The sequence below is a fragment of the Leptodactylus fuscus genome, chromosome 1 (genome assembly GCF_031893055.1).
Source record: "Leptodactylus fuscus isolate aLepFus1 chromosome 1, aLepFus1.hap2, whole genome shotgun sequence".
NCBI classification, from domain to species: Eukaryota; Metazoa; Chordata; class Amphibia; order Anura; family Leptodactylidae; genus Leptodactylus; species Leptodactylus fuscus.
Window position 1 is genome coordinate 16333361 of NC_134265.1, and position 72089 is coordinate 16405449.

Genomic DNA, 72089 nt, shown 5'->3' on the forward strand with positions numbered 1-72089 from the left:
AGACAGTATAAAAGTACATCAGGTTATCAAACAGCATTAGATGCATTTAGGCCTGTCTAGTCAAGGTTTGCACTGTCTGAAAATTAGACAATTTTAGTTTATCTGCCCCAATATCTGAATAGTCACATGTTTATACACAGAAGGGCATAAGAATAGTGCAGGAAATAAAACCAGTGATTCAAAGCAGAGCTATCACTACAAGGAAAAGAGTAAACAGCTACAGCAGTAAATACCAGACCAGGTCATAGATAAGAAGTGTGAAACTTTTATTGTCCTCTGATTAAGATCTGATCCCTTGTTGTGATGCCACTACCAGGTCACATAAATCCATGTGACACACTCACCCCAGATGCTCTTTCTACTAGAGTTAAAGGGATTCTATCATTCAGACGACATTTTTTAAGTACCCCGTTGGAATAGCCTTAAGAAAGGCTATTCGTCTCCTACCTTTCGTTGTCTTCTCCACGCCACCGTTCGCCTACAATCCCGGTTCTTGTTGATATGTAAATTAGCTCTCTCACAGCGCTGGGGGCGGGCCCCAGGGCTCCGACATGGTGCTTAGAAAAAATGTCGTCTGAATGATAGGATCCCTTTAAATAGGCTTTCACCTTCAGAAATTTCGGACTCCGATGAGCTGAATGAAACTCTATGTGGTGTAGATGTTGTAGCTTTGTGAGACTGAAAACCTTTGTTCTTTTTCAGAATCAATCTTGGGGTTAAATTTTGGGAAGAGTCCTTCCACCTGTAGACCTGAGCAGACTTGTGATTGTTTTTAGCCCCACACAGAGCTCACAATGTACATGTTTCCCTATCAGTATGTCTTTGAAATATGGGATGGAAATCCATGCAGACTCGGGGAGAACATACAAACTCCTTGCAGATGGTTTTTTGCCCTTGGTAGGATTTGAACACCAGGACTCCAGCGCTGCAAGGCTGCAGTGCTAACCACTGAGCCACCGTGTGGCCCCAGACTTGTGATTGTTTTTATCCCTTGTAAATTTCTTTTTCTTCATATTAACCCCTTCCCGCCGATGGCATTTTTTGATTTTCGTTTTTCGTTTTTGACTCCCCTCCTTCTAAACCCCATAACTTTTTTATTTCTCCGCTCCCAGAGCCATATGAGGTCTTAATTTTTGCGGGACAATTTTTTCTTCATGATGCCACCATTAATTATTCTATATAATGTACTGGGAAGCAGGAAAAAAATTCAGAATGGGGTGGATTTGAAGAAAAAATGCATTTCTGCGACTTTCTTACGGGCTTTGGTTTTACGGCGTTCACTGTGCAGCCGAAATGACATGTCCCTTGTATTCTGTGTTTCGGTACGGTTCCAGGGATACCAAATTTATATGGTTTTATTTACATTTTGACCCCTAAAAAAAATTCCAAAACGGTGTTAAAAATTTTTTTTCTAAAAGTCGCCATATTCCGACGGCCGTAACTTTTTTATACATAGGTGTACGGGGATGCATAGGGCATCTTTTTTTGCGGGGCCGGGTGTACTTTTTAGTTCTACCATTTTCGGGAAATGTTATTGCTTTGATCACTTTTTATTCAAATTTTTATCAGAATTAAAACAGTGAAAAAACGGCGGTTTGGCACTTTTGACTATTTTTCCTGCTACGGCGTTTACCGAACAGGAAAAATATTTGTATAGCTTTGTAGAGCGGGCGATTTCGGACACGGGGATACCTAACATGTATATGTTTCACAGTTTTTAACTACTTTTATATGTGTTCTAGGGAAAGGGGGGTGATTTGAACTTTTAATACTTTTTATATTTTTTTATATTTTTTTTTACTTTTTTTTTTTATTTTTTTTTGCATTTATTAGACCCCCTAGGGGTGTTGAACCCCAGGGGGTCTGATCACTAATGCAATGCATTACAATGCTAATGCATTGCAATGCATTGCAAAAAATCATCATCTCTTTTGCAGGCTGTATACACCAGCCTGCAAAAGAGAGAATTTGCAGACTGGCTGGGAGCCCTTAACAAGGCTCCCGGCTGTCATGGCAACGGGGGGTCGGCCCTGGAGCATGCTCCAGGAGCCGGCGATCCTTGCCAAAATGGCGGCGCCCATGCGCCACCGGGAAGATGGCGCCTCCGGCACCTTTGACAGCAGCGCCGGAGGGGTTAATGCCTCCGATCGGTCCGGGGACCGATCGGAGGCATCAGAGCCGGTTGTCTACTGCTTAAAGCAGTAGACACCCGGCGGCTATGACGGCCGCCCGGCTCCCGGGCGGTCGCCATAGTTACAGACCCGACACGCGCCGTACTATTACGGCGCATGTCGGGAAGGGGTTAAAAATACTTTCCTCTAGTTCCTTAATTTTCGTTTGAATTTTAGAAAAAATATCATCATAAATACGTAAGTTTTCAAATGTAAGTTAAGTCCGATTTGATCTTAGGAAGTTCCTCTTTATAACTAGCAAGTCTTATTTCTTCTTCTTGTATAACAAGGTTCATCAAATCAAGTGAACATTTTGATAGGGTCTGCTCGCTTTTTACACAAATTCCTCATTGTATACTGTTGTGGGGAATTTCTTTATACGGAGACCTCTCGGTATCATAGCTTTACCGATATATGTTTTCAAAGTATTATAATCCCACCACGTTTTGACCTCTGCGGTCCATATCTTGGAGTATATTAACTCTTCGCAGTCTTTGTTCTTTGTCATCAGAAACAGGTGTATAATCTGATATCTTCCAAAGCATTGGAATCCATGATCTATTAAAAGCTGGGTCTTGTAAAAAAAAAACCATATACGTGTGCTGATCCACAACAGTATTATCTGTATATTGTAATATCCAAAAACAGTATATACATATATATATAAGGGCTCGTAAAACACAACCAGGTAATATGTCAATAGTGCTATTGACTTGAAGGATAGATCGGAGTCCAGGGTTATCCCAAAGCAGCGGACCCGTGGGACAGGGGTAAGAGTGGTTCCATTAACTTTAATAGATGGGTCAGGTAAAGGGGCCATATGAGGTTGGGTGAAGGTGATGAACTCTGTTTTCTCCATGTTTGAGAAAGCGGGAGGAGAGAAAGGAGACTACGGCCGTTCAATCTGGAACTCTGGACAACAGAGAGGTAATGTCTTATATATGACTGTCATTGACATAGCAATGGTATTGAAAACCATGAGATTCTATGAGCTGGCCAAGTCCGAGGGTATAGATGGAGAACAGGAGGGGTCCTAAGACGGAGCCTTGGGGAACACCAACAGAAAGAGGGCGAGGTGAGGAGGTGGTGTGCGAGTGGGAGACGCTGAATGTGCGGTTGGTGAGGTATGAGGAGATACAGGAAAGAGCCAGGTCTGATATACCAAGAGATGAGAGAGTTTCCAACAGGAGGGAGTGGTCAACTGTGTCAAAGGCAGAGGAGAGGTCAAGGAGGAGGAAGACAAAGTAGTGATGTTTGGTTTGGCATTTAAAAGGCCATTAATGACTTTGGTTAGGGCAGTTTCAGTGTAGTGATGGGATCTGAAGCCTGACTGAAGTCTGTCAAAGAGTAAGTTGAACAAGAGATAGGAGGAGAGTTCGGAGCGGACGTGCTGCTCAAGCAGTTTTGAGGCGTACGGGAGCAGTGAGATGGATCAATAGTTGAGTGGAGAGGACGGGTCGAGGGACGGTTTCTTAAGTATAGGTGTGACAGTAGCATGCTTGAAGGCAGAGGGAAAGGATCCATTGGCTAAGGATAGATTTAAGAGATGGGTTAGAGCTGGAGTAATGACTTCAGTGAGTTTGCGGATGAGATGTGACTGGATCGGGTCAAGTACGCAGGAGGTGAGGTGGGATTTAGAGAGCGGTGCATTAAAGAATGGAGAAACGAAATAAATAACTCCAAGAAACTCACCGTGTACCAATCCCTACAAAGGGACTACATCATGGCCACCTACCTGGAGAGAATACGCCACCCCAAGCACAGACAGACCCTGAGCCGGTACAGACTGAGCGCCCACAACCTAGAGATAGAGACCGGGCGATACAGGCAGACGTACAAGCCACGGGAGAAGAGACTGTGCCAGCACTGTGACCAGGGGGCCCTAGAAGACGAGACCCACTTCCTGCTACACTGCACCAAATACTCAGCTGTGAGGGCCGTCTACTACCAAAGACTCTCTGCCCACATCCCAGACTTCATATCTGCAGACGAGAAGAGGAAACTCTACATCCTACTGGGAGAAGAAGAGGCCACTGTGGAGATCGCTGCCCAATACGTGTCCAGCTGTCACCAAACAGGAGCTAGATGAGACGCATGGACTATCAAACCACCTATCCCCCATGGACTATTAAACCCACCACCCAAAAGACTACTAAGCCCCTCCCATCACTTGCCTACCCCATACCCACCGATACCCACACGCCCCAAACAAGAACGACGAGACCCTAAGGACACTCAAACCTCCAACCCACGAACCCCATATCCACCCCCCTCCACCACCCCAACCCCCTTTTTGCTTTGGCAACACCAAATGTCTTATTCTTTGGTAATGCTAATAAAGCTCATTTGTATCTTTGATTAGGGAGGAGAACTTTTCATCAGTGATGTTGGAGAAACAGGTTAAGGATGAGGAGCAGCAAGTAGTTGGGTAGAGGGGTTGTCGGGGGTGTAGGGTGAGGCTGTCTCTGATGGTGTCAATTTTACTTTTAAAATAAGAGGTGAAGTCGTCAGCTGAGATAAGTGATGTCAGAGGGGGCACAGGAGGACGGAGGAAGGAGTTGAAGGTAATGAATAGTTGTTTGGGGTTGCGGGATAGGGCAAATAGTGTGGTGAAGTATTCCTGCTTAGCAGAAGTGAGTGCGTTCTTGAATAGGAGAACTGCCTCTTTATACCTGATGAAGTCCTCCTGGGAGTGGCTTTTCTTCCAGAGGCCTTGAGGAACGTCTCAATTTCTTAGTTAGGTCAGTGTGCCAGGGTTGCCTATTGATCAGTTGGACTCTGGTGTTGGTGAAGGGGGCCACAGAGTCAAGGGCTGAAGTAATGGTGGTATTATAAAAAGCATCTGCGACCTGGAGTGAGGATATGTCAGCGAGTGGTAGGAGAGAGTATGAGGGCGTGTGGATCAGTGGCGTAACAAAAATCTTGTGTGCAATCTTTTGTCCAGGGCCCCCTACCTCATCCCTACAATGGTGCTATATAAATAAAATGTACTATAATTATTATATTCTTAATAGTGATAGTTACGGGGCTGAGGAGTATAATCCACCTTAGTGTGGTTAGGGGTAATCTGTGGGTCTCTTTGGTTTATGGGCCAGGTGGAAGCTGCAATTTCAATACTGATTCCAGTTCTTATGGGCCCCCTAAGGCTCCTGGGCCCCAGTGTGCCTGCACCCTCAAGTTATGCCCCTGAGGCAGTGAGGGACAGGAGACTGGAAGCACCCATGATGGTATTATATACCACTATATTATCTCATGTCATATTATCTACCACTATATTATATACCACTATATTACTTGATGTAATAATATATTCAACTATTATCAATTCAAATATTAAAGATGAGTCTCAAAAAAGATGGGGCGACATCACTGAAGGAGAGATACTTCATATCACCTCATATAATACTATATACCTTTATATCACCTTGTGTAAAATTATATACCACTATCACCTTATGTAATATTATATACCCATATATCACCTCATGTAATATTGTAATATTGTAATGTAATATTTTATACCCCTATATCACCTTATGTAATATTATATACTGCTAACACCTCATACAATATTATATACCTCCACATCACCTCCTGTAATATTAGTATATACTCGAGCATAAGCCGGATTTTTAAGTACAGTTTTTGTGCTGAAAAAGCCCCCCTCGGCTTATACTCGAGTCAAGCAAAAAAAAAAAATTATTATTATTATTATTTTTTATTTTATTTATTTATTTTTTTTTTGGGGGGGGAGTCTATGACCAGCCACAGTAGTAATGTATAGAATCTCCCATAAAATAGTGAAAAAAAAAAAAAGAAGCTTTAACAAATATAATAAAAAAATAAAATAAATAAAAGTTCTAAATCGCTCCTTTCCCTAGAATACAAATAAAAGTAGAAAATGACTGTGACACACATACACATTAGGTCTCCCTGTGTCTGACAGTGCCCGGTCTACTGAATATAGGGGATCTGCAGTGCTCCTGTTCCGTCAGGAAGGGGTTAATAGGAGCACTGCAGATACCCTATATTCAGCCAGGCTGAATTCCAAGTGGGGAAAAAAAAAACAGTCAGGGAAGGGGCAGACAGACAACCAAAACACCCCCTCCCCTTCCCCAGCACCTACTGCACCCAAAAACCATTTTAATTTTTGAAATTTTCCAGTAGCTGCTGCATTTCCCCCCTCGGCTTATACTTGAGTCAATACGTTTTCCCAGTTTTTTGTGATAAAATTAGGGGGGTCGGCTTATATTCGGGTCGGCTTATACTCGAGTATATACGGTACCTTCATATCACTTCACATAATGTTATATGCCACTGTATCACCTTATGTAATGTTATATGCCACTACATCACCTTATTCAGGGCTGGCTCTAGACAAAATGTGGCCCTGGGCAAAATTAAAAGTGGGGCCCCAAATCCTAACTTACTAACAACACCGTCATATTTAGTCATTTCAGAAGTCAGGGCTGCACTTCCAGCAGCACTGAGATAGTATTAAAAGATTATGAAAAAAAAAAAAAACTAAAAATTTGTAAACATATATACAGTCCTATGAAAAAGTTTGGGCACCCCTATTAATCTTAATCATTTTTAGTTCTAAATATTTTGGTGTTTATAACAGCCATTTCAGTTTGATATATCTAATAACTGATGGACACAGTAATATTTCAGGATTGAAATGAGGTTTATTGTACTAACAGAAAATGTGCAATATGCATTAAACCAAAATTTGACCGGTGCAAAAGTATGGGCACCTCAACAGAAAAGTGACATTAATATTTAGTAGATCCTCCTTTTGCAAAGATAACAGCCTCTAGTCGCTTCCTGTAGCTTTTAATCAGTTCCTGGATCCTGGATGAAGGGATTTTGGACCATTTCTTTCTACAAAACAATTCAAGTTCAGTTAAGTTAGATGGTCGCCGAACATAGGACTGTATAGTTGTGAAACCGTCATGGGTATACCGCTATACTGGGGAGAATTATTAGCACTATACAGACAATTACCAAACAAAACACATTATATACAGACCAGTAATACCTCTATACTAGGCCCAGGTAGCACCCCACCTCCACACGGTGTTGTCCTCCATGTGGTATTTGGACAGGATGCTGCACTGCTCCTTTTCAAGTAATTACCCAGAACCACCACTATACAGTGAATGGCGCTGTTGTGCCAGTCCTATTAGTTGAATGGTAGCGGTGCGGCATCCTGTCCACTAGCAGCTTTCAGCATATGGAGGCCCCCGACAGATCACAGATTGATGTCCTAACCTATGAACCAGTCATCAGGATCAAAAATCAGTTTGCGGCTGGAAAACTCCTTTAAAATAGCGAAATAATAATACTCTGCCCCAATAATAACAAACCCCCTTTTCCTCATATGCAATAGATATGAGCACCTTTGTATCCCCAATTAATATACTGCCCCCTTATAAATCAATCCCTCTTACTAATAATAGTTCCTTCTTATAAATAATACCCCCCTTTATAAGTAATAGTGCCCCCTTATAAATATATATATATATATATATATATATAGGAGCCCCCGTTTTTTTTCGTAATGGAGCCATTTTATCTCTCATACAATAATAAAGCGTTTGCTCACCTTACCACGATATCCGTACAGCGCTGAGTGCAGAGACGTCCGATGCTGATCCCATATACACGGCACACATACAACGTGCACAATGCTTCATAAGACACACTAGTGGCGGTATAAATGTTATATGTAAGTGTGGAGCAGACGCTCCAGTCCCTTCCAGCCAAGACAAACATTACCATTTCATAAATGTGATCATGACTTCATGTCCTCCATAATGGGATGATGCCAGCAGTAGCTCCAGCTTTGGCACCGCTTTTGTCCAGGGGCCATTTCTGTTAGAAGACAAATATTAACAAATCTGTCTCAGAGGAATGTAAAGTTCCAAGAAGGAGACACCGGAGGCAGGCAGATGTCTCAGGAGAGTGTTCAGGGCCTATATGTATTTATGTGCTGAAAGTAGACCGCGGTACTGTGTCACAATATATCAGGCATGTCAAACATGGGGCCCTTTACAGGTATATCTGCGGCCCGCACAAAAGTCTCAAACTTTGTCTCTAAAGTTTAGAGACAAAGTTTGAGACTTTTGTACGGGCCGCACATGTACAAAACTCACGCTGCTACTCCCTGTGTAGACATGATGTGACGTGATGACGTCACATCGCGTCTACAACTGTTAGCGCGCGAGAGAGAGAGTGCGGCGGGGGAGCAAGGACTCGGAGTCGTCAGAGAAGGTAAGTTTAATGTGTGTACACATAGAGGTGGAACGTGAAACTGGGGGCAGATGAAGGAGGGGACGGCATGACACTGGGGGCAGAGATGGAGAGGACATGAATCCGGGGGCAGAGATGGAGGGGACATGAATCTGGGGGCAGAGATGGAGAGGACATGAATCTGGGGGCAGAGATGGAGGGGACATGAAACTGGGGGCAGAGATGGAGGGACATGAATCTGGGGCAGAGATGGAGGGGGGACATGAATCTGGGGGCAGAGATGGGGGGACATGAATCTGGGGGCAGAGATGGAGAGGACAGCATGACACTGGGGGCAGAGATGGAGGGACATGAATCTGGGGGCAGAGATGGAGGGACGTGAATCTGGGGGCAGAGATGTGGAGACATGAATCTGGGGGCAGAGATGTGGAGACATGAATTTGGGGGCAGAGATGTGGAGACATGAATCTGGGGGCAGAGATGGAGGGGACATGAATATGGGGGCAAAGATGGAGGGGACATGAATCTGGGGGCAGAGATGTGGAGACATGAATCTGGGGGCAGAGATGGAGGGGACATGAATATGGGGGCAGAGATGGGGGGATATGAATCTGGGGGGCAGAGATGGAGGGGACATGAATCTGGGGGCAGAGATGGAGGGGACATGAATCTGGGGGCAGAGATGTGGAGACATGAATCTGGGGGCAGAGATGGAGGGGACATGAATCTGGGGGCAGAGATGGGGGGGATATGAATCTGGGGGCAGAGATGGAGGGGACATGAATCTGGGGGCAGAGATGGAGGGACATGAATCTGGGGGCAGAGATGGAGGGGACATGAATCTGGGGGCAGAGATGGAGGGACATGAATCTGGGGGCAGAGATGGAGGGACATGAATCTGGGGGCAGAGATGGAGGGACATGAATCTGGGGGCAGAGATGGAGGGACATGAATCTGGGGGCAGAGATGGAGGGGACATGAATCTGGGGGCAGAGATGGAGGGGACATGAATCTGGGGGCAGAGATGGAGGGGGGACATGAAACTGGGGGCAGATGAAGGGTGTATATGTAAACAGATAATTTTCTTTTATGAAACTAACAAAATCTTCTCAGAGAACAAGGCTGACTGATCACCACTTATCATCTTTGATCAGAGTAGGCACTGCGTTGTCATTTCAGCCTGATATACCAGCAATTGTTAGCACAAAGAGGTGTCAAGCCTCAGGACAAAACACTAAAAAAGATTGAAAAAAATGATAGCAAATAAATGTTTAGTATTTAATTGCTGTATTTTTGTTAAATATATTAGTTGCTGTTACATATTACTACTTCATATCTTGTTTTCATGACTGCTGTTAAAATACGTGTGTGACATTAGCTGCTGTGTGCGGCCCTCGCAACAACCTCTTGTTACTCATGTGGCCCTCGAGGTACCCTGAGTTTGACATCCCTGCAATATATGATCCAACCCCAAGGACCAGTTACCCCAGTCACTGCTAGTAATGACACGAGGACACTAACAATGATATTATGTACAGGACATACAGACACTTCCACATGTGTGGTCTTTCATGGCAGGACAACTGGTACCAGCAGGATAATGCTCAACCACATACACACAAGGGTTCTCCAGTAATGTCTCCAGGATACCATACAGAGCCTGTATATACCTCCATGTCCTGCCGTATCTCATCTTGTATCCAGACTACAAGTGTAACATCTGTGGTAAATGTACTGCTATATACCATACAGAGCCTGTATATACCTCCATGTCCTGCCGTATCTCATCTTGTATCCAGACTACAAGTGTAACATCTGTGGTAAATGTACTGCTATATACCATACAGAGCCTGTATATACCTCCATGTCCTGCCGTATCTCATCTTGTATCCAGACTACAGGTGTAACATCTGTGGTAAATGTACTGCTATATACCATACAGAGCCTGTATATACCTCCATGTCCTGCCGTATCTCATCTTGTATCCAGACTACAGGTGTAACATCTGTGGTAAATGTACTGCTATATACCATACAGAGCCTGTATATACCTCCATGTCCTGCCGTATCTCAACTTGTATCCAGACTACAGGTGTAACATCTGTGGTAAATGTACTGCTATATACCATACAGAGCCTGTATATACCTCCATGTCCTGCTGTATCTCATCTTGTATCCAGACTACAGGTGTAACATCTGTGGTAAATGTACTGCTATATACCATACAGAGCCTGTATATACCTCCATGTCCTGCCGTATCTCATCTTGTATCCAGACTACAGGTGTAACATCTGTGGTAAATGTACTGCTATATACCATACAGAGCCTGTATATACCTCCATGTCCTGCCGTATCTCATCTTGTATCCAGACTACAAGTGTAACATCTGTGGTAAATGTACTGCTATATACCATACAGAGCCTGTATATACCTCCATGTCCTGCCGTATCTCATCTTGTATCCAGACTACAAGTGTAACATCTGTGGTAAATGTACTGCTATATACCATACAGAGCCTGTATATACCTCCATGTCCTGCCGTATCTCATCTTGTATCCAGACTACAGGTGTAACATCTGTGGTAAATGTACTGCTATATACCATACAGATCCTGTATATACCTCCATGTCCTGCTGTATCTCATCTTGTATCCAGACTACAGGTGTAACATCTGTGGTAAATGTACTGCTATATACCATACAGAGCCTGTATATACCTCCATGTCCTGTCGTATCTCATCTTGTATCCAGACTACAGGTGTAACATCTGTGGTAAATGTACTGCTATATACCATACAGAGCCTGTATATACCTCCATGTCCTGCCGTATCTCATCTTGTATCCAGACTACAGGTGTAACATCTGTGGTAAATGTACTGCTATATACCATACAGAGCCTGTATATACCTCCATGTCCTGCCGTATCTCATCTTGTATCCAGACTACAGGTGTAACATCTGTGGTAAATGTACTGCTATATACCATACAGAGCCTGTATATACCTCCATGTCCTGCCGTATCTCATCTTGTATCCAGACTACAGGTGTAACATCTGTGGTAAATGTACTGTTATATACCATACAGAGCCTGTATATACCTCCATGTCCTGCCGTATCTCATCTTGTATCCAGACTACAGGTGTAACATCTGTGGTAAATGTACTGTTATATACCATACAGAGCCTGTATATACCTCCATGTCCTGCCGTATCTCATCTTGTATCCAGACTACAGGTGTAACATCTGTGGTAAATGTACTGCTATATACCATACAGAGCCTGTATATACCTCCATGTCCTGTCGTATCTCATCTTGTATCCAGACTACAGGTGTAACATCTGTGGTAAATGTACTGCTATATACCATACAGAGCCTGTATATACCTCCATGTCCTGCCGTATCTCATCTTGTATCCAGACTACAAGTGTAACATCTGTGGTAAATGTACTGCTATATACCATACAGAGCCTGTATATACCTCCATGTCCTGCCGTATCTCATCTTGTATCCAGACTACAAGTGTAACATCTGTGGTAAATGTACTGCTATATACCATACAGAGCCTGTATATACCTCCATGTCCTGCTGTATCTCATCTTGTATCCAGACTACAGGTGTAACATCTGTGGTAAATGTACTGCTATATACCATACAGAGCCTGTATATACCTCCATGTCCTGCCGTATCTCATCTTGTATCCAGACTACAGGTGTAACATCTGTGGTAAATGTACTGCTATATACCATACAGATCCTGTATATACCTCCATGTCCTGCTGTATCTCATCTTGTATCCAGACTACAGGTGTAACATCTGTGGTAAATGTACTGCTATATACCATACAGAGCCTGTATATACCTCCATGTCCTGTCGTATCTCATCTTGTATCCAGACTACAGGTGTAACATCTGTGGTAAATGTACTGCTATATACCATACAGAGCCTGTATATACCTCCATGTCCTGCCGTATCTCATCTTGTATCCAGACTACAAGTGTAACATCTGTGGTAAATGTACTGCTATATACCATACAGAGCCTGTATATACCTCCATGTCCTGCCGTATCTCATCTTGTATCCAGACTACAAGTGTAACATCTGTGGTAAATGTACTGCTATATACCATACAGAGCCTGTATATACCTCCATGTCCTGCCGTATCTCATCTTGTATCCAGACTACAGGTGTAACATCTGTGGTAAATGTACTGCTATATACCATACAGATCCTGTATATACCTCCATGTCCTGCTGTATCTCATCTTGTATCCAGACTACAGGTGTAACATCTGTGGTAAATGTACTGCTATATACCATACAGAGCCTGTATATACCTCCATGTCCTGTCGTATCTCATCTTGTATCCAGACTACAGGCCCGGCTGTGGTAAATGTACTGCTATATACCATACAGATCCTGTATTTTTGTTATATATATGTGACAGACTGGTCAGCATATTTCATATACTATATTATATACTTATTGCTGGCAAATAATCACTTCCGTTGTAGTCCAGTATACTCAGAGGGTGCTAGTTGTAGTGACGTTGCTGATTCTGGGAGATGGTTATAATCTCAGGACAGACATATAGCAGAATGTACAGAGAAGCTGAGGCCTACACATGTCAGGTTTATCAGGCCCGGCAGCTCCCCCTCTTATCTCTGCCGATGTTCCTGGAAGCCTCTCTGTAGAATTAAACATGTCTGGATTAATTTGATAAGGTCACATTTCAATTGTAATAGCATGTTAAGGTAATGTTCAGACAGATTTGCTATATGATACAGTCATGACCGTAAGTGTTGGCACCCCTGCACTGAAACAGCACAGACAATAAACTGAGAAGAAGGGCAAATTGGATATAATTTCACACAAAACTCCAAAAATGGGCTGGAACAAAATTGTTGTCACCTTTTCAAAATGATGGGTAAATAACTTTAGTTTCCAGCATGTGATGCTTATTCAAACTCACTTGTGGCAAGTAACAGGTGTGGGCAATATAAAAATCACACTTGAAAGCAGATACAAAGCAGAGAAGTTGACTCCATCTATGCATTATGTGTTTTGTCTGTGCCACACTAAGCATGGAGAACAAAACGAGGAGAAGAGGAGAACTGTCCGGGGACTGGAGAACCAAAATTGTGGAAAAATATCAATATTCTCAAGGTTGCAAGTCCATCTCCAGAGATCTTGATGTACAACATAACCCATCACCATGCACTTACAGTCACGACTGTATATAGGACAGGACTGTATATAGGACATGCTTCCACGCCAGTCCATGTGCACTTGACAAAGGGGTCTTTACCCCGAAACGCATATTGTGTGTGTGACTTCAATAAAAATGAATTGTACTGTACTACCACCTGGTGAAGCGCGATCCTTCTGGTGATTTTTGGCAAATCTTCCACAGTCCTTCTGGCATCCAATAATGGAAAATGGCGTGGGCAGGAAGGAATTAAAGAAGTTTCCCGGCATGTTTCGTAGTGCTAGGTCATCAGTATTGTGTAGTGGTGTCTGCTGGGTCTACCAGAACAGATGACCTATGTGGGGTCTGGTTGATGGGCCTCTATCATCCACAGGACAGTCAGTATGAAACATGCGTTAGGGGCAGAAAACTTCATTAAAGGAACATGAAACACACTGAAGTAAAAAAAAAAAAATTCAAAAAGTTTTCGACCTCTGGCTGGAGAATTTATTCATGCTGTAATTTTTCGACATCATCTCCTGCTTTTCCATACACATTGTATGTCTGTTATCAGCTTTTGGATTCCCTCGGCCTCGAATACGCCGCAGTCTCCACCTCTTCCTCCGATGGATTTTCGTCCTTGTAGGGTTTCTTTCACATAATCCATAATCAGTTGACGTGCACGCTCAATGTTGGCGCGGTTAGGTGTCTGGGATCTTTTTTGCGATTTTCCTCGTCTTCATTCACGCACTTCCTGGTGGCACTTTCTCTTTACTGCGCACAAAGTCTTCGATAAACATTGGCGCCGGTCACAACCTCAGACCACACAACAATGAATCACTGCACGCTGCTCTTCCTCCATGCAGGTCACAAATGGGGAAGCCATTTTATTTCGTACTGCGGTGGCAAATGACTTGACGTAACAGAGCGGGGAGGCGGCGACCTCATACGGAAGGTGCTGATAAGACAGTATGGCCAATAGAAGTTTAAGGCTGAGGCCCCTCGTAGTGAGCCGTAGCCAAAAAGCACTGCAGAAAAGACCGTGGTGGAAACACATTGCATTTTATTCCGCAGTGTTTTTCACATGAAGTCTTCCTGTGCGGACTTTCTGCATTTTTTATAACTATTGGGAAACCGCCAGTATTTCCGAACGTAGAACTGACATGCTGCGATTTACAGTGCATGATATCACAGACTTTTTTCTGCAATGTGTGGATGGGATTAGCCAGAATTACAGATTCTGTAATACGCAGGGTTTCTCGCAGGTGGCGTTTCAGCCACGGCCAAAACGCCACATATTTACAACGTGGGCCCCGGCTATATAGGGGTTGTCCAGTCCACTGGGAGACCCCTTTAATATAAACAGAGTGCAGATAATTTTCGACTTGTATATTGAAGCCTAAGCCCCTGACATTCAATACCCAGTTTTGTCTTCTGAGTACAGTGGTGGTTGCCGACTGCATGACCTATGATCTATGAGAAGCCATGACTAGCACTGATCCGCCTCAAAATCCTGACCAAAAAGATGGTTCCCGTTAAAATCAATGGGAGCCGGTCAGTTCTTTTTTCCGGGAGCCGTTTGTTCCGGCTCCCTGAAAAAAGAAGCGACATGCAGCGCAGCACCTCCCATGAGGCGACCGCTTCAGGCGGCGCTATGCCAGGGCCCCAGGGAGGACGGCATTTTTGCTGACCTAAGCCAGTCCAGGACGCTCACTCCGCTCGGCCCTGCCCCCTCTGCTTGGCCTCGCCCCCTCAGTGCGGCCCGCCCCCTTCCGCTCGGCCCCGCCCCCTCCTGGGGGGGGGCGGCTTTCTGACTTCCGCCTCATGCGGCAGAAACCCATGGTTCACCCCTGGTGACATGCACTGCACCGGCATCCAGTCGCAGCTACCTATATTTTGGACTGGAACCTGAGGCGGCCTCCTCCTCAGGTTCCGATCCAAAAAAACCTTACCCTTAGTGTCAGACACAAGACTTTATTTCTATATATGTTATTGACTGGATATAATTTCTAGGTACTGTCCTGAGACTTGGCGCTGGGAGAGAGGCAGAGAGAGCTGAATTATTCAGTCAGGACTCTCCTCCTATGGTGTGTGGTACACAGACAGAATATACACTAAGACATCTGTATACCAGAATATTTACGATGTGGCTCCTCTTATAGTCACAGGAACATTATTACAAAGGCTCACATAAAGCACTTGGGCTTCGTTAAGACAAAACTTGCCCTCTGTCTCCTTCTTCTACGTTTTGCGGGCGGCATTGAGCGGGGACCTCAGGCGGTTGCTCAACCTTCGTGTCTGGAGTAGGAGGAAATGGCTCGGAGTAAACACTATATGAAAATATTAACCTAAGCAAATTCTACATCATATTTATGAAGAAAGGGAACCAAATACAGAAGGAACACGCAGTGCTGCCCTCAGGGTACGAGCGTCCCGGGGATAATGGGCCTTTTCTTAACCATTTCATGACTGAGCCATTTTACTTGGGTCATGACTGGGAACAGTTTGTAGATTTTTAGCACAGGCTATAGCTAGTTTTGAAGGCTATAACTTTTTTTTCATTCTTTTTAGAATTTTGGTTTTTTTTTTCAATTTTTTTTATGTCCAGGAAAATGCAAAGAGTAAAAAAAAAAAAGGGAAGAAAAAGTGTCTTTTTCATATTTTCTCATTTTTTTATAGTACAAAAGAAAAGTGTAAATGCTATTAAATTATACAGATAGGACACGGCCGAGTGAGCTGAACTTTGGCACCAGGGCCTGCGAGCTTTTAACTACACGCGTGGCCACATAAGGGTAAGTTCACACGTGTTTTTTTGGTCAGGATTTTGAGGCCGTATATTTATTTTGGCGGAAGCCGCGGCCGGATGTCCGCATGAAGAGACTCCCTCCCGACTAGGCCCATGCACTGCACCGGCATCCAGTCGCAGCTACCCGTTTTTTGGACCGGAATCTCAGGCGGCCTCCGCGTCAAATTCCAGTCCAAAATACCCCGTGTGAACCCAGCCTTAGTCCTTTCAAAATTCTCTAAAATCACTGCAAACCACCCAGGTATCTAATTAAGATGGATTTGTAATCCCCAATCACCCTCTACATCTAGTAATGGCGGATATACTAATGTGATGGAGAATGTGACCCCAGCCTACGAGCCCTGGACAATAGTCTGATATTTCTAGTAATGATGCCATACAGCGGGAGCCTATACTGGAGTAGAGGTGATATATATGTAGCACATGCCAGATTTTATATCACTATTGCTTCTTCCACCCTCAGACCCACTCTCAGGTATTTATTAGCCAATGGACACCCCAAAACTATAAGTTTTATCAAAATAGAGCCATTGAAAATTACTACTCATCCTGCAAAAAAACAGACAAACCAAAAAACAACCCATTATGACACTTGGAATGTACTCCAGTAATTAAAAAATACAAAAAAATGTTTGGATGTTAAGGCCTGGTCACTAAAGGGTTGATTGTCCTTTTATTGACTTCACTTGGTTGCCTTAGTCGAGGTCTTTGACCATCTTTGAAGTTTGGACAGACCAGGCCTGGGTGCTAAAGGTGACAGCCCCTCCGCTCTGGTCACTGCCATAATCCATGGTCCAGCACATCCAGGACTATGATAAACATTCCTGGTCACACGGAGGAAAACTGAGAGTCTGAACAGATGGTGACAATGGGAAGAATATGCAAATCTGTCTCCCATGATGTTAATATAGAGAGACAGTCATGTAGCCCACTAGGGGGCGCTCCCTTTAGATGGTGGTGACAAGTGATGTGAAGCAGAACTATCAATACAAGGAAGGGCGTAAGCAGCTAAAACAGGAAGTATAGGAGAGGGCTATAAATAAGGAGCTGAGCCTTTTATTGCCCTGTGACTGAGATTCAGTGCATGGTTGTGACGCCGCCATCAGGTCTGGGGGCACGTTTACATACCTCCCAACTTTTCAAGAACTGAAAGAGGGACAAAGTGTGCGCCGTGGCAAATTTAGCCCCGTCCACTTTTATGTTGACTCCGCCCATTCTCATTCATTTTTCATGTGCCCCCACACAGTATAATCCTCCTACAGTCATCCGTAAGTTATATGTCCCCCCTCCATCTCTGCCCCCAGATTCATGTCCCCCCATCTCTGCCCCCAGATTCATGTCCCCCCCATCTCTGCCCCCAGATTCATGTCCCCCCATTTCTGCCCCCAGATTCATGTTCCCCCATCTCTGCCCTCAGATTCATGTCCCCCCTCCATCTCTGCCCCCAGATTCATGTCCCTCCCATCTCTGTGCCCAGATTCATGTCCCCCCATTTCTGCCCACAGATTCATGTCCCCCCATTTCTGCCCCCAGATTCATGTCCCCCCTCCATCTCTGCCCCCAGATTAATGTCCCCCCCATCTCTGCGCCCAGATTCATGTCCCCCCATTTCTGCCCCCAGATTCATGTTCCCCCATCTCTGCCCTCAGATTCATGTCCCCCCTCCATCTCTGCCCCCAGATTCATGTCCCCCCTCCATCTCTGCCCTCAGATTCATGTCCCCCCCATCTCTGTGCCCAGATTCATGTCCCCCCATTTCTGCCCCCAGATTCATGTCCCCCCATTTCTGCCCCCAGATTCATGTCCCCCTCCATCTCTGCCCCCAGATTCATGTCCCCCCCATCTCTGCGCCCAGATTCATGTCCCCCCATTTCTGCCCCCAGACTCATGTCCCCCATCTCTGCCCCCTGATTCATGTCCCCCCATCTCTGCCCCCAGATTCATGTCCCCCTATCTCTGCCCCCAGATTAATGTCCCCCCATCTCTGACCCCAGATTCATGTCCCCCCATCTCTGACCCCAGATTCATGTCTCCACATCTCTGCCTCCAGATTCATGTCCCCCCATCTCTGCCCCCAGATTCATGTCCCCCCCATCTCTGCCCCCAGAATCATGTCCCCTCATCTCTGCCCCCAGATTTATGTCCCCCCATCTCTGCCCCCAGATTCATGTCCCCCCCATCTCTGCCCCCAGAATCATGTCCCCTCATCTCTGCCCCCAGATTTATGTCCCCCCCATCTCTGAGCCCAGATTCATGTCCCCCATCTCTGCCCCAGATTCATGTCTCCCCCATCTCTGCCCCCAGATTTATGTCTCCCCCATCTCTGAGCCCAGATTCATGTCCCCCATCTCTGCCCCAGATTCATGTCTCCCCCATCTCTGCCCCCAGATTCATGCCGTTCCCACCCCCCTTCATCTGCCCCCAGTTTCATGGACCCCCTTCATTATGTTCCACCTCAATGTTTAACACAAAAAAACACTTATACTCACCTTTTCGTCGCTCCCCCGCTGCTCTCTCTGCAGTTTCACTCACAGAGTTGTAAGCGCAACGTGACGTTATCACATCGCGCTTACACAGCCACTAGATGGGGCGCCGCGGCAAAGCAAGGAGCTGAGCTGTGACAGCTCCTTGCTTTTGTCGCATATATATTCAACTCAGTTCTGCGTCTTCCAGACATAGATCTGTGTTGAAATCGGGACATACCTCCCTCCAACCAGGACTGCGGGACAGGACACCGAAATCGTGAATGTCCCGCAGAAATCGGGACGGTTGGGAGGTATGCATTTATTAGGTAGAAGACATGAATCCATGAGACACATTCATCCCTGTTCTGAGTAGGTCACAGGTTGTCACAGACTCAGACCCTCCTGTCTCTGAAGTTACCTTTCAATACTAATATTCTCATATTCTTCATGTTATGGTCAGAGGTACAGAAATATTTGGGGGCGGGAAGATCTTTCTTCTCTTTTATTGTATGAGGCGGCATTCATACGATGTAACGCGGCGCTGATTCTGGCACGATATCTCACGTAAGAATCAGCGTGCAAAACAGAATTCCATTGACTTCAATGGGTTCCGTTTAACGCGTGTAACACATTGAAATCAATGGGTTAAAAAGCCTCCCCATTGATGTGTTAAACGGAACCCATTGAAGTCAATGGAATTCTGTTTTGCACGCTGATTCTTACGTGAGTTATCGTGCCAGAATTAGCGCCGCGTTACTCTGTGTGAATGCCCTGACAATGTGACTTCATCCTCATTCAGTTGCTTCTGCCCTGCCCTTTAAGACCATCTCAGGGGGTGAACAAGGTGACATATTTGCCAATCCCTGGCGCTCCTTTGTCCAGTCCCCTTTCCCTCCCATGTACCATAAATGGGGAAACTCACATGACCGATGAAACCAATCAGTGGCCTAAGCAGTCGCTGGTAATAAATCGGTGACATGTGAGTGATGAGACTGGATCTACTCTCACAATATTGGGCCTTAAATCCTGGACAACCCCTTTAAGTAGATCCTATTTGGTTTATCTAGACCGCTTTTGGTGTGGTGCAGGGATCTTGTAATCCTTATTTAAGTTACAAGTCTTTATCTTCTCAGTGGTCATTAGGTAAGGGCAGGTTTTCCATTTGTTCATATTCTGGGGAAAGGCTCCTGTTGATGTTGGAGGGGACAGCTGTCTTCTGACGATGATGTTCTTCAGATTCGGGGCTGTAGTGAGGGGGGGGGGGTCTGGAAATATTGATTTTAATCAGTCTTTTAGTAATAGGATGTAGTTTCCAGGTAACTCTCCTCGGCATCTCACGGTGAGGGTTCTAGGTGACAACCCGGAGCATCCAATTTTTTTTGCTGTTTCTTTTCATACTCAACTACTTCACTCCATTGCATTTCGGCTGTTGTTCAGACTCAGATCAGACGATGAAGATATCATCAATGAAACACTAAAGGCCGGGGTCCTGGTGGTGCAGGTGGACAAAGAGTCTCAAACTTGGCCATAAAGAAAATCGCAAACATTGTACTTCCTTTTGCTGTACCAGTCCTCTGTAAATATACGCTGGCACCAGTGCAAAACTAATTACCGGTGAGGAAGAGTTTCGTGAGTTTCACCGCAGGTTCATTGTTCATTCATTTCTTTTCCAAGAAGGCCTGGCAAACCTTTAACCCTTTTGCTGCTAGGGGTTTTCGTATATTTTGCACCTCTGGTAGCCAGGGCAATTTTCACAGCTTTGAGATGGAAAAATTAAACCTACCGTATATACTCGAGTATAAGCCGACTTTTTCAGCACATTTTTCATGCTCTCCTCGGCTTATACACGAGTCAGGGTCCGGGGATCACAGAAAACTGGAAGGACCTGGAAAGGGAAGGTCCTTTAGTTCTACTGCTCTGTGATTGGCTTGTCATGAGGTCACGTGACTGTGATGTCATCAAAGGTCCTGTAGCCACTGGTATGTAACATCTGCAGATAAGGTTGAGTCTAAATCCTAGAAGCTCCTCCCACACCAGAGTCCGATCACATGGTCATGACGTCATCAGAGGTCCTTTAGCTCACTAGGATTTAGCATCTACCCTGCAGATGAGTGGCCAGGATTCATTGTGTCTTATGGAAGATGTCTGTTGTATGGAGGAGAGGAAGCTGCAGTAACGTGACACACACAGGGACCTTCCTTTAGTTACTCTGCCTAGTAATGTCAGGCATTTGGGGTTATTCATTTAGTTTCAGTAACTCCATGTGCCTCACATTAATAATAGTTAACCCCATCATGTCCCTCATATTAACCCCTGGGTGCCCCATATAAGGGTTACTAATATGTGAGACACATGAGGGTACTAATAAAGGACCTTAATTATGAAGATACCTAATTATTACCTTCATATGTCCCACATATCAGTAACTCTTATGTGAGGCACACAGGGGGTTAATGTGAGGGACATGATAGGGTTAACTGCTATTACTATGATCCCCATGGAGTTACTAAGCTGCAATGCACATGACCAGACTTTTTATCTGTTAGGGTGCATTCACACTGAGTAAACGCTAGCTTATTCTGAACGTAAAACACGTTCAGAATAAGCGGCGTCTAAAGCAGCTCCATTCATTTCTATGGGAGCGGGGATATGAGCGCTCCCCATAGAAATGAATGGGCTGCTTCTTTCACTCCGTGCAGTCCCATTGAAGTGAATGGGGAGTGCCGGCGTGTACGCTCCGGCATGAGCAGAGCTTGCCGTATACGCCGGCACTCCCCATTCACTTCAATGGGACTGCACGGAGTGAAAGAAGCAGCCCATTCATTTCTATGGGGAGCGCTCGTATCCCCGCTCCCATAGAAATGAATGGAGCTGCTTTAGACGCCGCTTATTCTGAACGTGTTTTACGTTCAGAATAAGCTAGCGTTTACTCAGTGTGAATTCACCCTAATGGTGTATTCCCCCCCCCCCTCGGCTTATACTCGAGTCAATAAGTTTTCCCAGTTTTTGTGGTATAATTAGGGGTCTCGGCTTATATTCGGGTCGGCTTATACTCGAGTATATACGGTAAATTGCAACATTAAAAAAAAAATCATAGTAACCCATCCCCATATCTTTATATTTTCTGAAAGTTGTCAAAATGCCAATTTATTTTAGTTGCTAAAAGTGGAAACCAAACAAAAAGTTATATGCACCAAACCTCCTAAAAATGAGAGCTCAACGTGTTCATTTATATCACTAATAGTAGCAACACATGCAAAAAAAGAAGAGAGACACCGAGCGCTCTAAGTGCAATAACACTTTTAAAAGAATATTGAACTTTATATTACAAGATAAAGATGACCAATATAGCCTCTCACCTGGAGGGGTTGTGATAGAGTCACAACACCTATATCCGCATTGCAAGATGAGCCAGGTGGGAGTGGCAGCGGTTCCGTCTGGAGACACCGGAGGACCGGGAGAGGTAGAAGAGATAGATAAAACCAGGGAGCCGCGCTCAAAGGTCGTGTTGAAAAAATAGCAAAGGTCCAGATTGGTTTGGATTTTGTATGGAAGGTTTTTAATAGGATAAAAACAGTAGGCACAACGTGTTTCGGATTACATAGAATCCTTTCTCAAGTGTGAAAAATCACAGGTCCACAATGTCCGATGTGGACCTGTGATTTTTCGCGTGAGGCCAGCTCATGTGACGTCTGGTCCATCATTGAACATGGATGAAATCAGCGGGAGTGCTCTGGAGCCAGGGAGAGGTAAGGAACAGTGTTTTTTTTTACATTTGTACCCTCTCCTGGGTCTCTGATCATTATACCTTGGGATCTGAAAAGACCCCAGAGTATAATAGTTGTTCATGAGTGGTCCACAATGGGGCATAATAGTGTGTTCAGGGGCCACTATGGGGCATAATAGTGTGTGCAGGGGCCACTATGGGGCATAATACTGTGTGCAGGGGTCACTATGGGGCATAATACTGTGTGCAGGGGTCACTATGGGGCATAATACTGTGTGCAGGGGCCACTATGGGACATAATACTGTGTGCAGGGGCCAAAATGGGGTATAATACTGTGTGCAGGGGCCAGTATGGGACATAATACTGTGTGCAGGGACCACTATGGGACATAATACTGTGTGCAGGGACCACTATGGGGCATAATACTGTGTACAGGGGACACTAAGGGACATAATACTGTGTGCAGGGGCCACTATGGGACATAATACTGTGTGCAGGGGCCACTATGGGACATAATACTGTGTGCAGGGGCCACTATGGGGTATAATACTGTGTGCAGGGGCCAGTATGGGACATAATACTGTGTGCAGGGACCACTATGGGGCATAATACTGTGTACAGGGGACACTAAGGGACATAATACTGTGTGCAGGGGCCACTATGGGGTAGAAGCAGACAGAAAAACCCTGCATGCAGGGTTCTTCTGTCCGCTTGAGAAGTCGGACATCTTCTCTTGCGGACAGGGAAGGACGGGCACGGAGTGCAAAAGAACGCACCTGATGCCCATTCAAGTGAATGACAGGTGTCACGGACACAGCTAGTGTCCGCTCCTAGTGTCCGTGACAGATTTTGAGCGGACACTAGGAGCGGACACTACATGTCGGACACCGACGGTAGTGTGAACGCCCCCTAAGACCCTTCCTGAGTTTCCTCTTATACATAGGCATGTGTATGGAACATTACAATATAATCGGTGCACTAGTTGTGAGAATCACGCCTCGCTCACGGACAATGCACACATTCCTGTGCACGAAGCCTTACTCAAGCCATTAACCCTGTTATTACAACTTACAAGCAGCATGTCACCTTTTTTTTATTACACTTTTTTCTCTTTCTGAACGCTACAGCACAATACAGGACTCCGCTTTATATAACGCTAGACCGCATTAACCAGTCCGACTGCCTGATGATACTCGGATGAGACATCACATGTTCTGTCATCATCTCTGTTTGCCTACTGCTATTTATGGATTTGTAAACCGTTTTCTGGCCCACGTTGCGCATCACAAAGACGGAAACCAGTACTTCCAGTTTGCTGTGATTCTTGTACCAGTCTCGATCGAGGCTTATGTGGCATACCTTATCCACTATTCACCTGGCATTAATAATTCGCTTCCTCTAATTGTCACAAGATCACACAAGAATATAATAAAGGATATTTACAGCCATGAAAACTTAACTCTGTGTGCGGGCTCACAATATGAGAGTCCCGGGTCACAGGAGTCTAAACTTTTCTGTCCATGTAACAAACAACCTTAACTTCCCTTACAGGAGTATTCCTGGCACCTGCTGCCCCCAAAATCTTTTCACGTGAATTGATCCACAATAACACTTGTGTCCATGCTCACACCATAACTGCGTAAATGTGATATGATCACTCGACTAGGGTTGAGCCGATCTTGACATTTCAGGATCGATTTTAAAATCCAATTTACGATCATTTTCCAGCCGATCCTGATCGAGAAATTTGTTCGATCGCCGATTGGGATCCGATCTTTCCCGATCCTTATCGCTCAACCCTATTTATGATATATATATATGAATAGGGTTGAGCCGATCTTGAGATAACCTCTGACCACGATCCCGCCGGAATCCGATCTTTTCCGATCCTGATAGCTCAATCCTACACTCGACTAAAGGACCAAACGATCGACAAACAATTGATGGTCAAAGATCAGGAACAAATGTTCATAATGTAGGATTGGTCCGTGTAAAGTAGACTTAAAGGGGTTGTCCAGGAATTACAGATTTTTTCCAGGAGGTCAGGGAAGGTGAAAAAAAAACAAAAAAAAAAACATACTCATCTGTCCCCGTCATTCTGGTGTCCCAGGCCAATGTCTGGTCCAGCAGCGACTGGGGGCTTGTTCTAGCGGAAGTATTTGCTGCACGTGACAACTGAGGCCAATCATCAACCTCTGCCTGGGACCTCAGGGTGCTGGGAACCGGTGAGTATATTTTTTCATTTTTCTCCTTCTCTGGCCTCCTGGAAAAAATCTGTAAACTAAAAATCTGTAAACAATCTGTAAAATCTGGACAACACCTTTAGGGCTAGTTCACACAGGGCTAGTGACCGCGGGAAGTGTGTCAAAATTAGGACCAAAATGTGCCTGCCGCGGCTAGCCGCGACTGTCGCTGCTCCCCGCTTCGGAGTAGGCCCAAATAAAGTCAGGAGGGATTGTCTTGACGCGGAGATTGCTGCCGCAGCGTTCACCTCAAGGGAGGGCAGCTCGCTTCTTTTTTCCACGAGCGGGAACAAACCGCTCGCGGCAAAAAGATCGCTAGCAGTCTACATAGACCTCTATTGTGAGGGGGCGGATTTTGAGTTGGATTCCATGCCAAACTCCGCCCCCTCTTGCCCCGTGTGAACTAGCCCTTAAGTCAATCAGCTGCTTATAAGGCCAGCACTTTACAAGACACTGGTTTGGGCTCATCTGGAATATGCAGTTCTCTTCTGGGCACCAGTACAGAGAAAACTTGCCAATGAGTTAGAAAGAGTGCAAAGAGAAAAAAAAACTGCTCTTTTCCTCCTACAATTCCTGAATTATGCAAAAATAAACAAAAATAATGGTCATCTCCACATCTGTAAGGATCTATACGTTAAAATTATGGCTTATGTATCTCAGAAAGATACCAGTGATGACATCAACTCATCCTGCAAAAAATGAGCCCTCACATAGATCTGCAGCCAACACAATCAGGAAGATTTAGAACTGCATCAGGAGTTCTTTTCTCCCCAGTTCTTTCAATGCAGCAGCTATAGGTGGTACAATAGACCCCAAATATTGTACTATCCCATAAAATAAACCACTATACTAAAAGACACAAGGTAGGTAGTCATCCCTTCACAGATTTCGCCTTGGTTTCACAGAATAAAGCCATCAAATCATTTATATCACATAGCAAATATCGTAAAAAACAAATCCCATAAAACAATGGCGGAATTGCTGTTCCCCAACAAAATTAATAAAAGTTATACATTATATGAAAAAATACAATTTGTCGCACAAAAGCAATCCCTAGTTATGGCTTAAAATTTTTCCAATTTTGTGTACCTTCTTCCACACCTTCCAAAAGCCATATTTTATTTTAACTTTTCAATTCAGTTGTATGAGGGCCTATTTTTTTGCAAGACAAGCTGTACTTAATAATGGCATCATTTAATATAACACATTACCTGTATTCTGTGGTCAATACAATCAGAGTGATACCAAATTTATATAGTTTTTTCATATTTTAACACCTTTAAAATAAATATATACTAGCTGGTACCCGCAACTTCGTCTGCGGTGATGTAGTGGGTATATACAGGCGCGGGTAAGGTTTTCATACTGTGTATAAGGTATGGGATATGAAATGTAACTGTGTATCTTGTTTTTGCTGTAATTCTAAGAGCACATGAGACTTTTGTGTTGAATGTAATTTGTATTTCAGCTGCTATACGGTGTTGGTATAATCTGTACATAGTGTCTTTGGGACAGAGGTATTTCAGGTTAATAAACTTCAATATACGACATTGTATGATTTGTTATTTTCCGCCAGTACATGTCAGTTTTGGGCACAGGATACTCTTGAGCAGCCACATAAAGTCTGGCCCTGTGCATGACAGTTTAGTAACTCCATGCGCCTCTTAGTAATAGCAATTAACCCCATCATGTCCCTCACATGATGGGGTTTATTCCTATTAATGTGAGGCACATGGAGTTACTAACACTAAACTAATAACCCCAAATGCTGGACATTAATGAGAACAGTAATCCTATGTACCTGTGTGTTTTTCAGTTTCACTTTGCTAGCAGCTTCCTCTTCTCCTCGGGGAATGTTAGCAGGATGCAGACCATTATAGCAGGCACAGACCTGAGCGATTAAGCTCCACCCCCTGGGTTTCCTGCACCCCTCTCAAAGGGGAGTGTCCTTATGCTTGAGCTCTAGCAGCCCACTGAAGAGACTCGGACTTCATTTGCAGGTCCTGGGCTGCTGGTGTGCCAGTGAAATATGGCAGGAGTGCCACTCTTAGCACGTGTGCCAGGGGTTGCTGACCTCTGCTGTAGAGGGTAATATGAATTTTGTGGTTTGCTATGGTCCAAAGTGTGTGAGATTGCAGAAATAGTGATGTGAGTTTGGGTTTTGTGGGGGTCCTGGGAAAACGTATGTACGCTATTGTGACGAAAAGTAGCCTATTGCGCAATCGAGTGTAGTGACTATGTTTGTGGAAAATTTCAGCCAAATCGGTGGAGCGGGTTTTGCGTGATTGAGAAACAAACATCCAAACACACAAACCCACAAACATCCAAACTCACAAACTTTCACCTTTATAATATTAATATATATATATATACCGTATATACTCAAGTATAAGCTTACCCAAATATAAGCCGAGGCCCCTAATCTTACCACAAAAAACTGGGAAAACTTATTGACTCGAGTATAAGCCGAGGGGGGGAAATGCAGCAGCTACTGGAAAATTTCAAAAATTAAAATGGCCGGAGTTTTTGGGTGCGGTAGGTGCTGGGGAAGGGGAGGGAAAGGGACGGTAAACGCAGTCCCAGGAAAAAAATGTTGTCTAACTGCCCCCTCCCTGAGACTGGGTTACAGCCAAGCTAAGTATAGGGTATCTGCAGTGCTCCTATTCCATCGGAAGGAGTTAATAGGAGCACTGCAAATACCTTATAGTCAGCCAGTCTGAATTCCAAGTGGGGGGAAAAAACCTCAGTCCTCAAGCTCAGGGAAGGGGCAGATGGACAACCAAAACACCCCCTCCCCTATTTTAAGCTTTGAAATTTTCCAGTAGCTGCTGCATCCCCCCCCCCCCCTCGGCTTATACTCGAGTCAATAAGTTTTCCCAGTTTTTTGTAATAAAATTAGGGGCCTCGGTTTATATTTGGGTAAGCTTATACTTGAGTATATACGGTAATTTATTATTTTTTTTACTTTTTTTACAATTTTTTTTGTATTTATTAGACCCCCTAGGGGTCTTGAACCACAGGGGGGTCTGATCACTAATGCAATACATTACAATGTTAATGCAATGCAATACATTGCAAAAATCATCATTTCTTTTGCAGGCTGCATAGAGCAGCCTGCAAAAGAAAAGCACTGCAGGCCGGGGAGCCTTTACAGAAGCACTAAGGGTGGACCTGAAGGAGGAACTCGGCCACCAGACCTGAAGGGGAATTGCGGCCAGCCGCCGGCAGAAGCGCTGAGGGGAATCCCCGGCAGAAGTGCCAAGGTCGGACCTGAAGGGGAACCTCAGCTGCCTTAGCCTCAGAGACTTCTTTTGTACAATACATCATATTTCTCAATGGAACCTTTTTGTGATGCCTGTAACTTATTGACTACATTTTATCAACCCTTCCTGGAATAGATGTAAAAAACACCAAACTTGACACTGTTTTTATTTTGAATCTTAGTGTCAGACTGGGGTGCCTAGTAGAGATGAGCGAGTACTGTTCGGATCAGCCGATCCGAACAGCACGCTTGCATAGAAATGAATGGACGTAGCCGGCACACGGGGGGTTAACCGGCCGGCCGCCGTCAAAGCGGAAGTACCAGGTGCATCTATTCATTTCTATGGAGCGTGCTGTTCGGATCGGCTGATCCAAACAGTACTCGCTCATCTCTAGTGCCTAGGGTCCACCAGTGAAATTAATTCTCTGTGCCGACTATTCAGCTTTATGCAAATATTATCTGACACTCATTTGCAAATTTCTAAAATGTCGTCAACATAAATGTATTTTTTAATAGTAGTGGTAGTATCCTATCCGGATGCCTAGCTCTTGCCTTTCACTGTTTCTGTCCTGGGGTCCTGTTAGTATCCTGCCTGAATCTTAACTAAGTTTCAACTGAGACAAAATCTTGATCCACAGGCAATATAATATTATAATAATATCTCATAATATTAATATAATATTTTTTGACACAAATGAGATTTTTTTTGTGCATCGGAAAATTTTACCGCAATTTTGAGCATTGGAATTTTGTCGCGTTGGAAACAGAGACAGATTTATGAAGGTTAGTACACCGGATTTACTAATATGTGTAAGGCCAGGGCTCCACATGGCATAAACGCCATGGAAAAAAACTAAAATAAAAATTCTAGCGAATCCCATCCCACTTTGCAGTTAAAATATGTGCTGAAGAAATACGGCGGCTTCCAAAACTGTTGTGGTTTTGGAAATTGCAGCATGTCAATTATACCTACAGAAACGCCGGCGGTTTCCCTATAGGTATAATGGAAGGAGAGAGTCCACAGAGGAAAACTCTGCAGACTTTCTGTCAAAAGGACTGTGGGAAGAACCGCAATGCGTTGCCACCACTGGTTTTTTCAGCAGTGCTTTTTTGCTGCGGGTTGCTACGCGGAGCTTTACCCTAAAACTGGATTTGTAATTTTAGACAGTGCAAAGTTATACAGTATTGAGAAATGGACTCCAGTGTGTCTACAGTATATAAAAATAAAGTGGCAGTTTCTTAAATAACAGTCCCATTAAATTATACTGACACGTAGCCTGGTTAAGATGCCACGCAATGTGCTGTCATGTAAGTCATTGATTGTCATGCCTCTATAGCACACATCCCTCCTTTGTTACTTATTTTGCTTACTTGTATAGCACCTTCATATTCCGCAGCACTTTACAGACATTGTCAGTCACTGTCCCATGTAGGGATTACAATCTACATTCCCTATCAGTATGTCGTTGCAGTGTGGGAGGAAACCCACGCAAACACAGGGAGAACATACAAACTCCTCATAGATATTGTCCTGTCAAACTTCGTCAAGTGCACTGTGCACATACTGGTATGACATCATGTACATGCGCAGTAGCTGAAGCCAGATCTGAGACATAAGGCCGGGATTCAGCTTCCTCATGGGAGGAACTATATGGCTTGTAACTAGACCTTAGGGGTGTGTGGTAAACACATTAATATAGCCCACAGCGCATATTACACATCACTATTGCGCTGACCAGCACAGGGCTGGCAGGAGTTTTTTGCCAGTCCGCGGAGAGGTGATCTGGCCTCAGTCTGAGCTGGATACATCGTGCTAGACTACATTGCTATGATAACGTGCAAAATATTGGGTAGTGTGGCTTCTTGTAGCAACTCGAGGACGCTGCACTACCCAATAGTTTACATGTTACCATACCAACATAGCCTAGCACAAAGTATCCAGCTAACACTGAGGCCAGCCCGCCGCCATGCTACAATGTAGCTGCTAAGAACACTGCGCTACCCGATAGTTTACATGTTACCACAGCAATATGGCCTAGCGTGAAGCGACCAGCCTCGGTGTCTAGCAATTCACCATGTCCACTCAGATGCTCGTGTTACACCCACCTGCCCCATCCTACCTGTCCATGGAAAAAATGGTCTTGCTTGATGCAATAAAGGTTGGGGATCACTGCTATAGTCTATTACAGATAATTTATATAGCTATAAAACTTCTTTTCAGACTAATGCAACTGTGAACAAAGATAAAAACAGCTTTGGAAACTGTATACAATGGCCAGTAAGGGTAACTTCACACAAAGTTTTTTTGGTCAGGATTTTTAGGCTGTGAACGCCTCAAAAAGACGGCTCCCATTGAAATCAATGGGAGCCGGTCAGTTCTCATTCTTCAGGCGGAGTCATTCATTCATTGGGCCTAATCTGGAGCAGAGTGCGTGACTGGATGCCGATGCTTTCAGTTGCGGCTACCCGGTCTTTGGTCTGGAACTTTCCAGATCAAAAAGCCCTGTATGAACTTACCCTAAGGGCTAGTTCATACAGAGTGAAATGGTACGGATTTTGAAGCGGGGAGCCGCGTCAGAATCCGGACCAAAATGCGCCTGCTCCAACTGTTAAGGCTTCAGACAGTCGCAGCTTTCTGCTCCAGATTAGGTCCAAATAAATAGGCCTAGTCGGAAGGGAGGTGTCGTGAGGTGGATGTCCACGGCTGTATCAGTCACAGAATCCGCCTGAAGAAAGGGCAGCTTGCTTCTTCTTTTTTAATGTAGATTGTGAGCCCCACATAGAGCTCATAATGTACATTTTTCTCCCCTATCAGTATGTCTTTTCGGAATATGGGATGGAAATCCACGCAAACACAGGGAGAACATACAAACTCCTTGCAGATGTTTTTTTGCCCTTGGTAGGATTTGAACACCAGGACCCAGTGCTGCAAGGCTGCAGTGCTAACCACTGAGCCACCGTGTGGCCCCTGCTTGCATCTTTTTTCTGTGAACGGGAACAAACCACTCACGTAAAAAAGGAAATGACCGGTTCCCATTGATTTCAATTAGAGGCGTTTTTTTGAGCCAGATTCTGCGTCAAAATCCGGCCCGTTTGACTCTGTGTGAACTAGCCCTGAGGGACTGTGTGTCGTTTAGGCTGGGCTCACATCTGCGATCGATTTCTCTTCGGGGATTCTATTCACTTTGCTTGAAAAATGTGGAGACAAAAGTCCTGCAAGTGGAGCTGAAGAGTGACAAGCGTGAACCCGGCGTTATAATGCTATTTTATGCTGACAGACTCCCTATAATAAAAATATTTGTACACCATGGAATGAATAAATAAAAGACCCGTCCAGGGACACAGGGGCATTGGTGCCGCAGCAGCGGGGAATCTACTAGGTTTTGAGGCGTTTTAGGTTTTTCCTCCAGCAGAGTGTATGGACCCTGACCCGCTAGCAGTTTTTGCGCCTCCCATTGACTCCTGTTGGTTTTTTCAAGCGGAATCCGTCTGAAGAAAGGTCATGTCGCTTTTTTCCGGTTTACACAGGATTCTATTGTTTTGAGGTGGATTCAAAATCGGCACCATTTTGCTCCATGTGAACTAGCCCTAAAAGACCAAAATTAGGCTACGATAAATGTAAAACCTCAAGCGCCACAAGTGCGTCCCAGGTGCACCCGCCATACAGTGATGCCTATGATAGCAAACGCGAGGGCGACTTTGGGCGTGACCCCTCAGCTAATAAATACGGTCACATTATGTCACCACCTGACTGGAATCTGTGACCCTCCTATAACAAAAACTGACGCCCAGGCCCGGACTGAGGCAGCGACTTCAAAACTTCAGCAGTCAGATCATCACTGTGGTAACAAGGCGCCTCACACAGGGAGGGCGGGAAACCCAAACCCCGCCCCTACGTGACGTTACTAACGTCATGACGTACGGCTCGAGGAATTAGATGACGTCACCCGATGGGAAGGCCCGGGAGCCCCCATTGACGGCCTCCGCACGCATTTTAACCTCTTCGCCCCCATATGGCGCCGCCCGATGGCTCCAAGCTGTACGGCTACGCTCGCAGCTCGTGATCGGGTGGCCGCCGGGCGCCGCAGAAGCAGGTGACTGGAGGGAGGAAGGGCTGCTGCCGCTGTCTATAGCAGACGCTTCGGGCCGCCATGGTGTTGTAATGTAGTTGTAAGAGATACAGTCAGGCATCGCTGGGGACAGCTCACTGTGGGGTCCATTGTAGGCGGAAGTGTGTGGAAGTTTTACTTGGGAGGCCCCTAATCTGAGGTGTCTTGTGGGAACGCCTGTTGGATTATTTTGCATGTGTTTTAGTGTCCCCGGTTGAGGGGGCTGCTGGTTGCCGTCACCCGGGGATTAGTGCAGGTCTGACTGCTGGAGCAATGTGTGAGTACGGCTCACTGCTCTGACGTCCTGCACACGAGTCCTGTACCGCTGCAGCTGTGACAAGTTTCTGTTCCCCGTCTGTTTGTGATCCGTGCCCTGAGCTGTACTATACGTATATACTGACACTTCTATTGTATACCACGGGGTATATATATGTATACTCAGCCAGATTGTCCCAAAGCTATAAAACGCAACTCCATATTGTTGGTGATATCACTTTCTGGGTCACGTGATGGTTTGTCACCCAGCTTTCCTAGAGGGGGGACATATTGCTTGGCATCCAGCTTTTCCACAACCCCCAATAAGGCTGGGACTACAGGGGGACTAAAGATGGCCTTTACTATGTAAGTTAATGGAGACACTACAAGGAGAGTGTTAAACCCTGCTCACTTTTTGGGGGGACTAGAAGTCTCACTTGCCGCACTCTCGGGGGTCATAGTGTGACTCCATTCGCTTGCATTAGTTAAGGCGCTGTTGGGTGACCCGGTGATCTTTGGTCACACGACGTGAGTTGCAGCCCTAGCCGAACTCTTGACAGTTGGGGGCGCCGTATCCTGTGCCCGTGGTGTAATCTCTGCTGCCCCATGGTTGGGAGCCCTCTCTGTTCATTTTGTGATAGAAATTTGCCCCTCGCCCGTGTACTTTGTGACATTCTGTTCACGTTCTGTAAAAAGTGCTTTTTAAGGGGAACCTTTCACCCCCTCAGCAACTCTGTCCATTCTTTGTTACCCCTCCCCCTGATTCTGGCACAGTTAGGGTAAGTTCACACTGGGTTTTTGGTCTGGCCTCAGGTTCTGGACCAGAATACGGGTAGCCACGAATGAATACCGGTGCACTGCATCGGTATCTAGTCGCGCACTCCGCTATGGAATGAATGGGCCTAGTCGAGAGTGTCTTCAGGCCGAATTGCGAGACGACTCTGCCTGAAGAATGATTGCTTCTTTTTTCCAGGAGCCGGAACAAACGGCTCCCGTAAAAAAGAACTGAATGGCTCCTATTGATTTCAATGGCAGCCATCTTTACGGTCAGGATTTTAAGGCGAATACAGCCTAAAAATCCTGACCAAAAAACCCCATGTGAACTTACCCTTAGAATTTTTCTGTAGCCCTCCCCACCTTTCCTCAGTAATCCATAACAACCTACTTTTTAGGCTTCTCCTGTCAGGTGGGCGGGTCTCAGACTAACTGCCCCACCCAGGACTGCCCATCTGACAGTAGAGAGACTGATTAGCATCTTGAGTGCTGGAACTAACCGTATTGATTACTTAGGAATGGCGGGGGCTAGAGAAAAAAAACGTCAACTGTGCCGGAGTCAGTGAAGGTGGTGAAGGGTTGTCTTTATAGTGTAACTAAACTTTCTGGCAACTTCTGATTTTCTGGCAGTGTTTGTGTCGTCAATAAGTTTTGTAATAACTTTATTAACACATTTTGTCTCCTTTCTGTGACATCAGCCTCCCTTTCTTCTTCTCCTGGCTTCTGTACTGAGATCTGTTCCTGCCTCTTGCCCAGTAACGGTGTATGGGGTAGGGGGGCTGTGTAAGATGTAGAGAAAATGAGAGGGAGGGTCACATCATACAGTCATAGCTTGGACATTAGAAAGTGGACACCCTTGTATTTGGTGTCCTATGAAGGGGGAGATTCTGTTTTCCTCTGACACTGTGATGTCCATATTATTTTGCAGTTGGGATTTATAGATCATATATATTACACAGCTGTATATACACATCCCAATACCAACTGGGTTTCCTGACATATCTGGAAATAATTTTCTACATTTTTATGTCAGAGATAGAACTGTATGAAGAGGACCCCTCCCTCATTTTCGCTACCTGTTACACAGCCCCGTCCTCCATACACAGTAACATTCAGTGAGAGGCAGGAACAGAAGCAAAAGGGAAGAATAAAGAGGTCACAGAAAGGAGGAACAATGTGATGATAAAGTATAGGATAATGTATTAATGACACACATACTGCCGGGAAATCACAAGTTATCCCAAAGTTTAGTTACACTTTAGGGCTCAGGCCCCATGTTGTGGAAACGCAGTGTTTTTTTTTTGTTGCAGATTTTGTTGCCTTTTTTTTTTTTTTTGAGCCAAACCCAGGAGTAGCTACAGAAGGAATACGGGAAATATATAGGAAGTTTTTAGACATTTCCCTTTGGCTAAAAGGGTCTATCATTTTAACTAAGCACATACTTGCATAGCTTTTAGAAAGGCTATTCCACACCTACCTATTGTATGTACCATATATACTCAAGTATAAGCCGACCCGAATATAAGCCGACAACCCCCCCCCCCCCCTAATTTTACCACAAAAAACTGGGAAAACTTATTGACTCGAGTAGTAGCCTGTCCTGTATACATAGCAGACAGTGCTCCATGAGACTACCGGGTGCTCGCTGGAAGCTAATTAGCATATGAATAAAAGCAGCTCACTCAAAAAGTACTGAGGCGATTTACATACAAAAGGTAGGTGCGGATTAGGCTTTCTAAAGACTGTGCCAGGATGTGATTAGTTAAAAATGACTTTTCCCAGTGATAGAGCCCCCTTAAAATCCACTCTGGACTCTGGCTTTAAAATAAATAAATAAATTTGCAGCCTTAGCCTAAAGGAATTTTCTGAGTCTAAGACACAATATCCATATTAGATCGGTAGGGGTGTTAGCCTAAGTTCACACGTAGTTTTTTGGTCAGGATTTTGAGGCCATATCTGCCTCCAAATCCTGACCAAAGAGACGGCTCCCATTGAAATCAACGGGGGCTTCTCAGGAGTTTCTTCTGGCTCCCGGAAAAAAAGAAGCGAGGTGCTCATTCTTCAGGCCGAGTCGCCTTGTGATACAGCCTGAAGACACTCCCTCCTCCGGGCTAGGCCTATTCATTGGGCTTAATCCGGAGCGGAGTGCGCGGATGGATGCCGGTGCAGTGCATCGGCTTTAGGACCGGAAGGCCGCCTCAGGTTCCGGTCCAAAAAAAACAATCTGAACTTCTCCTCAACTTCTCCTCAGAAGGACCTCCACTAATCAGGGCTGCATTCTGGGCCCCACTACACAGTGTACAGAGCTGTGCCCAGCACACAAGATGGAGCCAACAGCTCTCGCCTATAGTCCACAACTGGTTATGGGGAGGCTGGCAGCCAGGCCACATTGATGTAACATTGTCTGTTCTATGGCTGAAGCCCCACGTGGTGGAATAGTTGCTTGTTTTTTCTTGAGCCACAGCCAGGAGCAGATTGGGCCGGAGGGGCAGTGTCTGAGCTTCCTATATATGTTTAATTACTTTTTGGTTCAAACAACCTGACAAAATCTTCAACCCCCCGCCTTATGTAATGTTACACCTCCCGTACTCCCTACACAGTAATATTCAGTGAGAGGCCGATGTCACAGAGAGGAGACACAATGTGTTAATAAAGTCTATTACAGAATGTATAACGACACAAATCCCGCCACAAGATGTCTGACCGTTTATTACACCTCAAGGCCGAGGCATTGCACTACGCTGTTCTTGTTGCATTTGTGTTTGAGCCAAAGTCAGGAGGAGTAGCTTGAAAAGGAATGGGAAATATAAAGGACGTTCTTAGATTTATTTTTTTTCCTTATGGTAAATCCTCTCCGGACTTTGGCTCAAAAAACCACAGTAAAATCTGCAGCAACAAAAAAAGTGTTTCCGCAACGTATGGCATCAGCCTTAAGAGGTTTTGCAGGATTAGAAAAACACCGCCATGGGTTACAGGTAGTGTGTGCCTGTACCTCAGCTTGGTTGTAATACCGTACACTGCCTGTCAGTGGGGGTGGTGCTGTTTTTGGAAAAGATCCACCATGTATTTCTAACCTTGAAAAATGTCAGCAATGTACCTAGTCCGTTCTCTATGGCCGTGTTCTTTGCCCTTGGGAATGTAATGTCTGTACAGCCCCATGAACATAAATGAAATGTCTGTAATCTGCACGGTGTGAATTCATCCTTATTAATCGGAGCGCTCCTTCTAGAGGAGTTTCGGTGAAGCGGCCGTCCGGCAGGTGCTTAGCCTTTTCTGTCCGTCCCATAGTCTGAATGGTGTGACCGTGTACATGCTAACACATCTGGAAAGAGAAGCTTGAGGCCACCCATTATTGGTGGGGGTCCCCAATAGCGACACTCCTCACCTGTCCGGTGTCAATAAAGCTTTAGGGTTGCGAGGTCTGAAATATTCACTGCTATGGTCCAACATAGTCTATGGAGAGGTATTGAACCTGGTGTGAGCCCTTCCTAGACCCTCTTTTGTGTGCTATGCCCATGGCCCCCACCTGTTGACGATAAGGTAGTTGTGTCCCCCATTTTGCACCCAGTATCCAGATGTTGCCCCTCCGGCCCACATCCCTCCTACAGTAAGAGCGTTCCCATGATGTAGTATAAGAGTATATTATATACCCAGTCTGTGCCGCCATAGTGAAGTGAAGAAGGGGCTTATTCACTACCAATAGGCAATGCTGTCTGATATTGACATGATTTTCTCAATTCCTCCTTAAATGGCGCCCTCCACAGGAAAATAGAACCGACTTGTCTTCCACAATCCCCAAAGCTGCCCATAGACATAGACAGATATTTGTTTGCGATCCCCCACCAAATGCGGTAGGAGCCACCATCGGTGTAATGGTTTGGGTCTGCCTCGCTCGCTGATGTAGAGGCCGGGTGTCGGTCGCCTCGGGACAGCGTTCACTGCTCGTGACTACATCGGTTTCATCAATTATGATGTATTAAGTGTCTCCATGATTACAGACTACAAACAGACATTTGGTCCTTGGTTTACCCTGTCCCTAGTCAGTTTAGTGCCGTCCTGCACCTCCTAACTTTACAGAATTTTTTTTTTTCGTAAACGCCATGTTTTTCGTTTCTTGTCTGATGATGTCATGTGACTTCTCGTCTCCGCAGGGACTTGCAATGAGGTGTTAGAACCTTGTTTCGCATCAGCCGAGTGACTTGACCTAAATGGCGCAGCATGACTTTGCACCAGCCTGGCTTAGTTTCCCTACACCACCCTCATCCACAAAGGTAAAGCACAGTCTGATGTACTTTTGGTGTTTTTTTTTAATGTATTTTTTTTAAATGGTAAGACATGTAATTGGAAATGACTTGGTTATTTGTGATTCTCTTCTTCCTCACTGACCGACTCCCGCAGGCTTGTAGTTATTCTGCTTGCCATGGTGGCGCCAACAGGTGGCCATAGACTAGCACTAACCATAATGGTGTTTGGATGGGTGTAAAGAATAATGTGATGAAACTTGTATATATCGTACTGCGTGAATTGTGTGTCTGGTTATGTTTTAGCATGTTCACTGCTGTAACTAGGATTTGGCTTCCGGCTGGGGCACAATGTGGCGTGAATGCTGTGGGATGGCGTGGGGCTTTTAGCCTCGATGTATTGGTGCAGCTCCTGGTACGGTAAATACAATCCACAAGCCAGAATACAGGTGGTCAGCGAAGTCCTAGGTGCTAATTCAATGGTGGCCAATCTGATCGGCAAGCCTTTGGTGTGTGGCTGGTGAACTAGACGGCTCGACTCCATTTTTCAGTCTGGAAGCCAGCCAAGCCAAAACATAAACTTTTTTTAATTTTTTGGATATTCCTCATGTTTTATGACTACCCAAGCACTAAAAGATGGCCGAGGAACCCTAACCAGGAAGGGAACTAACAAATATCTGGACAGGCATGTCATACCTATATGTGGTACCTGCCGACAGAGGTGTAACCTGAAGCTCCGGGGCTCCAATTCAAACTCTGTAATGGGGCCCCTTCCTACCTTGTGTCCTTTAGATTAGATTCTGCCTGAAGACGCTCCCTCCTCCCGACTAGCCCCATTCATTGGGCCTAATCTGGAGCGTAGTGCGCAACATCGGCATTCAGTCGAGGCTACACGTTTTTATGTCCGGCACCTGAGGCGGCCTCTGTCTCAGGTTCCGGACCAAAAAAAACCCAGTGTGAACTTACCCTGAGGATTTATTTTAAAACAGCTCCTCCTATATTAACATAATTTGTCTTAATAGAAAAACCCAATAAGGCCCCGTTCACGTGACTGTAGCCATGTTTTGCGGGCCGCAGAGGTCGTCAGTATAGTGATAATTCCTATTTTGTTTCAGCCCACAAAAAGTGCGCACAGCCCGTTGAAATGAATGTTTGCCACTGTAGACCTGCAATATATATTGTCGTGTGAATGAGGCCTTACATAGCTTTCAATGATACAAACTGTAGTGGCCTCCACATAGTACAATATGCTGCACAGAAGCCACCACATAATTTGAAATGCTCCCAAGAATCCTCCTCGAGCTGCTTCATGCAAACCCTATGAAATTTGTTTTGCCATCTGGTTTTGGTACTGTTATACTCTGGGGTCTGAGGAGACCCAGCAGTATAATAAGTGGAAACTCAGGAGAGGTGAGTAAAAATAACAAAGCTCTGTTGTTCTTCCATTTTTATTTTACATAGTTTGCCTATACAGGTAGCCCTCGACTTACGACGTCGATCCGGTTTTACGTGGCGTCGTAAACAAAATTTTGACGCAAGTCAGAAACATGTACCATATGATGCCGTGTAGGAACGGATCAACGTGATTTAGTGTGCAGCGGCTCGGAACCGAGGAAGACTGTACCATATACAGTACAGTACAGTACAGTCCTTCCTCAGTACCGAGCCGCTGCACACGAAATCACGCACTGTACAGGGAGAGCTGGCAGCTTACAGCTCTCCCAGCTAGCAAAGACAAGCCTGCGGCAAATCAACGCTGTTTCTGCAGCAAGCTCGTCCTTACTAGTCGGGAGAGCAGGCAGCTTGCTGTTACGAGGAGCTTACTTTTTCTCATAGGAATGCATTGGCCAGCGTTGATTGGCCAGTGTACGGCCAATCAATGCTGGTTCTGCCGGAGGCTCGTCTGTGAGGAGGCGGAGTCTAAGATCGGACCACAGCAGTCTCCATTGTGGTCCGATTTTAGGCTCCACCTCCTCACAGACGAGCCTCCGGCAGAACCAGCGTTGATTGGCCGAATGCTGTACACTAGCCAATCAACGCTGGCCAATGCATACCTATGAGAAAGTAAGCTCCCTCGTAACAGCAAGCTGCCAGCTCTCCTGACTAGCAAGGATCTACTCGCTCATATCTAGTCATAACCCAAGGACTACCTGTATGTGTTTTTGTTACACCTTTTTTTTTGTTAAGCACTGTACTTTTTTGTGTGTATTAAATCAAAAATTGAATAAGGATATCTTTGGCTGTAAAACACTTTGGTTGTTACCTTTTTGCTTGCTATTTGTGCATGGTTTGGGTGTATTGGTGTTTCGCCTACCACAAAGTGGTGGGGGGTGGCAGCTATTTGTGTGGCTGCTTCACTCCTGTGTGATAGATGAGTTGGAAGAGAGTGAAGTCGGAGTCCCCTTTTATGTTCGTGTGTGTGTGTTGAGTAAGATGTGCGGATACCCCACTGAATTGCTTGGTAGTGAGTGATATTTTTTATATGACCTATTTGTGACAAGTATTAATATCCTTTATATTTGGGGTAACTAAAGCCATGGTGAGGGGGGGGGGGGGGGGGGGGCAGGGATGAGACGCCTTACTAACCCTAGACTTCTTGTTGTAGACCGCTTTGAACACTGAAAAGCATTCTGAAAGCTTGGTGCGTCTGGATGGCCGATACAACGCGATCCGGAGACGGCACAATTCATCAGATGCATATGACGCCTCTCTTGGCCGATCCCCTGGTGGTAGGTTTGATTTTGATTAAGAACCCCACCGCTCCTGAAGATGAAGGGGCCCCACATACATTTCATGATAGGAGTGACTTGACGCTGCATCTTCTACCTATAATCCCTATTTCCTTCTGTTTATGGATTTAGGTACTTTTGGGAGAAAAGAAAAAAATGGCTGGCGCTCACAAAGCAGGAACGGGCTGGAGAACCTGAATCACGGCGGTACACCGAATGGCACAGGCTCCCGCTCTCGCAGTGGCACGTTTCACGGTGTAAAAAGTCACGGGCTCCGCGAGGGGAGTATTTCAGAGAACGATGCAACTCGAAAAGACGATCGGGAAAGACGCAAGCAATTCGAAGCTGAAGACTTTGTATGTATCCAAGAGCGTCCTTATGTCACATGTGTGGTATCTAAGCCTTGGTGCCGATGAGATAAATATTAATCCATTCCAGCTTCTATACACTTGTGATTGAATCACTTAAGATGGAATTGGATTGAACTATAGTCAATCTGTATCAATGGCTGATGTATCTGCATGCCACATATCACTTATACACAGTCCAGTCCCATTAATGTCACCACCTGTCACAATCCAGAATAACCCCCTTTGGCAGAGCGGACTGCTGCGAGACGTCCAGGAAGAGAGGGGATGTTGTGGTGATGTCACTGGGATGTTGAGCCGACTCCAGTGCCGTGGCCAGCTGTGCTAGGTTATGCGGTTGAGCATCCATAGCGCAAATAACCCGATCGAGGTGGTCCCACAGATTCTCGATTGGGTTCAAGTCCGGGGAATTTGCTGGCCAAGGGAGTACAGTAAACTCATCCTGGTGCTCCTCGAACCACGCACGTACACTGCGAGCTGTATGACACGTCACATTGTCCTGCTGGTAGATGCCATCATCCTGAGGAAAAACAATTCGCATGTAGGGGTGAACATGGTCCGCAAGGATAGATGCATACTTGTGTGGATCCATCGTGCCTTCCACAATGATGAGTGCACCCAGATGGCTGATGACACGTGCCGCCTGCCATTGGTTATTTAACGTTGACGTCAAAAGTAGGCGCTGGTCACATTAATACGACCGGACTGTGTATATAATAGTGCCTTCATCCTGTCATTGACATCCACCTGCTCTGTCCGGCATCTTATCTTGTTGATTGAGGAAATTACAGATCTATTTATCGGTGTTCTGACACTTTTATATTGTTTTTCAGCCTTCTCTAAACCCGGAGCATGAAAAAGAATTTAACCAAAACAAGTCGTCGGCTGCGGGAGTTTGGGGTGAGTCCTGCAGGGCTGTGTATGGCCGGGCAGTTGCCCTCACTGTATTTTTTGGTTTTGTGTCACAAGAGATAATGTGACACTAGGGAGAAACTGTGCAGGGATCCCTGCTAAGAATTCTGGGTAAGGAATATGCAAACCACAGCTTGAAAAGAGGAACTCGGTGCTAGGAGCAAGTTCCTCTTTTCCACCACCGAGGTCTTATTTATATATTCCTTAATCAGAAGAAGGTGCAAATTCCAAAAAGGTACGGGCTCAACACATGGGCAGTATAAGCTCGACCTACTTCTCCAGTGGCACGTGCTACCCCAGGACATTCAGTGTAAAGGAGTCTCTCTCCTGAAGTCGGTGCAGAACTCTTAGACCAAAGTAAGGAGGGATGTGCAGGGTGCTGAGTCACCACTTGGGAAGGGGCTTTAAGTATTTGACTTTCTTACTTGTTTTCTTGTACAGAATATCCGCTGAATAGTAAATCCCGACCTTCACGAATGCTGGTCATTAGGAAAGGGATGAAAGACGACTTCTCACTGTCCGGATACCCAATCGCAACAAGTTCTCGCACTCCTGCCGTGAAGAGTGAAAGCGATGCCCCTAAGAGCCTAGCACCCAAAGAAGCGAGTCCCACTCAGGTAAATCTTACACCTTGTGGTGATTGGATAAGTGTTGAAAGATGCCATGTCTGAAGCTCACCAGTCTGAGTTCCTGTGTCTACAAAACCTGCAAATAGTTTGTGTATCCCACAGACTTGGACTAGATATATAGACTGTGAGCGCCGGTGTGTGGTCGGCTGTTCAGTGACATCAAAGGGTTTGTCAGTCGCTGGAGGTGACCTGGGCGGTTCAGTGCCAGTGTCCACTACGTGCACAACCTAGTGTTGGTTCAGGCTCACCAGCTCCACCAGAAGACACTTATTATTGGGGTCCCCCCGTCTGTCGTTCTGTTCCACTACGGGTCCTACTCCAATGTGATCATGGCCTGATGTAGCTGCTAACGCTTGTTCTTTGTCCCACAGGAACAGAGTTGTCTGCAGGTGGAAGAACACAAGATGGAAAGTCTGGATTCTTCTAACGAAAGCTTCAGAACAAACGAAAGTCCAGACTCCCTGGATGTCTCCCAGATGTCATTGGATGAGGTAGACACTTGTCTAGAGATAAAGCCTACAGGGCAGAGTTGCTATTAGCACGTTGGGGGTTCTGCTGCAATATGACCAAAGTTTCATGTCCCACGGACAGTTCAGAAAATCTAGACCTTGTTTGTATTGCTCATTTCCCAACCAGGACTCCTTGCTCCATGGTGATCTTTGATGTTAGGAGTCCTGGCCTCACTGTCCGGTACTGTATATAGTATCTGCGAGGAATAGGCAGGAGTGTCAAGTCTCATAGATCCCTATAGTGTGCATAGTTAGGCCAGTGGACAGACTGGATTTTCTGACCCGTCTTCATTGTTGTGACCATTAGCGCTTCTTTTGCCTCGTCTCGATGCACCATCTTCAGTTCTGTCTTTCCTATTGCATTGCATGATTAAGATGGCGGTCATCGCTTGCCTTTCTGTAGAGGAGCGCTCCCTGTTGACCTGTTTGTGTATCACATCTGTCTTCCACGATCTCTTCTGCAGGATTTGGAGGATTCCGACCTGCAGAACAGAAGCAGTCCTTCTCATGAACGGGATATCAATCTAAACTTTGATCAGGGCGAAATCCCCAAAGGAAATGGCAATTCCTTCACTTCCAGACAAATCACACGGTCTTCTACCTTTCCTCAGGAGGATGTTCTGTCGAGTTCACTGGAAGCAGAGCACAGGTATTCACTGCTGGGTAGCGGAGCTTGTATACGGTCGTATGCCGCGGCTGTACTCTGTATATGGTGGTATTGTAGTGTCCTAACTCCATCTGAAGCTGTAAACTCAAGGTGCGTGTTATGGAGCGTTAGTCATGTGTCCAAAATCCCATCCCCCACAAAGCCACCAATGACTAGGATACTGTACATGAGCATACATCCTAAAGAGAGCTGAGGACCACCATGCATGCCTGAAACTTTTGCACAGCACTGTAGTACATACACTTCATCTAGATTATCTAGACTTTATTGCGGTGACACAAATAATGGAGGATCTTCCTCTGACCCGCAGGTTGTTGAAGGAGATGGGCTGGCGGGAGGACAGCGAGAATGACGAGACCTATGCACCACTCACTGAAGACGAGATGAGGGAGGTCCAAGCCATCAGTGAACAGGTAACGACGGGGGATCTGATAGGATGTCTAAGTCTCATCCTGGTCCCGCAGCCAACCATCTGAAGTTCTTGAGGCTGCCCACTCTCCTTGTAGATGACATCCAAGTGTCCGGGCTTTGTTCTTGGGCAGATAAGCTATCATTGGAGGGACCTGGCATCGGCTTCTTCTCATGTTCAGGTTGTATGTTTGTGTGTATGGCCAGTGTTAGTCACACAAATTTGGTCTGTAACATGTAGGCTGTATATTGGCCAGCGGACTCCTTCCATCATGGTGATCTGTGGTGCCCTGAGCCCCTGCCTCCCTGCACTGTATATAGTATATTTACTATAGGCAGGGTTTCCTCGGCCCATCCCTCACCCGGATGGAGGAACTCGTGTACAAATTGACTTTTCCAACTGTATTTTGCCACGGTCAGGAGTCCATAGCGGCCCGTTGGCCCTTCATCGCACTGGACCCTGCTGTGATATCTATCTATCTTTGTTGGTTCCGCTCCGTCCTTCATCTGACTCCTCCATCTCTCGGCAGCTACAGAAGAGCGGACTCAGGAAGAACGGTCTCCTGAGAAACGGCCTTTCTCTAGAGCTCAGGTTCGATCCTTGGAAACGCAGCACTTTCATTACGACGTACGAGGACGACGATACGGAGACCAGCAGCAGCGACACGTCAGACGACGACTACTGAGGAGGCCACAGACGTGTTTTGTTTTTTGCTGAAGGCTTCGTCCCTTTCTCTCCCCACAGCCGCCGCCACCTGGAGGCATTTCTGCCGTTTTCTTCATTTCTTTGTATGAGGACACTGTAGACTTTTTTTTTGATTTGTTCCGCGTTTCATCCTTCCTGGCTCCGGATGGCGGTGGTTGGTTGTGTTTTGCGGTCGCATAGCGGGAGGGCTGTTCACACAATTCATAGTTACAGGCCCGTTTTGCCAAGGTTTCTGTTAATTTCCAAAAAGAAAATGAAAAAAGGAAAAAAAACAAAACAAACCTAAGCACTTTACTTGTCCTTTCCTCCACCGCCGTCTACCATGATGTAGCATGTCTCAGATGTTTTGTTTCCTTGAGGCCTTGAAACAGAATTTTTTTGTTGATTTTTCTCTTTTTTGCAAGTGCACAAACGCGTTGTTGTTTTTTCAGTGTTTTCACGATCAAGGTTTTACTGGGTTTCTGGATCGGCCCTGGCATTTGTGAAGTGACCTGGACTAAACTCTGTTCAAATAAACTTATTTTGATATAAAAATCCCCTCTTGACTGGATATGACTGCACCCCCTGACTAGTTGGGAGGTAAACCTTGTGTATTAGGGTAAGTTCACACGCCGTATCCGCCTCAAAATCCTGACCAAAAAGATGGCTCCCATTGAAATCAATGGACCGGAAGCTGAGGCGCCCGGCGCCCCGTGTGAGCTTACCCTTACCGAGCTTCACCACATACAAGCCAGCACACTGTCATGTAATCCCATAGACAAATGGTGGTAGTGACCTGCTTAATGGGTAAAGATGCATTGTGTCATAGGGTCACCGGCAAGTGCTATTAGGTGGTGACCTGCGGCACGTCTCAAAACAATTGTGCAACCTGCTGGCACACAACTGGAATTTGGCTTTACAATGCACGGTTTGTTTTAACATTGAGTCTATTAGTGACAAGGTGTGTCCAACAACGTGATTCCACTCACATGTCTGTGTAGCCAGATGCGGCAGCCATCTAAACTGCTTCTAGGCCTAACGTCACATGACAGAGTTTTAGTCGTGAATCTCGGACTGTATGTGCCAGACTTATAGACCTGAACAGTGTGCAGGGAGAAGTAGTCCTAGTCTTGTGGGTCACTATGAGGCTCCTCTCCTTCCATACTGGTCATCCATGTGCGAGTCTAGGCTAAGCGCTTATTCGTATGACTAGACTGTATGGCCGTGTGCTGGCCCATAGCGAGAACAATCCGAGAAATAATAGAAGATGTGACCTCAGGTCGCTCTATAGACTCCAGTCTAAGGCTGAGGCCACACGGGGTTGGAGTGAAGTTCGCAGAAAGAAGAAGTTGTTCCTATAGATTTCTCATTACTTTCAGTCACTCTGCTTTGGAGCAAAAGCTGCAACAAAACATGCAGCTATTCCCCAATGTGTGACCTCCGCCTAAAGAGAAATTGGCACAAGAGCAGCTTAACAGTGGTGAACAAGCCGAAGATCATGGCCAAGGTCCTGTGACGTGCTGGAACACTGATGGTCAGTTTGGGTTTGGTGGATGTCTGAAGCCTGCCCCCTACTGTACAATGTAGGAAGGAGGAGGTGTAATGGTAAAGGTTGCTTCCACCTTTGTGGAGGGTCTTAGACATGGGTGGGTTGAGTTTGATGGTGACACAAAGCCCCATCCAACATCTCCGATTACGCAGAATGAAGCTTGAGGAGGTTTTGTCTGATACAACAGCAAAATGTGGGAGGAGCTCCTTCATTAAAGGGGTTAGCCAGGGCACCTTAATTGATGACCTATCCTAAGGATAAGTCAAAAGGCAGGGGCGTAACTACCGTGGTAGCAGCAGTAGCAGCTGCCACAGGGCCCGGGCCATTAGGGGGCCCGGTGACAGCCGCTACCGCTGCGGTTTTTTTTCAATAGGCAGTTACGGGCCCTATTCACTTGCCGATCCTGGCTGGGCCGGGATCGGCAAGTGACACCGCGGGCCCCACAGGGGCTATCATTATACTCGGGGGTCTTTGCAGACCCCCGAGTATAATGACCGGCGGATCGGGAGAGGTAATAAACAAACTGTTACTTACCTCTCCGCGATCCTGCCAGGCCTCCGTCCTACTGTTGTCTGACGTCACATGAACCCAGCATGCTTCCCGGGTCATGTGACGTCCGACGTCATTAACGAAGGACGCGAGAGGAGGACAGCACAGGAGCCGGGGAACAGGTAAGAAGCAACAGTGGTTTTTTCTTTAATGTTTTTATTCCCGATTTAGTCTCCGATTATTATACTCTGGGGTCTGAAAAGACCCCAGAGTATAATAATTGTTTATGGGTGTCCACAGAGGGACACTATTGGGGTTAACACTGTGTGTGCAGGGGACACTATTGGGGTTAACACTGTGTGCAGGGGACACTATTGGGGTTAACACTGTGTGTGCAGGGGACACTATTGGGGTTAATACTGTGTGTGCAGGGGACACTATTGGGGTTAATACTGTGTGTGCAGGGGACAGTAAGTAAGGGACATAATAGAGTGCGGAGGAGGGGGTCAGTCGAGGTCTTCGGCGTCAGTTGGGATGGGGGGGGGGGGGGTCCCATGCCAAAAGTTCGCCACAGGGCCCCGCCATTCCTAGTTACGCCACTGGTCAAAGGTCAGCAGGGGTCTGCTTAATCCGCAGCATTTAGGTGATCGCTGTACGGTGTATAGTGGCTGTGCTTTGTATCGCTGCTCAGCTGCTTCACTTGAAAGGGTACTGAGCTGTAACCAGGCACTATGACAGATGAATGGCACATCACATGACCTGTAAAGCTGAAGCGGTGTTGGGTGTTTGACTCCTGTGGATCTACAACTGATAATAGGTCATCAATTAAAGTCCTAGACATCCCCTTTAACCCTTATGACACTGGTATGACGTGCATTAGAAGCCGATATGGGTGTGATGGTCAGGGGTTCACATACTTTTCACCACTAAGTGTAGGGCTCCTCCATGCATCTGCTTTATGAGATATTCCTGTGTCGGCCATTATAAATCCATCACTTTAGGGGAGCACACAGCGCCTCACAGAGGTACCAGAGGGTGACGCCATTTACAGGTCCATTATACAGATGTCTACAGGCTGAGCGTGTCGCTGTCACAATGTCTGAAATCTCAGGGCGCATTCACACTGGACAGTCCAATCTACATCCAGTTTTGAATGTTTTTGGTGCAGTTATTGATATTACAGGTGCAACAGGTTCTCACTGTAAATTTAAGAAAGTACCAAAACTGCACCGTGTGAATGCACTTTATAGGAGTTTCAGGCCTTAAATCGAATTTTCATTTTTTCGAGCTGCTAGTGGATTGGCGGCATGTGCAGGACCGATCCTATACAAGGGATAGGAGCGGTACAGCGCCCCCGTCTAGTGAATACTAGAACTACACCTGTCCACTGGCACTTGGAGGCTGCTGCAACGGCTGATCTGTGCAGGATCCGGGTGTCAGACCCTACAGATCATATAACGATGGACAAGTCATCAGCATAAAAACTTGATTTGAGGCCTAAAAGTAGGAATAAAACCTAAAAAAAAAGGAAGTGTCAAAGTTTTCTATTCTTGTGCACACGTCATGACACAGGATATTATTAACCCTTCACATGCCAGGTGTCTGCAGCTCATCTTGAAGAGTCCATCACTCCTCTCTTTACGTGTAACCTTTCACATCTGACCCCGTTCCTGTATACAGTGACCGGATCCCTCCACACGATCACACGGCCTCGTCCTTCAGATACTGTAATATCTTCTTTGCGTTCTGGGTGCTCCATCCTTGTCCTCGCAGGGGCCCCTCACATGCACCCACATAAGTGTCCAAAACTTTCTCCCCAATGTCTTTAAAGTGAGGGTCCCCTGTGTGGGGTGAGGGCGGCTCGGCGTCCCTGCAGTATCTCAGCGCCCAGTAACACATCTCGCCGCAGTACATGAGAGCCAGCATGTGGACGTCGCTGAAGATCCCTGCAAGGAAGAGAAAGATGGAGGGCGAGAGGCGCTGTGGTCGCTGTACACCCCACCCTTCGTCTTGTACACTGTTATGTACGTGCACTGCAAGTGTCTTGGTAGGGTCGTGTTCACACAACGTCTGTACAAAACCTGGGTGTAGTGATCTGAACTGGCAGCCCCATAGGGGGTCTCTTGTGTTACTAGTGCAGGTCACTATCCCTGGGATCAGGTTGGGATCAGACTGTATGATGCTCGTGGCCTCTATGCTGGATTTTGCAAAAAGCACAATGTGTGAACACAGCCTTAGCATTGCCATCCCTGTAGCCCTTACCTTTCTCCAGAAGGGCGGCAGTATTTACATCCTGAAACGAAACCTTGTCATCCAGCTGGACAGGATTCCGCGTATGGAGCATTTTCAGCAGGTACTGGACGCCATCTTGAAGACACTGGGTGATAAGAGATGGATTTAGTAGCATCAAAGTGGTTCCTTAAAACAGAAGGGGGGGGATGGGCACAGGACTGCAGTCACAATTTCAGCCATCATCATCAGTACCTGGTGGAAGGCTCCGGGGTCCCTCAGCTGCCACCTCTCCCGCTCCCCCACGGTATGGCAGTACATATACAGCAGCGCTCCTCGCCTCCACTGAAGACATTCCTCAACTTCTACATCAAGAACTACATTCTGTAAAAAGATCATTTCCTTTCTTAGTAACATTTAGGGATGTCGTTATGAGAAATTTTTAATTGTCACCGCCTGATGCCCCTTTATCTAAAGGCAGAAATCCGCTGCCCAGGGCCAGAAACCCGGCTCTCACCAAGGCAGGGGCAGTACTGTGGGGTAATACTGCATCGTGCATGGATCCTGTTTAGGGAGCTGTGACCCTGACTCTCTGCAGAGGATGGGAAGCGTTTTGTAAGGGGATGGTGATAAGTGACATAGAGAGACGAAAACGAGGGCACCAATAGATATGGCCAATTCAGGAGTGCACCGAAAAGCTCATTTATATTATGGAATACATATATCTATAGTGGATATAATAATAACCTATCTATCTGCAGGGCTGGGGTGATATACTGGGTCTGGTGACGGTAACCTATCTATCTGCAGTGCTGGGGTGATATGCTGGGTCTGGTGACACTAACCTATCTATCTGCAGGGCTGGGATGATATGCTGGGTCTGGTGACAGTAACCTATCTATCTGCAGGACTGGGGTGATATGCTGGTTCTGGTAACAGTAACCTATCTGTCTGCAGGGCTGGGGTGATATGCTGGTTCTGGTGACACTAACCTATCTATCTGCAGGGCTGGGGTGATATGCTGGGTCTGGTGACAGTAACCTATCTATCTGCAGGGCTGGGGTGATATGCTGGTTCTGGTAACAGTAACCTATCTATCTGCAGGGCTGGGGTGATATGCTGGGTCTGGTGACAGTAACCTATCTATCTGCAGGGCTGGGGTGATATGCTGGTTCTGGTGACACTAACCTATCTATCTGCAGGCCTGGGGTGATATGCTGGTTCTGGTGACACTAACCTATCTATCTGCAGGGCTGGGGTGATATGCTGGGTCTGGTGACAGTAACCTATCTATCTGCAGGGCTGGGGTGATATGCTGGTTCTGGTGACAGTAACCTATCTATCTGCAGGGCTGGGGTGATACTGACACTGTCCACATAGTGTTCTCCAACAATGACATGACACTACAACTCTCAGCATGCCCAGCAGTAATATCAGTAATCCTGACCTGCTGGTGATCTCCTCCGGCCAAACTCTCCGGCTCTGACAACATTTCTATAAGTTCTCGCACTTTCTGCAGGGAATCATCTCCGGGGAATTCTTCATCTACCAGACAATTTTCTTCAAAGTAAGTAATGTCTAGTAGCGCCTGCCGCAGGGAAGAGAAGGAAGTACATGCCATTAATATGATATCACTCCCCAGAGCTGCCCATAGAGTTACATTGAGCGAAGCAAGCTACAGTGGACAGTAACTGGACCCAACTGAAACCGCCTGGACCCGTCCTGCCTCATGTCTGTGGTCCATAACACCGGGGGGCCCCTTTACCTGACTGTAGAGTCCCAGACATGAGGGGTGGTCAGCGCTCTCCGCACACGCGGCCTCCAGTCTCTGCAGCGCAGTAAATGCCTTTAGTAAAGCCGCATCTAACAAAGGACAGAAGAGAAAATATCAAATATTCACATAACAGTAACTCATCATACTGAGAACCATGCTGGGACTTGTAGTCCCACAGCAGACAGGTGTCCTGCAGGGTGGGGACTATATATATATATATGCACAGCCTCAACCTTCTACGCCATCAGAAGACAACTGTACCACCTCAAACCACCGGTGAGGGTCTGGCTGAAGATATTTGACGCAGTCATCTCCCCGATCCTTCTCTATGGCAGTGAGGTTTGGGGCCCAGCCACCTACCCAGACCAGTTAAAGTGGGATTCCAGCCCAACAGAGAACTTCCACTTGGAGTTCTGCAAATACCTGCTCCATGTCCATCGCAACACCACCAACATGGCCTGCAGGGCAGAGCTAGGCAGGCTCCCCCTATGGCTCACCATACAGAAGAGGGCGCTAGCTTTCCAGGCACACATCCAGGGGAGCGACTCCTACCCCCCATCACCCGTCTACCCCCATACACTCCGATACCAACATGCCCCAAACAAGAATGACAAGACCCTAAGGACACCCAAACCCCCAAATCCTGTACCCATCCCCCTCCACCCGCTTTTTGCTTTGGCAACACCAAATGTTTCATTCTCTGGTAATGCCAATAAAGCTCATTGTATCCTGACAGAGCATTGCTGATCTATGTACAGGTAACAAGTCCTCCAGCAGGGGGCGCAGTAATAGTGCAGACAAGGGGCTCCTGTGCTCCTGCTCAGCCCCTCTTGCCCCTGTCTTCTGCCCCTCGGTCTCACCTCCTCCTCCTCTTCCCTCCTGCAGCCTCTCCCATCTCTCCCTCAGTCTCCCGGCTCTGACCCTCCACTCCGAACTGCAGGAGGACGCCATGTTTACAGACAGAGTCACATGGGCAGCGGTCACGTGACCAGCGGGGGGGGCGGGGTTACCAGCAGTGAGAAGTGACGTAATGCTGAGAGAAACAGAGGAGGAGCCAGGGAGACAGGACTGGTGTCACCTCCAGCCGTGTACTAGTGATATAATACTGCCCATGTACTAGTAATACTGCCCCCTGTACTAGTAATACTGCCCATGTACTAGTAATACTGCCCCCTGTACTAGTGATATAATACTGCCCATGTACTAGTAATACTGCCCCCTGTACTAGTGATATAATACTGCCCATGTACTAGTAATACTGCCCATGTACTAGTAATACTGCCCATGTACTAGTAATGCTGCTACCCTGTACTAGTAATATAATACTGCCCATGTACTAGTAATACTGCCCCCTGTACTAGTAATACTGCCCATGTACTAGTAATACTGCCCCCTGTACTAGTGATATAATACTGCCCATGTACTAGTAATACTGCCCCCTGTACTAGTAATATAATACTGCCCATGTACTAGTAATACTGCCCATGTACTAGTAATACTGCCCATGTACTAGTAATACTGCCCCCTGTACTAGTAATATAATACTGCTCCCTGTACTAGTAATATAATACTGCCCATGTACTAGTAATACTGCCCATGTACTAGTAATACTGCCCCCTGTACTAGTAATACTGCCCATGTACTAGTAATACTGCCCCCTGTACTAGTGATATAATACTGCCCATGTACTAGTAATACTGCCCATGTACTAGTAATACTGCCCCTGTACTAGTAATACTGCCCCCTGTACTAGTGATATAATACTGCCCATGTACTAGTAATACTGCCCCCTGTACTAGTGATATAATACTGCCCATGTACTGGTATAACTGCCCATGTACTAGTAATACTGCCCCCTGTACTAGTAATACTGCCCATGTACTAGTAATACTGCCCATGTACTAGTAATACTGCCCCCTGTACTAGTAATACTGCCCCCTGTACTAGTAATGCTGCTACCCTGTACTAGTAATACTGCCCATGTACTAGTAATACTGCCCCTGTACTAGTAATACTGCCCATGTACTAGTAATGCTGCTACCCTGTACTAGTAATATAATACTGCCCATGTACTGGTATAACTGCCCCTGTACTAGTGATATAATACTGCCCATGTACTAGTAATACTGCCCCTGTACTAGTGATATAATACTGCCCATGTACTAGTAATACTGCCCATGTACTAGTAATACTGCCCCCTGTACTAGTAATACTGCCCATGTACTAGTAATGCTGCTACCCTGTACTAGTAATATAATACTGCCCATGTACTAGTAATACTGCCCATGTACTAGTAATATAATACTGCCCATGTACTGGTATAACTGCCCCTGTACTAGTGATATAATACTGCCCATGTACTAGTAATACTGCCCATGTACTAGTAATATAATACTGCCCATGTACTGGTATAACTGCCCCTGTACTAGTGATATAATACTGCCCATGTACTAGTAATACTGCCCCCTGTACTAGTAATACTGCCCATGTACTAGTAATACTGCCCCCTGTACTAGTGATATAATACTGCCCATGTACTAGCAATACTGCCCCCTGTACTAGTGATATAATACTGCCCATGTACTAGTAATACTGCCCCCTGTACTAGTGATATAATACTGCCCATGTACTAGTAATACTGCCCCTGTACTAGTAATACTGCCCATGTACTAGTAATACTGCCCCCTGTACTAGTGATATAATACTGCCCATGTACTAGTAATACTGCCCATGTACTAGTAATACTGCCCCCTGTACTAGTGATATAATACTGCCCATGTACTAGTAATACTGCCCATGTACTAGTGATATAATACTGCCCATGTACTAGTAATACTGCCCCCCTGTACTAGTGATATAATACTGCCCATGTACTAGTAATACTGCCCCTGTACTAGTGATATAATACTGCCCATGTACTAGTAATATAATACTGCCCATGTACTAGTAATACTGCCCCCTGTACTAGTAATATAATACTGCCCATGTACTAGTAATACTGCCCCTGTACTAGTAATATAATACTGCCCATGTACTGGTATAACTGCCCCTGTACTAGTGATATAATACTGCCCATGTACTAGTAATACTGCCCCCTGTACTAGTGATATAATACTGCCCATGTACTAGTAATACTGCCCCTGTACTAGTAATATAATACTGCCCATGTACTGGTATAACTGCCCCTGTACTAGTGATATAATACTGCCCATGTACTAGTAATACTGCCCCCTGTACTAGTGATATAATACTGCCCATGTACTAGTAATACTGCCCCTGTACTAGTAATATAATACTGCCCCCTGTACTAGTAACAGAGGAGGAGCCAGGGAGACTGTGCTGGTGTCACCTCTAGTCATGTACTAGTGATATAATACTACCCATGTACTGGTATAACTGCCCCTGTACTAGTGATATAATACTGCCCATGTACTAGTGATATAATACTGCCCATGTACTAGTGATATAATACTGCCCATGTACTGGTATAACTGCCCCTGTACTAGTGATATAATACTGCCCATGTACTGGTATAACTGCCCATGTACTAGTAATACTGCCCCCTGTACTAGTAATATAATACTGCCCCCTGTACTAGTAACAGAGGAGGAGCCAGGGAGACTGTGCTGGTGTCACCTCTAGTCATGTACTAGTGATATAATACTACCCATGTACTAGTAACAGAGGAGGAAGCAGGGAGACAGTACTGGTGTCACCTCCAGCCATACTACCCCATGTACTGGTATAACTGCCCCTGTACTACCAATACTACCCCTGTCCTAGTAATACTGCCCCATGTACTGGTATAACTGCCCCTGTACTACCAATACTACCCCTGTCCTAGTATAACTGCCCCCTGTACTAGTATAACTGCCCCTGTACTACCAATACTACCCCTGTCCTAGTAATACTGCCCCATGTACTGGTATAACTGCCCCTGTACAACTAATACTACCCCCTGTACTAGTATAACTGCCCCCTGTACTAGTATAACTTCCCCCTGTACTAGTAATACTACCCCCTGTACTAGTATAACTGCCCTCTGTACTAGTATAACTTCCCCCTGTACTAGTAATACTACCCCATGTACTAGTATAACTGCCCCCTGTACTACTAATACTACCCCATGTACTAGTATAACTGCCCCCTGTACTAGTATAACTTCCCCCTGTACTAGTATAACTTCCCCCTGTACTAGTAATACTACCCCCTGTACTAGTATAACTGCCCTCTGTACTAGTATAACTTCCCCCTGTACTAGTAATACTACCCCATGTACTAGTATAACTGCCCCCTGTACTAGTAATACTACCCCATGTACTGGTACAACTGCCCCTGTACTACTAATACTACCCCGTGTACTAATATAATTGCCCCTGTACTACTAATGCTACCCCCTGTATTAGTAATTCTACCCCCTGTATTAATATAACTGCCCCTGTATTGCTAATACTACCCCCTGTACTAGTAATACTACCCCTATACTAGTATAACTGCCCCCTGTACTAGTAATACTACCCCCTGTGCTAGTAATACTACCCCTATACTGGTGTCACTGCCTCATCTACACACGTGGACAAAATTGTTGGTCTTCCTCGTTTTATGAAAGAAAACCCCACAATGGTCACAGAAGTAACTTTTATCTGACTAAAGTAATAATAGGTAAAAATTCTATGAAAGTGAACAAATGAAAGTCAGACTTTGCTTTTCACTTCACCAGAATTTTTTTTAAGAATAAACCTCATGACACGGCCTGGACAGAAATGACGGTTCAGTAACTTAATATTTTGTCGCACAACCTTTTGAGGCGATCGCTGCGATCAGAGGTTTCCTGTAACAGTCAGTGAGACTTCTGCCCCTCTCAGCAGGGATTTTGGCCTCCTCATGAGCAAACTGCTCCAGGTGTCTTGGGTTTGGCCTTCTCCAGACGCCATGTTTCAGCTCCTTCCAAAAATGCTCCATAGGATTTAGGTCTGAGATCATAGAAGCCACTTCAGAATAGTCCAATGTTTTCCTCTTCGCCATTCTTGGGTGTTTTTAGCTGTGTGTTTTGGGTCATTACCCTGTTACAAGACCCAAGACCTGTGACTGAGACCAAGCTTTCTGACACTGGGCAGCAAACTTCTCTCTAGAATCCCTTGATAGTCTTGAGATTTCATTGTACCCTGCACAGATTCAAGACACCCTGTACCAGATACAGCAAAGCAGTCCCAGAACATAACAGAGCCTCCTCCATGTGTCACAGTAGGGACGGTGCTCTTTTCCAGATAGGCTTCATTGTTCCATCATTTGTGTGTGTGTGTGTGTGTATATATATATATAATATATATACACTCACCGGCCACTTTATTAGGTACACCATGCTAGTAACGGGTTGGACCCCCTTTTGCCTTCAGAACTGCCTCAATTCTTCGTAGCATAGATTCAACAAGGTGCTGGAAGCATTCCTCAGAGATTTTGGTCCATATTGACATGATGGCATCACACAGTTGCCGCAGATTTGTCGGCTGCACATCCATGATGCGAATCTCCCGTTCCACCACATCCCAAAGATGCTCCTCTATTGGATTGAGATCTGGTGACTGTGGAGGCCATTGGAGTACAGTGAACTCATTGTCATGTTCAAGAAACCAGTCTGAGATGATTCCAGCTTTATGACATGGCATTGCATTATCCTGCTGAAAGTAGCCATCAGATGTTGGGTACATTGTGGTCATAAAGGGATGGACATGGTCAGCAACAATACTCAGGTAGGCTTTGGCGTTGCAACGATGCTCAATTGGTACCAAGGGGCCCAAAGAGTGCCAAGAAAATATTCCCCACACCATGACACCACCACCACCAGCCTGAACCGTTACCGATACAAGGCAGGATGGATCCATGCTTTCATGTTGTTGACGCCAAATTCTGACCCTACCATCCGAATGTCGCAGCAGAAATCAAGACTCATCAGACCAGGCAATGTTTTTCCAATCTTCAATTGTCCAATTTCGATGAAATTGTAGCCTCAGTTTCCTGTTCTTAGCTGAAAGGAGTGGCACCCGGTGTGGTCTTCTGCTGCTGTAGCCCATCTGCCTCAAAGTTCGACGTACTGTGCGGCGTTCAGAGATGCTCTTCTGGCTACCTTGGTTGTAACGGGTGGCTATTTGAGTCACTGTTGCCTTTCTATCAGCTCGAAACCAGTCTGGCCATTCTCCTCTGACCTCTGGCATCAACAACGCATTTCCGCCCACAGAACTGCCGCTCACTGGATGTTTTTTCTTTTTCGGACCATTCTCTGTAAACCCTAGAGATGGCTGTGCGTGAAAATCCCAGTAGATCAGCAGTTTCTGAAATACTCAGACCAGCCCTTCTGGCACCAACAACCATGCCACGTTCAAAGGCACTCAAATCACCTTTCTTCCCCATACTGATGCTCGGTTTGAACTGCAGGAGATTGTCTTGACCATGTCTACATGCCTAAATGCACTGAGTTGCCGCCATGTGATTGGCTGATTAGAAAGTAAGTGTTAACGAGCAGTTGGACAGGTGTACCTAATAAAGTGGCCGGTGAGTGTATATATATATATATATATATATATATATATATATATATATATATATATATATATATGAGCCTATACCCCGACAAGGTTCACCCGTCTTCCAACAAACTCCGTTGCTTGTCGAGCACAATGTAGAACGTGTCTAAAGTGGTTGATAAGCTGATGGGTTCCAGTCTCGTCGCCCAGATTTCTGGTGTATTTTCAGTAATAAATCGGTACCACTATGTTTTTTTTGTGGAGCAATTCTGCAAAATTGACAGAAATCTAATAAAAAGTGATAATATTGTGGAGCTGTTCATCCCAGATAAATGGGGGGGATTTGTTTATAATCCAGTCTTAATCCATTCCCCCGCTGGGCAAAGAACTGAAGTCTATACCAGAGGGGACTGTCACACTGAATTTCCCCATGGTGGGACTATTAAAGGATTATCTAGCTTATCTTATCTTATCGAGATCTAGTATAAATCATTTCAGTTTTCTGCGGTGAGTTATAGTAAATTTGCCGGGCCCCACCCTGGCCCATCTTGGCAGCTACTGTAATACGTGTGATATGTGAATGATGACTGGTCTTCAATGTGTCATCACCGTTCATACAGCGCTCACTACATTTGTACATGTACGGCTATGGGCTCTGTGTGTGACTCATCACTTGACTGCTCTAGCCCCACCCCTGAGCTTCCCAGTCCCACCCCTGAGCTTGCTGCTCCAGCCCTACTATTAGCATTTATAATAAATTTACAGTGCGGCTGGTAACACATTTTTGGGATCTCTCTTTCCAGTTGATATCTCCATAGAAAACCTGTAATGTCACTCCTGGGTTCACATGCTAAGTGTTATTTTTCCCTACAGTGCCTCCGCAGGAAAGTGATGAATTACATCTAAAATGATCAATATACTGTATTATTTCTAAGCTAAGAGCTGTGCTCGATATAGTATGATGTTATGTAAACCCTATTCTCCTGAGGGCTCACAGTCCCCTAAAGACCCTATGGATAGAGATTGTCTATTGTAGATAAACCGTCAAAGATCCCTCATGCCTGGTTATTAAGGCTACAATACCTCAGAAATTGACCAAAAATAGTAACAAAAACATCACTGTCCCTATACTGGTATCACTGCCCCTATACTGGTATAATTGTCCCTATACTGGTATCACTGTCCCTATACTGGTATCACTGCCCCTACACTGGTATCACTGCCCCTACACTGGTATCCCTGTCCCTACACTGGTATCACTGCCCCCTATACTGGTATCACTGCCCGCTATACTGGTATCACTGCCCGCTATACTGGTATCACTTTCCCCTATACTGGTATCACTGTCCCTATACTGGTATCACTGTCCCTATACTGGTATCACTGTTCCCTATACTGGTATCACTCTCCCCTATACTGGTATCACTGCCCGCTATACTGGTATCACTGTCCCTATACTGGTATCACTGCCCCTATACTGGTATCACTGTCCCTATACTGGTATCACTGTCATGTACAGACTGCCAGATATTAAAGGAGATCAAAGACTTTTAACCAGCCTTAGTATGGTGAGGGTGGCCTGTGGACTCCTGTATCTGTGACCACTGTGGCCCCTATAGTTATTCTTATTGCCCCTCTAAGGTTCTTGGGCCTGTGTGCAACTGCAGCCTAAAAAGTTTGAACGGGTGTCGTAAATATTGGGACTTGTGACAAACCTCAGGTGCCAGTTTCTTATGGGTTTCATTCTGGAAATGTTTGATTTTTTTTTTTTTTAAATTTTTGGCCAGGCACGGGAAAAAAAATTGACAATTTTTTTTTCCCGCTAGGATATTGTATCTGGAAATACCTAATCTTTATTTTTATGTTTGCCCTCAGAGTGTCGTACATCCCGCACCCTAATAGGCATTCTCTTGCCCTTCCTACCCCACGTGCCGGCCTTGCGTCCTGAAGTTGTGACCAGATATATAGAAGATTTCTTAAAAGATTCTTCAAAGTTCACGAGGAAATCTCAGAATTTCTGCTTAATTGAATGCAAAAACATTTCCTGCCCAGATAACTGAGAATCTTCTCCTATTTCTGCTGACCGGATACTATAGGAAGGACATGTCTGTAACCTTCGTAACATCTGCACTGTTTACTTGACCCCCTCCCAACCCCCCATCCCAAGTGAATCCCGAGTGACCTCCAGCAACAAGATTTCATAACAATTCCCATCAGAGTAAAGAAATAATAGGACCCACCCAAGATATACGGGATTTCCTCTGCATCACTGAGTGTCTACGACATGTGGTCCCCATTGGACTTGTTGTGGTCACTGCAATATCTCCTGAACTGAAAAATAGCAAAAAATACAAAGGGAACCCTTAGAATTCACTAGTATGCAGGTGGCCAGGGTGCGTTACATAATATAGGACAGGTAATGTGGCCCACTCCCACAGGTCAGACAGGAAAAGTTGGCATGTATGCAGAATGACAGCTACAGTGGGTACTACAGGGTAGGCCCAGGAAGAGCCCGGTCCTGATGGGGAGAAGTGTGTGATGATAAGGGAGCTCTGATCTGTGGAGAGGTTGTAAGGCATAGCTATATAAGGAAGATGAGGGGTGAGACCAGACACGGTGCACACAGTGTCTATTGGATATTCCTGTGCAGCAGGTGAGTCTGTTCCTCATGGGCGGGGCTTAGCCTGTTGACAAACTTTAGCACCGACAGCATTGATTGGATGAGGGAAGCTTAGAGACTAGGAGACCACTCGTGGCCCGAGGATAACTGTGCACAGGGTTACCTACTGTATGGGGAGCAGTTTGACTGTTCCACTGAGTGAGGCCTGGTGGGCATTGGGGGCAGAAGATAACACAGTGACTGCGAGTAAGACTGAGGCTCAACAGGCAAATCATGGAGGAGGTTGGTGTATTACAGTATATGCCGGCTGCCACTGAAGCTGTAAAGACTGAGCCCATCCTCAGCCTGGGTGGGGATTGCTTCAGGTGGGAGTCTGATGGGGGTACACATGTCATCCTGGAGGGACATTTAGACGCTCCATTCCATCATGTCAGAATTGTGGCCCTCGCACGTATCGCCGCGTTATTCTCCTGTCGCCTAGCAATCGTATCCTCTGCCTATTCAATAGCAAGGACGCGGCTCGTATTTCTATACAAATGAGTTTTATGGAATGGTAAAAGATGAACTTTTATGTATCTGGAACAAAATGTGACTTCAGTCAAACATTCCCCATTCTTTAAGGGCCGCGCAATTCTGTACGGTACATGCAGAGGACGCCATTGTTATATAAGTGACATTACTTTGTTTTTTTCATTACTGGGGTCAGGAATAAGCAAAACAAGATAAATACCGAAAATGTATCTTATATTTATGACATTTACAAAAAAAATATATGTATTTTTTACTTTTTATGTGACTTTCCATGTAACAAATAATAAAATATTGCAGTTCTCTCATTGGCCACTAGGGTGCACAGGCTGTCTGTGAGTCACTGTGACATCCTGGCACCACCTGACAGTCTCTCGGCCAATAGTCAGCTATAGGTGGACACCTTACAGTGCTGATGTCATACATGGTATATAAGGTGATATGGGATGGAACAGGAGACATATCAGTGATGGTGGAAGTAGGGGGATGTGTATGTTATCATGGCGTAGTGCTGCAATGCTTACAATACAGCTACAGAATATTAGGAGTAGGAGAATTACAACACAGTTTAGTCAGATTTAATCAATTACAGGCTGATAGTGATAGATATCACATATAGGAGTGAGGGAGAATATCTGTACTGTGTGAGCCAGGCTGTGACACTAACACAAAGGGCAGTTAACCCTTGCTTTGCCAATAATCTAATTTGTCTAAGTTTGGTTTGTCAGGGCTCCTAGGAACCTATCTATAATACATAGTGTATAACACTGTCAGGACTCCTAGGAACCTATCTATAAAACATAGTGTATAACACTGTCAGGGCTCCTAGGAACCTATCTATAAAACATAGTGTATGACACTGTCAGGGCTCCTAGGAACCTATCTATAATACATAGTGTATAACACTGTCAGGGCTCCTAGGAAACTATCTATAAAACATAGTGTAGAACACTGTCAGGGCTCCTAGGAAACTATCTATAAAACATAGTGTATGACACTGTCAGGGCTCCTAGGAACCTATCTATAATACATAGTGTATGACACTGTCAGGGCTCCCAGGAACCTATCTATAATACATAGTGTATGACACTGTCAGGACTCCTAGGAACCTATCTATAAAACATAGTGTATGACACTGTCAGGGCTCCTAGGAACCTATCTATAAAAGATAGTGTATAACACTGTCAGGGCTCCTAGGAACCTATCTATAAAACATAGTGTATAACACTGTCAGGGCTCCTAGGAACCTATCTATAATACATAGTGTATAACACTGTCCGGACTCCTAGGAACCTATCTATAATACATAGTGTATAACACTGTCAGGGCTCCTAGGAACCTATCTATAAAACATAGTGTATAACACTGTCAGGGCTCCTAGGAACCTATCTATAATACATAGTGTATAACACTGTCAGGGCTCCTAGGAACCTATCTATAATACATAGTGTATGACACTGTCAGGGCTCCTAGGAACCTATCTATAAAACATAGTGTATAACACTGTCAGGGCTCCTAGGAACCTATCTATAAAACATAGTGTATGACACTGTCAGGGCTCCTAGGAACCTATCTATAAAACATAGTGTATAACACTGTCAGGGCTCCTAGGAACCTATCTATAAAACATAGTGTATGACACTGTCAGGGCTCCTAGGAACCTATCTATAAAACATAGTGTATGACACTGTCAGGGCTCCTAGGAACCTATCTATAAAACATAGTGTATGACACTGTCAGGGCTCCTAGGAACCTATCTATAAAACATAGTGTATAACACTGTCAGGGCTCCTAGGAACCTATCTATAAAACATAATATATAACCATCAGCAAGAACCAGACAGGTCAACGTGAAGTCAAAGTTGTTTTAGGAGGACGCTCACAAGTCACCTTCTGCAGTAAGTCCAGCGGCAAGAGTAAGTAAAAGCTGGGCAGTGTGTAACAGTCAGTCGTACAACCGCTGGGTAGTATCACACAGTCCCAGAGCCAAACCATCAACCAAGTCCAGGAAAGTAATGAGTACTGGGGCACCATAACATTGTTGTGTAACACCCGAGTAAGGCACTAGATGGCAGCAGAACGTTGATGGAAGGTCCGGAGAGTAGTCAGAGATCTATGTGTGAGATCCAAGGTCCAAGTCACCTTCCAGTCTCTTGTATTAAAAACTATGAACAATGACTATACAATATGGCACAGCAGTGATCTCAGTGGGTGCTGTAATGGTGGTAATATGCTCCTCAGGAAATAAAATGGTAAAGGATACGCTTATCTTAGTGCTCTGGAAGTCCTGGTGGGGCAGGTAGGAGGTGGTCCTCTGTCCCAGGTCCAGGAAGCTGTCCAATCTTCACTCCAGCACATTTCAGCGGGGAGAAGAAGATGTGGCCTTCAGAATGATGGATGGTCACCGGGTTTGTCTGATGGCTCCTTTTGGCCGATGGTGGCTGCCATGTTGGTCTCTTCCTTTGTGGCGATGCTGCAGTACTGGTAGATATTGGCTGCTTAGTGCTCAACCATAACCTCTTGGCCTAACTGGGCCATAATCCCTGTAAATCCTCCAAACCAAAGCCCAATTCCATCTGAACACTGCCAATGGACTGAGAGGTCCAGCCCCTGTCTTGGGGCTCTCCCCACCAAAACCGTTTCCAGACACCACCAGCTTTGTGGACCCCCATCACAGCTACTGTGACAAAATTACCCCAACCAGCAAGACTCACCACTACTGAACTAAATAAAGCGCAGGTGGGGGCTTGCCCTGGGGATGCTTCCCGAGAAACTGGAGCCAAAGTTCCTGCTCTTTAATTAAATATGCCCTCCAAGTCCCGCCTCTTTACCCATAGTCCTCCCCCTTTCCCAGTAACGGACAACTTAAGGCTTTGTCTTTTTGTCCGGCCTCATGTACTGCTATATTTGCCCATATAAATGTGAGGTTCTTGGTGACTATTTGATCAAATTGTGAGAGTCCATCTGCCCCGACAAGGTGACCTCATTCAGAGGAAACCCTACACTATACGCCATAACTCTTAGGCCTGTGAACATGCGTCTGTATGGTGTTGGGTCCTCTATGAGTAAGGTCGCCTTGTCGGGGCAGATGGACTCTCACAATTTGATCAAATATTTCGCCAAGAACCTCACATGTCTATAGGTAGATATAATGACTATTGCAGTGATGTCGTTTATACTTCATATACATATTGCATATATCTCAGCGCCCCCTACAGAGCACTGCTGTGTATATACAGTCCTATGAAAAAGTTTGGGCACCCCTATTAATCTTAATCATTTTTAGTTCTAAATATTTTGGTGTTTGCAGCAGCCATTTCAGTTTGATATATCTAATAACTGATGGACACAGTAATATTTCAGGATTGAAATGAGGTTTATTGTACTAACAGAAAATGCGCAAAATGCATTAAACCAAAATTTGACCGGTGCAAAAGTATGGGCACCTCAACAGAAAAGTGACATTAATATTTAGTACATCCTCCTTTTGCAAAGATAACAGCCTCTAGTCGCTTCCTGTAGCTTTTAATCAGTTCCTGGATCCTGGATGAAGGGATTTTGGACCATTTCTTTCTACAAAACAATTCAAGTTCAGTTAAGTTAGATGGTCGCCGAACATGGACAGCCCGCTCTCAAATGATCTGAAAACAAAGATTGTTCAACATAGTTGTTCAGGGGAAGGATACAAAAAGTTGTCTCAGAGATTTAACCTGTCAGTTTCCACTGTGAGGAACATAGTAAGGAAATGGAAGACCACAGGGACAGTTCTTGTTAAGCCCAGAAGTGGCAGGCCAAGAAAAATATCAGAAAGGCAGAGAAGAAGAATGGTGAGAAGAGTCAAGGACAATCCACAGACCACCTCCAAAGAGCTGCAGCATCATCTTGCTGCAGATGGTGTCACTGTGCATCGGTCAACTATACAGCGCACTTTGCACAAATAGAAGCTGTATGGGAGAGTGATGAGAAAGAAGCCGTTTCTGCACGTACGCCACAAATAGAGTTGCCTGAGGTATGCAAAAGCACATTTGGACAAGCCAGCTTCATTTTGGAAACAAAAATTGAGTTGTTTGGTTATAAAAAAAAAGGCGTTATGCATGGCGTCCAAAAAGAAACAGCATTCCAAGAAAAACACATGCTACCCACTGTAAAATTTGGTGGAGGTTCCATCATGCTTTGGGGCTGTGTGGCCAATGCCGGCATCGGGAATCTTGTTAAAGTTGAGGGTCGCATGGATTCCACTCAGTATCAGCAGATTCTTGAGAATAATGTTCAAGAATCAGTGACGAAGTTGAAGTTACGCCGGGGATGGATATTTCAGCAAGACAATGATCCAAAACACCGCTCCAAATCCTCAGGCATTCATGCAGAGGAACAATTACAATGTTCTGGAATGGCCATCCCAGTCCCCAGACCTGAATATCATTGAACATCTGTGGGATGATTGGAAGCGGGCTGTCCATGCTCGGCGACCATCTAACTTAACTGAACTTGAATTGTTTGTCCAAAATACCTTTATCCAGGATCCAGGAACTGATTAAAAGCTACAGGAAGCGACTAGAGGCTGTTATCTTTGCAAAAGGAAGATCTACTAAATATTAATGTCACTTTTCTGTTGAGGTGCCCATACTTTTGCACCGGTCAAATTTTGGTTTAATGCATATTGCGCATTTTCTGTTAGTACAATAAACCTCATTTCAATCCTGAAATATTACTGTGTCCATCAGTTATTAGATATATCAAACTGAAATGGCTGCTGCAAACACCAAAATATTTAGAACTAAAAATGATTAAGATTAATAGGGGTGCCCAAACTTTTTCATAGGACTGTAAATATATACATGGTGTTGGGAACCCCACCACCCTGATAGTACTCTATAATGGAGGCGGAGCCAGCAGCAGAGGATGCGGTGATGTCACTAAGCAGGATACATATAGGGGATTATCTGCAGGACACTTCAGGGCTGAACTTTCACTGCTGCAGACAGAGGAAAGTTTCCAGATATGAAGGTAAGACCCGCAGGGCTTTATTATTATCTAACAGGGACCGCACCAGGCATCCAGCGGTGTTACAAAAAAAATTCTGCTGAGAGAGACGTCCTACACGGAGGGCTATGAGAAGGGCAGACACCTGGCAGACCCCATTATAGTCAAATGGGTCTGCAGGTAACCGGTGTTTTAGTGGTGCAGCTCTCTGTGGATCCGAATTTCTACTATATTTTTACTTTGTACACTAATTTTTGGGAAACGTAGTTGGGCTCATAATGATAAAACCCCTTGTGGGCTGTAGTCTCCGAAATGGGATATCCATTGTATTGGTGCTCTAGGGTAAGCTCTTGTGATCAGGGTCCTCACTCCTCTTGTGTCCTCCTCATAGATTGTAAGCTCTTGTGATCAGGGCCCTCACTCCTCTTGTGTCCTCCTATCCCCTCATAGATTGTAAGCTCTTGTGATCAGGGCCCTCACTCCTCTTGTGTCCTCCTATCCCCTCATAGATTGTAAGCTCTTGTGATCAGGGCCCTCACTCCTCTTGTGTCCTCCTATCCCCTCATAGATTGTAAGCTCTTGTGATCAGGGCCCTCACTCCTCTTGTGTCCTCCTATCTCCTCATAGATTGTAAGCTCTTGTGATCAGGGCCCTCACTCCTCTTGTGTCCTCCTATCTCCTCATAGATTGTAAGCTCTTGTGATCAGGGCCCTCACTCCTCTTGTGTCCTCCTATCCCCTCATAGATTGTAAGCTCTTGTGATCAGGGCCCTCACTCCTCTTGTGTCCTCCTATCTCCTCATAGATTGTAAGCTCTTGTGATCAGGGCCCTCACTCCTCTTGTGTCCTCCTCATAGATTGTAAGCTCTTGTGATCAGGGCCCTCACTCCTCTTGTGTCCTCCTCATAGATTGTAAGCTCTTGTGATCAGGGTCCTCACTCCTCTTGTGTCCTCCTATCCCCTCATAGATTGTAAGCTCTTGTGATCAGGGTCCTCACTCCTCTTGTGTCCTCTCCTATCTCCTCATAGACTGTAAGCTCTTGTGATCAGGGCCCTCACTCCTCTTGTGTCCTCCTATCCCCTCATAGATTGTAAGCTCTTGTGATCAGGGTCCTCACTCCTCTTGTGTCCTCTCCTATCTCCTCATAGATTGTAAGCTCTTGTGATCAGGGCCCTCACTCCTCTTGTGTCCTCCTATCTCCTCATAGATTGTAAGCTCTTGTGATCAGGGCCCTCACTCCTCTGGTGTCCTCCTATCTCCTCATAGATTGTAAGCTCTTGTGATCAGGGCCCTCACTCCTCTTGTGTCCTCCTATCTCCTCATAGATTGTAAGCTCTTGTGATCAGGGCCCTCACTCCTCCTGTGTCCTCCTCATAGATTGTAAGCTCTTGTGATCAGGGCCCTCACTCCTCTTGTATCCTCTCCTATCACCTCATAGATTGTAAGCTCTTGTGATCAGGGCCCTCACTCCTCTTGTGTCCTCCTATCCCCTCATAGATTGTAAGCTCTTGTGATCAGGGCCCTCACTCCTCTTGTGTCCTCCTCTCCCCTCATAGATTGTAAGCTCTTGTGATCAGGGCCCTCACTCCTCTTGTGTCCTCCTATCCCCTCATAGATTGTAAGCTCTTGTGATCAGGGCCCTCACTCCTCTTGTGTCCTCCTATCACCTCATAGATTGTAAGCTCTTGTGATCAGGGTCCTCACTCCTCTTGTATCCTCTCCTATCTCCTCATAGATTGTAAGCTCTTGTGATCAGGGCCCTCACTCCTCTTGTGTCCTCCTATCTCCTCATAGATTGTAAGCTCTTGTGATCAGGGTCCTCACTCCTCTTGTGCCCTCCTCATAGATTGTAAGCTCCTGTGATCAGGGCCCTCACTCCTCTTGTGTCCTCCTATCCCCTCATAGATTGTAAGCTCTTGTGATCAGGGCCCTCACTCCTCTTGTGTCCTCCTATCTCCTCATAGATTGTAAGCTCTTGTGATCAGGGCCCTCACTCCTCTTGTGTCCTCCTATCCCCTCATAGATTGTAAGCTCTTGTGATCAGGGCCCTCACTCCTCTTGTGTCCTCCTATCTCCTCATAGATTGTAAGCTCTTGTGATCAGGGCCCTCACTCCTCTTGTGTCCTCCTCATAGATTGTAAGCTCTTGTGATCAGGGCCCTCACTCCTCTTGTGTCCTCCTCATAGATTGTAAGCTCTTGTGATCAGGGTCCTCACTCCTCTTGTGTCCTCCTATCCCCTCATAGATTGTAAGCTCTTGTGATCAGGGTCCTCACTCCTCTTGTGTCCTCTCCTATCTCCTCATAGACTGTAAGCTCTTGTGATCAGGGCCCTCACTCCTCTTGTGTCCTCCTATCCCCTCATAGATTGTAAGCTCTTGTGATCAGGGTCCTCACTCCTCTTGTGTCCTCTCCTATCTCCTCATAGATTGTAAGCTCTTGTGATCAGGGCCCTCACTCCTCTTGTGTCCTCCTATCTCCTCATAGATTGTAAGCTCTTGTGATCAGGGCCCTCACTCCTCTGGTGTCCTCCTATCTCCTCATAGATTGTAAGCTCTTGTGATCAGGGCCCTCACTCCTCTTGTATCCTCTCCTATCACCTCATAGACTGTAAGCTCTTGTGATCAGGGCCCTCACTCCTCTTGTGTCCTCCTATCCCCTCATAGATTGTAAGCTCTTGTGATCAGGGCCCTCACTCCTCTTGTGTCCTCCTCTCCCCTCATAGATTGTAAGCTCTTGTGATCAGGGCCCTCACTCCTCTTGTGTCCTCCTATCCCCTCATAGATTGTAAGCTCTTGTGATCAGGGCCCTCACTCCTCTTGTGTCCTCCTATCACCTCATAGATTGTAAGCTCTTGTGATCAGGGTCCTCACTCCTCTTGTATCCTCTCCTATCTCCTCATAGATTGTAAGCTCTTGTGATCAGGGCCCTCACTCCTCTTGTGTCCTCCTATCTCCTCATAGATTGTAAGCTCTTGTGATCAGGGTCCTCACTCCTCTTGTGCCCTCCTCATAGATTGTAAGCTCCTGTGATCAGGGCCCTCACTCCTCTTGTGTCCTCCTATCCCCTCATAGATTGTAAGCTCTTGTGATCAGGGCCCTCACTCCTCTTGTGTCCTCCTCTCCCCTCATAGATTGTAAGCTCTTGTGATCAGGGTCCTCACTCCTCTTGTGTCCTCCTATCTCCTCATAGATTGTAAGCTCTTGTGATCAGGGCCCTCACTCCTCTTGTGTCCTCTCCCCTCATAGATTGTAAGCTCTTGTGATCAGGGCCCTCACTCCTCTTGTATCCTCTCCTATCCCGTCATAGATTGTAAGCTCCTGTGATCAGGGCCCTCACTCCTCTTGTGTCCTCCTATCCCCTCATAGATTGTAAGCTCTTGTGATCAGGGCCCTCACTCCTCTTGTGTCCTCCTCTCCCCTCATAGATTGTAAGCTCTTGTGATCAGGGTCCTCACTCCTCTTGTGTCCTCCTATCTCCTCATAGACAGTAAGCTCTTGTGATCAGGGTCCTCACTCCTCTTGTGTCCTCCTATCACCTCATAGATTGTAAGCTCTTGTGATCAGGGCCCTCACTCCTCTTGTGTCCTCCTATCACCTCATAGATTGTAAGCTCTTGTGATCAGGGCCCTCACTCCTCTTGTGTTCTCCTATCCCCTCATAGATTGTAAGCTCTTGTGATCAGGGTCCTCACTCCTCTTGTGTCCTCCTATCTCCTCATAGATTGTAAGCTCTTGTGATCAGGGCCCTCACTCCTCTTGTGTCCTCTCCCCTCATAAATTGTAAGCTCTTGTGATCAGGGTCCTCACTCCTCTTGTGTCCTCTCCCCTCATAGATTGTAAGCTCTTGTGATCAGGACCCTCACTCCTCTTGTGTCCTCCTATCCCCTCATAGATTGTAAGCTCTTGTGATCAGGGCCCTCACTCCTCTTGTGTCCTCTCCTATCTCCTCATAGATTGTAAGCTCTTGTGATCAGGGCCTTCACTCCTCTTGTGTCCTCCTATCCCCTCATAGATTGTAAGCTCTTGTGATCAGGGCCTTCACTCCTCTTGTGTTCTCCTATCCCCTCATAGATTGTAAGTCCCAGTTTATTTCTCTCTTATAGCACCAACATATTTGGTAACGCTCTGCAGCCATTGGGGTCACTGCTCCATATAGGGTTTACAATCTACAGTCCCTATTATCAGTATGTCTTTAAAGCCTAGGAGGAAACCCATAGATAAACCCCAGGACCCCCTGACCACTGAGCCCTCATGCTGCCCACTGTGCGGTTGTGTTCTCTGGGAAAGCTGGGTGATATTATGTAGGAGCTGTGGTAGTGACCGTATTGATAGTCACCCAGCTTTCTATAACCTCCTCTTCTCCTCTGTGCCATATATTGCCTCCTGCTCTCTCATGACGGGTTACATATTGGGAGACATCGGACCCTCAGGGTAATTTAGTATTGTTCTGGTCCAGGGATAGGATGTGGTGTCACCTACTATACAGACTCCATATATATACATGTATATAATAATCCAATCTGGTGGTGACACAAACCTGAGAGATGACCTGGAGAATTACAGATTATTTACATGCTGCAATACCTGGTCTCATCTGCAGGTGGCGCTGTTAGACTTGATATCTATGGTCAGTGACTAAACCAGTCTGTCTGTGACTATACACTAGTCGTGGACGTGCCGAGTATTCTGAGCACAAAAGATTGTGGCAAATCTGCATCGGTTTTCAATAATTTTTTTGTTTCCTAAAAAAAAAAAAACATTTTGCTCCACTAAAGTCAAAGATCCAGGACCCGACATTAAAGGGGTTCATTGGTTTTATGTGAATGAAGATCCAGAACATTCTAATAGACTTTGTGTTTCTATTCTTCTCCATGTACAAGATCTCTGCTTGCTGTCAGTGACTGAGAAGACTCTGGTGTCCATTCAGAGGCAGTAACCCTGTACATAGCTAGTCCTGCTCTCAGCTGATACATTGTATCCAGTCTAGACAATGCTCTGTGAGCTCAACAGCCTGGACTACACACTGATACATTGTATCCAATCTAGACAATGCTCTGTGAGCTCAACAGCCTGGACTACACACTGATACATTGTATCCAGTCTAGACAACGCTCTGCGAGCTCACCAGCCTGGACTACACACTGATACATTGTATCCAGTCTAGACAATGCTCTGTGAGCTCACCAGCCTGGACTCCACACTGATACATTGTATCCAGTCTAGACAACGCTCTGTGAGCTCAACAGCCTGGACTACACACTGATACATTGTATCCAATCTAGACAATGCTCTGTGAGCTCAACAGCCTTGACTCCACACTGATACATTGTATCCAGTCTAGACAATGCTCTGTGAGCTCAACAGCCTCGACTCCACACTGATACATTGTAGCAAACCAGCAGAGAGATTTGTGCAGCTGTTGCTGTGTATTCTGCCCGGTCTGTCATCTTTCCTACGGGTCTGTTCACTGACAGGATAGCTAATACTGAGCCTGTGGGGGGCGCTGTATATCCTGGTATACGGTAACATTCATTCTGTCGCTATTTATCATGCAGCGGTTCATTGTCTTCGCTGTCTTGTGCTTCTCGGATCCACGCTGCTTGTTACATTGTTGCTGCTCTGCGACACATGTTGACATTTACCTTCCCTGTAGGTCACATGTGAGCGCTGCGGCTGTCACTTCACTCGCGCTCATTCTCTGAATACAGGATGAGACGGGCGCTCGGCTGAGAGTTGACATCTCATGTACAGAGTAATGGCTGACATTATCTATCATTGTGCGCATCATTGGTCAATTTTATCTTCTAGGTAGATCCAAAATTCTGCGCCGATTCATTTCTTGTTATATTATTATACCTGTCAGAGCTTTGTTTTCTGATACAAAGCACCAAATCTCCTGCATGAGGTTACTTAAAATTCTGCTAACTGGAGCCACCACTAGGGGGAGCTCATGAGCTTTCTAAATACTGTACACAGTGAACTCTATAATAGCAGTATACAGTAAGCTCCTGAGCTCCAACTAGTGGTGACTGCTGGAAGACAAAATTCTATCTTTTCCATGGTCACTTTTCAACAGTTTTTTGAGTAAATCAATAAAATAGGAAAATGTAAAATATTTTGTAATCTATCTTATCAGAGAAAAATGCTTCTTTCTCCACTTATTAGGTACCACTTCCCAAAGTTTTACATTGACATTCAGTCTTAAATATCTACGGAATCCTTTTTTGTCTTTGATAGACTATCAGCACACTGACGTGTCAGATGACGTGTCCATAGAAGTCTAAGGAGAAGGAAGGGGGAGGAGGAGTTGATTGAGGGAGCAGATACAGGCAGAGAGGCTGCTGCAGATAATAGCATGACCACAAATAGAAACCAACAGTAGTAGAAATGTGTCTGCCAGTGCCGCCACCACCCAAGAGTCCCTTAGATACTATTGCAGCCACCACCACCCGCTTGCTGTGATGTCTGTTTTGGGTCTTATCTGTGATACAGCCATCATTGGATTTAGTAATCGCATCACCTTCCCCACTATTTTGTGACTCATCATCGCAATGGGATTCTTGTAAGTCCTCACAATTCCCAACAGATTACCAGTACCACTTACCACTACTACCTCCACCAACACCCATGTCTTCCACCTCCACATCCAAAAAATACTGTCACTTCTCACCCAACTCATCAAAAAGAGGAAGAATAGGAAGTTGTAGACTATGAGGAATGTATCCCTCAGCAGATGCCACAAGACTACTAGAGAACGGGATCTGTGTCAATGAGAAATACATATTTGACAATACAGAAGAGAGGGAGACACAGAACCCTGACTCAACATTTGTGGTTCACTGCTGTCAAAAATCTCTTTATTCTCAGGAAGTATAATAACACCATTGCTACTAGAGGAGCTGTCAAGAATAGACATAGAGTTACTGTTGCCATCCACAATCTTATTGATAGTACCTGCACAAGTGTTTCCTGCTCCCCCTTTTGCTTGTCCCCCTGTTTT

General features: G+C 45.6%; 3 protein-coding genes across 3 annotated transcripts in view; 2 read left to right on the forward strand and 1 right to left on the reverse strand.

Annotated features, from left to right (window-relative positions):
• The first annotated feature begins 32048 nt into the window (after positions 1-32048).
• Positions 32049-44929, forward strand: GPBP1 (GC-rich promoter binding protein 1). The gene is made up of 10 exons (XM_075267419.1): positions 32049-32205; positions 37401-37520; positions 40096-40219; positions 40352-40575; positions 41421-41487; positions 41941-42116; positions 42500-42619; positions 43102-43286; positions 43615-43717; positions 44243-44929. Exons 2-10 carry the CDS (start codon positions 37458-37460, stop codon positions 44396-44398), a joined length of 1218 nt encoding a protein of 405 aa, XP_075123520.1. The 5' UTR covers positions 32049-32205; positions 37401-37457; the 3' UTR covers positions 44399-44929.
• A 3045-nt stretch (positions 44930-47974) lies between these two features.
• RIMOC1 (RAB7A interacting MON1-CCZ1 complex subunit 1) lies at positions 47975-51405 on the reverse strand. Its single transcript, XM_075262353.1, has 6 exons — positions 51299-51405; positions 50430-50527; positions 50112-50252; positions 48920-49048; positions 48698-48812; positions 47975-48381 (listed from the first exon to the last, which is right to left on the reverse strand). Exons 1-6 carry the CDS (start codon positions 51387-51389, stop codon positions 48137-48139), a joined length of 819 nt encoding a protein of 272 aa, XP_075118454.1. The 5' UTR covers positions 51390-51405; the 3' UTR covers positions 47975-48136.
• A 13579-nt stretch (positions 51406-64984) lies between these two features.
• The window catches only part of C7 (complement C7), a 28073-nt gene continuing 20968 nt past the window's right edge, over positions 64985-72089 (forward strand). Inside the window, exon 1 of the mRNA XM_075266458.1 lies at positions 64985-65114. Within this exon, the coding sequence (XP_075122559.1) occupies positions 64985-65114 (130 nt within the window). The remainder of the gene's footprint in view (positions 65115-72089) is intronic.

Bases quoted from the DNA above. Each gene is read 5' to 3' on its own strand.
- GPBP1 (XM_075267419.1), top strand. From the start codon at position 37,458: ATGGCGCAGCATGACTTTGCACCAGCCTGGCTTAGTTTCCCTACACCA. The intron at 40,220-40,351 runs GTAGGTTTGATT...TTATGGATTTAG, and splicing joins TCTTGGCCGATCCCCTGGTG to GTACTTTTGGGAGAAAAGAA. The intron at 40,576-41,420 runs GTATGTATCCAA...ATTGTTTTTCAG, and splicing joins AATTCGAAGCTGAAGACTTT to CCTTCTCTAAACCCGGAGCA.
- RIMOC1 (XM_075262353.1), bottom strand. From the start codon at position 51,389: ATGGCGTCCTCCTGCAGTTCGGAGTGGAGGGTCAGAGCCGGGAGACTG. The intron at 49,049-50,111 runs GTCAGGATTACT...ATCTTTTTACAG, and splicing joins CCGGAGGAGATCACCAGCAG to AATGTAGTTCTTGATGTAGA. The intron at 48,382-48,697 runs GTAAGGGCTACA...TCTTCCTTGCAG, and splicing joins TGCCGCCCTTCTGGAGAAAG to GGATCTTCAGCGACGTCCAC.